This window comes from Mixophyes fleayi, chromosome 7 (genome assembly GCF_038048845.1).
Source record: "Mixophyes fleayi isolate aMixFle1 chromosome 7, aMixFle1.hap1, whole genome shotgun sequence".
NCBI classification, from domain to species: Eukaryota; Metazoa; Chordata; class Amphibia; order Anura; family Limnodynastidae; genus Mixophyes; species Mixophyes fleayi.
The window spans coordinates 140,217,258-140,289,346 of record NC_134408.1 but is presented as its reverse complement, the minus strand read 5'-3'; positions in this window follow the sequence as shown (position 1 = coordinate 140,289,346).

Genomic DNA, 72,089 nt, shown 5'->3' with positions numbered 1-72,089 from the left:
GCAACATGAGATGGTGGGCCCAGGACTTGCCTTTCATACCATTCTGTATTTCTGTATTTTGTGGATTATTTCCCGGCACACTAATGGGACAATCCAGAAGGCGTGGGGGCTTATGAACTGTTTTAAGGTCGCTTTACGGCTAGCCAGGAATCCACAGCCTGCTTACAGACTATTTCATTATAGACAGTCCTACAGAAGAAGACATGGACTACAATCTTCTCCTTCCTCCTCTTCTCCCTCTATGTGTCTGTTTGTTCAATAAAGCTTTGTGTCTGTGACTCCTCTTAAATGTAATGTATTGTACGTTTAATGTATTTTTATGCAAAATAAAGTTACCTTTTTCAATAGATAAATAAATGACTAAAATATTACGACGGTCATTTACATTAGGTAAATGCAGTGTAAAATCCGATTATATGTTATTGTGTCTGATTTTGCTCGCCAAGATGGCAGGCTTGCTAAAGGGACTAGTTCTGGGCTGGACAATGGTCAGATGGGGGAGTGACTAAGCTAATTCGTTCCACCTACCATGGAACTAATTTGCAAGAAGAAAATTTCTACTTTGATAATTTGATATTTCATTGGAAACAAGGTGAATAAATTGTCCAGAATTAGACTACTGAGAGTGGCATTTGACATGCAGATATGTAAACATAACACAGGAATTATATAGAGAGGTCAATTTATTAAAATGAGTCAATAAGGTGGATTTTCTATCACTGCTATTACTGGAGTGGTAAGGATTATGTTACAGCTATGCAGGGCCAGGGGATACACTCATTCATGATCCAGGATCGCTGGTTCACCAGAGCACAGTGAAACTGAAAGCTCAAACTAGGAGTTTCAGTCTACTTGGCGGAAAATAAATAAATAAAAATTGATGTAAAATATTTTTTTTTTTAAATAGATAAAAAAAAATTCTCAGTTGGAAAAAAAAAAGTAGATTACCCTATTGCCACTACACAGCTAACGCAAGACAACAACCTTCTGACCAACATTGCAACACACACAGCACACTCAGTACTTTTACCTTTGCAGTCTGGCTGGTCCAGTGTGCAATATGATGTAGCACATGCCCTTGTGTTTCTAACTCCCATTGTCCCATAGATTGTAAGCTTGCAAGCAGGGTTCTCTTACCTCTCTGTCTGTATGTATTACCCAGTATTGTATTATTAATGTTTGTTCCCAATTGTAAAGCGCTACGGAATTTGCTGGCGCTATATAAATAAATGTTGATGATGATGATGTAGTAAATCATTTCTTTCATTCATTTTCTTCTGTGATCCCCATCCTGAGAGGGCAATAACAGAAAACATGTCTGTGTTTTAAGACTCTAAAATAGACTAACGCATTCTGCAGCTCTTCAGCGTTTGTGAAACTACAAGTCCCAGCATGCCAACTCCGGCGACAGCTGAAGGTCTACTGGTTGTCTTTATTTTTCATGACAATATATCAGAGGTGCAGCAAAGGAGGAAGGAATTGGGTCTCTGCAAGACCTACAGCTAACTTAATTCAGTTTAGGGACGATTACTGTATTCCCAGTATGAAATTCCCTAATTACCTTTTAATTGATACTTATAGATTAAAGGAAGTTTTGCAAATATCAGCAGATCTGTAGCATATCAATTCTGTAGAGATCAGATCATTGTACCAGTAACGTGAGTGGAGAGCTCAGCAAATAGGAACTATGAATTCTGTATGGAACAAGTTTCCAAAAACAGGAAAAAAACAAGTGGCTGTTCTATAATGACCTTATAGCTGAGGGATATAGGGGGAGAGGGAGAACATTATTGAAAATGTATGAGATGTATATAACGTAAGTTACTTTAACTTTGTTCTTTATAAAGTGTTGTAGTTTTGTTGAATTTCCTACATTTTTCAGTGTGACCTTCGAGAAATAATTATTTGGCTGTGAAACTTTATACACAGAAACTCAAAATTTGCTGAATCTCTTCCCTCATTTCTAACACTGCGCGTCACAGAGGATGGTTCAATAATTCACAATAACTACAAATTATACCATAGCATTTCTAGGTCTGTTGAGAGACGATTGTCACAAAATATCCCCTGAATTTGGCGTTTTCATGAAAACAGACCTATAGATGTTTCCCTGAATCTATAATGGACATCACAATTAACTGATCTCTATAGATGGAGCATGGCTTATTGAGTTCATTGCAATGAACAAGGTATCATGGCACAGAATGTCTTTTTTTTAATTACCTCCAGAGTTCTCCGCATATCCCAAACTTTTCCGAGCTAAACAAATGAGAAATCTGTCATCAGACAGCACAGATTCACCACATATTCCTTAACCATGGTACACCGTAGCAATAAACCTTTGCTCCATCCGTGCAAAATAATCCATAGTTCTGTAAAAAAAGTGTCATCTTTTCTCTTTTAAGATTTATTTTCCTAATTCCTCTCTCTGAGTAAGTGAAGGGTTAGTGAGGGTTGCTGTATATAATGTATATGTAGTTGATGTTTCCATACCCTATGACCCATTTGTGTTGTAGTGACAGATATGATTTCAGGTCTCTCGGTGACCTTCAGAAAGGTATTATACATGATGCTGACAAGGCCGTGACTCTGGACCGATATAGCAGAGGAAAATTAGGCTAAGGTGGCTCAGGTTCAAATGCTAATTTCAAAGCTTCAACCGCTATGGTCCCTGGGGCCTTTGCAGCTACTTCAAGGTCTACATTGGCTATTTATTTGCTCATTACATAGTGTCTTGTGGGTAGCAAGAGGGCATTTGCAGAGGAGCAGAAGATTGCTCAGGTTGAGGAAAGTTGGAAGGGCTCAGAGTTTATTTCAGTGATCACTATACAATGTAGACTACAAATGTCAAAGCATCACATCTCTGGTGGCTTGTAACAGCAGATCTCCAAATTCTGGTGGCTTTGCAATGAAAACAGCCAATCACAGTGGAGGGAGATATCTTGCGGTTGTGCCACTTTCCGGAACAGCCGCCAATTTAGTAGTTGGGAGATACACAGCGCCCTCTACTGTGTTGTTTCATAATTACCTCTGTACCGGCTAACGAAAACCGTCCGTCTAATACCTGGGCTCACAGAAGGACCCCGTCAGTCCGATGCTGCATTGTGACATTACTAGGGACTTCCCAACACAAATATCTTACCATATATTACAATAGGCATTCACCTATCATAAATGGCACTGAAGCCTGTTTATTTTGCGTTGGGCGCTCTGCTGTACGCCCCAATGGGGCAGGGACTGATGTGAGTGAGTTCTCTGTACAGCGCTGCGGAATTAGTGGCGCTATATAAATAAATGATGATGATGATGATGCTGTTGGAGATGGAATAAGCAAGCCCTAGAGATTCACCAGTAAAACTGCAACACCAACATCTTTCAGATTAGCCCTTCCATACAAATTTAATGATTTGATATCTCCCCTTAAAATTTAGTCTGTTTCTTATAATGAAATGCCACTATAAGTTGCACAATAATGTATCTTTGTATTTCCTTGTCTTCCAGTCAATATACAGTATATCACATGACTATTTCTCTTGCTACCGTTGTCATCCCTCTTTTTGCTTTGAGTAAAATGTCTTTACACATTCCTGCTCAGGCATCTGATTCCAGATATGACAATGACATAGTATGACAGGGTAAATAATTGTAAGACACACCGCTGTGGAGCTGAAAGCTACTCTTTCACACAAATGCACATGTTAAATGAACACGATTCCTCAGGAGAGCATTTAACAGGTTGAAATTAATTAGTTATGGGAAATGATATATTGAATTTTTTTTCAAAAGACTTATGAAAAGATGACATCGGGACCCCCGAAGCGCCAATTAAGCTTGTATTGTTGTGTAGCACTTCTCGCCATGGTTACGAATAAAGTAAAAATAAAGTATCAATTTTGTTCATTTTAATTTTATTCTGGCGAGAGACAGAAGGAGACAGCAGCATACATGTGACAGGATTGCAATAGATCATCAATAATCACAATGCAATAAATAATAAGAGTGCAGGCTGATGTCTGTACAGGCTATGCACACACATGAGATCATACACCATACAGGCATCGGTGCTGATGTGCAGTGTGCATTCACATGTGTGCATGATTATGTCATAACACACATGTGGACAGACACAGAGGATGATGGGATTGCTGCCCAAGACTTTATAAAGCTTAGGCCCAGCGCCCCACGCTCTCTTCTCTTACATCTGGATTACGTCAGTATTTTTCTCCCATTCCCTCTTTCCCTAAATTCTTGTCCCCATTTCCCCCCTTTCCGTCTTCCCCATTAATGAAGGAGACTTTGCTAGTATTGTGTATTGGCTGCAAGGGGTTCCTACTGAGGCTGCAAGGGGCTAATAATATGGGACAGTGTCAAATATGGGATATGTGATATGGGACAGTGCGAGATATGGGATATGTGATATGGGACAGTGTCAGATATGGGATATGTGATATGGGACAGTGTGAGATATGGGATATGCGATATGGGACAGTGTGAGACATGTGATATGTGATATGGGACAGTGTGAGATATGGGATATGCGATATGGGACAGTGTGAGACATGTGATATGCGATATGGGACAATGTGAGATATGGGATACGCGATATGGGACAGTGTGAGATATTGGATACGTGATATGGGACAGTGTGAGATATGGCATATGTGATATGGGACAGTGTGAGACATGTGATATGTGATATGGGACAGTGTGAGATATGGGATATGTGATATGGGACAGTGTGAGATATGGGATATGTGATATTGGACAGTCTCAGATATGGGATATGTGATATGGGACAGTGATTGTGGTATGGGACTGTTTATACTGGAAGCAGCAGTGATTGATTTATAGATGTATATGAGGACCGTATATACTGTAGCAGCAATATTGTATTGAGCAAGGCATATTGCAGGGGCAAACGTAGAATTTGAGAGAGGGGTTTCCACACCACGCCGCCAGTGGGCGTGAGCATGCAAGGGGCGTGGCTATAATATTAGACAGTGTTTGGCTGCTCTCCAACTCTTCCTATCCCCATAATATACTGGGGCAATGCTGCGTGCACTACTGTTAGGTGCATGCAGCTCTCCCTTTTCAAGCAGAGCCGTGTGAAGCGGGAGCAGGGTCCAGTCACCTCAATTATACAGTGCCCCAGGCTTGGAGGGGGGTTTCCAGGCACTAGGAAACCTCCCTCGGTTTGGCTATGTTTTGGAAGCAGTAATGTATATTGTCTACATTTACTTCCATAATCCTCTTAAATGTGGAGGCTGGTTACACACTACAGAAAATTTCTCCAGATGCGACATCATTAACAATTTACCAAGAACTGAAAGTCCCCATCAGCAGCCGATTCATGTGTATACTATACGCGTTTTACACGATTTACCTTCCGATCTGTGCTCTTCGTCTGTCATAACCATCGGCTGAAAAGATGGTGACTCTGCACTCTATAGAGATCTATGGACACTGCCGGTCCTGAGTGCGTACGCACTCAGGACCGGCACACACTGCAGAATTGGAACGACATTGTTCCATCGTTGAACTAGATTTTTAGTTTGATTTAAAAGTAAAATGAAACAGTACAATGTGCTTTGCAATGAATAGTTCTTCGTGGGAGTATACAAACTAATGTGATATCGGACCGAACGATTGTTTATGGCGTGATTGACCTGATGATTAGCTGACAAACCTGTAGTGTGTACCCAGCCTAACTCTCACAAGTTTCTACCTCCTCTCTCTTTCTCCTTTTTATAAGGTTTCCTTTTTTTAGTTGTGTCTTCTTTACTTTTACTAATTCAATTGTTTCTCTTACTTATCTGTATTTTGTTCTGTTTACTTTTTGCTGATTGTGCAGCCCTGCGGATTCTGTAGCGCTTTTTAAAATATGATGATATCGGGAGCATCCTGTATATATACTATGTCTGCGGTGTATACTCACCACCAGCAGTGTAGGCAGATATCTGTAGAGAGCACAGAGTCACGATCTTTTCAGCAGATGGTTATGACAGATGAAGATCACAGATCTCAGGGTAAATGGTGTAGGTGTGTACACATGAATCTGCATTATCATCCGGACTTTCAGTCTTTGGTGAAATCATTATAGAAATTGCATGTGAAGTACGATTGCATAGATGTGCACCCAGCTTAAGATTATATTACTGAATAAATGTTATACCTTTGTTGTAAAAGTAACAGATACTATTGTATACATACATATCAGCCGTGTCACTGGGTGTTTTATAAAGCCTTGATACAGTAAATATCAAACAAAGAACTCTGCGAGGGTTGTATGTAAGTTGAAGTGTCAGAGAGATTAGGCACTTGGCTTATAAGGAAAAGTGTGATAAAGGTGTGTGTAATAAAACAAGTTTATCTAGGAACAGTGTATGGAAACATTGAGTCCGTAATGACATATTTTATGCGTTCTTTATCCCTTTCAAAAAGGGAATTGAGAGGATTTACTAAAAACCATATAAAAAAAAAAGTGCAGAGCCTGATTATAGATGGGGCAGTTGCGGTGCTAAACAGCAGAAACTGTTCGTCTTCCCTGCCAAGCTTCACCCGTCAGCCTCCTTATAGGTGCAAAAAGGAAGAATGCACAATTCAGAGAGCTACTCATGCCCACTCTCCGGCTCTCGGGCAAAGCTGGCAGTGCAACGCTATACTTAATAATAGATCATCATCATCATCATCCAGGGCCGGACTGGCCATCTGGCACTTCTGGCAAATGCCAGAAGGGCCGATGGTCAGTAAGGCCAGTTCGAGCAGTCAGTCAGTGCACTGACCGTGCACTGGACGGTCAGTGAGCTGACACTTCCTGGTCACATGTGCCACGTGCAGCGCTGCCCGCGGCACATGTGATCAGTAAAGGTCCTGGAAGGCAGCTGAAGAGCGGACAGGAGGCAGAAACAGAAGAAGCTGAGAAGAAGGTAAGTAATCAAAACCGGAAGGGGGGGGGGAAACATAAAAGGTGCCAGACAATAACAGGGGGGGGGGGGGGGGGGAGTACATAAAAGCTGCCAGACAATAACAGGGAGGGGGGGGGGGGGGGAAGTACATAAAAGCTGCCAGACAATAACAAGGGGGGGGGGGGAGAAGAGGTGACACACAAAAAACGGGATAATATGATTTGGGCCACTATTGTGTGCCATAATTTCAACTGGGGGCACTATTGTGGCATAATATGATTTTGGGGCGCTACTGTGTGGTAAGTTATGATTTTGGGGCACTACTGTGTGGTAAAGTATGATTTGGGGGCATTTCTGTGTGGTATAATATCAATTGGGGGCATGTACTCAGGCATGAGGGAAGGAGGAGAATGTTAATATAATGTGGGAGGTAGGATATTAATTTAGGTGAAGTTTAGGTGGGGGCTAATTATTTAATTAGAGCTATTTTATTTGTGGGGTGATGTGGGTTAATTTTATATTAGGGCCTAGCAATTTAAGATAGGGTGATTGGACCTTTAATTTAATGATGGGGTGGTTTGGGGGCTATTTATTGAATGTGGGGCTGTATGTGGGAAAAAAATGTGAATATGAATTATTTAATGGCAGTGATGGTTGCGGGAAATAGGTATATTTATTAAACGTAAATGCTATTTCATTTATTGCTGGGGTTGTTTGGAGGGAGGGAAATAAGTTTATTTATCAGCAGCAGCTATTTATATTAAATGTGAATACTAGTATTTAAATGTTGGGGCTGGAGGGAGGCCTAATTATAAAACATGGGTTGTATTGATTAAACACCAGGGCTGGTTGGAGTTTTCTAAATTGCATGTACCCATTTTTTTACAAATAGGGCCTCCAGCATTCCAGTATCCAGACAAGCAGCAACTGAACTAAAGACACCAGGAGCCAGAGGTGGTGAAACTAACAAGACAGGTAGGAGAGAGCAGGACAGTCTGCCAACTGTCCTGAATCTGGTGGGGAAGTCCCGAATTTTGGTGACTGTCTCGTTTAGTAAGATTTGGGCCGACTACAAGGACAGTTGGGAGGTATGTCCCGCTTCACACTGTACTTCTTATGAAGGCAGAGCTGCGTGCAACTAACAGTATTGCACACAATATTGCCTTTGTATTTGTCTAACATTTGTGTAAAATGATAGCCATGTTACATAATAGGGGCTCCCTGTCTTAAACACCCCAGGCCCCCCAAGTGTTAATCCAGCTCTGGTTAGCAGGAGGGAGCAGATAGCTGCTCCAAGTCTCTGGATAGGACACAGCCTGCAGAGCAAGCCGAGGAGCTCTAAGTCTCACATGATTTGGTAATCTTGTGAGACTAAGAGCTTCCCTGGTCACTATACAGGAAGTTCCCACCTTGATGGATGTCAGCAGCACCATAGATAAGTACAGTGGGCTGGGGTTGTCATAAAGTGCCTCAGGGGTGGCGTGATAAATGTAATGTTTTATTTTAATGAATGTATCATTGCCCCATGTTGGCCACACCCACAACACAATGTGGTCACACCTTTTTCGGTGCCGCCGCACAGGCCCACCTCGGTTTCTTTCCTGCTGGAACGGAGATGGGCCTGTGGACTATAAATGCCAGGGCTGATTTTTAGTCCCAGTCCGGCCCTGTCATCATCTATTTATATAGCGCCACTAATTCCGCAGCACTATACAGAGAACTCACTCACATCAGTCCCTGCCCCATTGGGGCTTACAGTCTAAAATCCCTAACACACACACACACACACAGACTGAGAGAGACTAAGCTCAATTTAAGAAATCCATGCATCCATACAGTATCCAATAAATGGAATAAAAACTGTGTAAAGTTTTTTTATTATTATTAGTTATTGTAATTATTTCAAAGCGCTTTACAAAAAATATTTAGCCATTCACATCAGTCTCTGCCCCATTGGAGCTTACAATCTAAAAACACACAGACAAACGTACACTAGGGTTAATCTCATCAGAAGCCCGTTAACCTTCCGGGAAGACTACTGCTATCTCTCCCTTAAGGATGTACAATAATTTAGGGTTGATTTGCACACTGGCTCTGTTTTTATGTCAGTACTGATTCTTCTTAATGGATACCTTATATAAACAATTTATACAGCTTTGGAATCTTGTCTCAACTCTTTTCTGAAATCTTCTCTCCAAAAATATCCGAGTTCAAGGCAAACTTAGAAAGATTTATCTGCAAAATATTTGCTATGAATATATATCTGCACCTAGTTAAAACATAATAAACAATATACAGAAAAACAGCATATGCTAGGATCATTGCTATAGCAGCACAATATATTTATTTACAAACGGCATATGGAACACAAGTACATACACATAACAATTCTAACAATAATCATACAGTTTTGAAGCATTCAAATAATACATTTGAATGCTTCAAAACGCAGTCCAGTAAGTACAGCAGCATTGCCCTAATGTATTTAAACATATATATTCCCTTTAATAAATATTGTCGTGAGACATAAAAATGCCTCATCGAATCCCAGTAGTCTTATTTGTGATGACTTGATGGAGATGAAACAGTAAAGGTCGCAGGAATTCTAAATTACCTACTCTAACTAGAGCATAAAACATATGGTCAATCAACACACTAGACAAAAATCAATAGAATGAAATAACTAGCTGGTTTGCTGTAGGAGTCCACTAATAAAAAAAAAGTCTAACTCCGGTGCTCTGATTAACTGTGTACTTGGATCTCTCTAAATAAATTATTTATTGAACCATCTGCAGCAGGTATGTTAAGATCACATTTATTCTGTGTAAATGATCACCAAATCACCTGCTTAAAAAATAGAATTTTCAAGCAATTTCCAAGCATGTCATAGGCTGTGCATTACTGAGCGAAGCAATATGCATGAAATAACTGGAGTGTTTATACTTCATTAAACATTTCCATCGTGATCTATTTCATTCCTCTGCAGCAGGTTGCCATGTTAGGTTTATAAGGTGCATCTCTAACTAAGTAGGCAAAGATAGAGTGACAGATTTGCAAACTTGCAGTGCAGAAACGGACTGTGCAGATTAGTTGATTCAGTTCTACTGATGGCACAGCAACTCGTCTTTGGTTGTTTAACTGTTTGACCTGTATGAGATCTCATGAGAATATTGCCCTAAAGATAGGAGAAGAGCCTGCCCTGACGGTCAGTCTTTCGTTAATCTTCTAAAATGTGACTAGTGTGTACGCATTAATCGTCCGAGCGATCGGACCTTCGGTCGAAGGTAAAGTACACACTGAAACAATATATTTAACCTTCATGGTTTAAATCTGAAAATTAGAATTTGGTGACTCAGTGGTCCTTTAAAAAAGGACCATCAAAGAAGATTATAACAGTATAAATGCTCTGAAGAAATAATTCTGGTGTGATGCATTTTTTTATTAGTATATTATTTATTGAACCATGTACATTTAGTATGTGAATATAAGTTACATTTTACATAATTGGCAAGCACGAAAATGAATTTATTAAATAAACAAACTTATGTTAAAATAACATATTTTTCTTGTTTATTTTAAGAATCTAAGTATTTGAAATTACTATTAGTTACATTTGTTTATTTTTATTTATCTTTGACTATTGTATCTCTTTTTCTGTATTTAACAGGTTTTGTTTTGTGTTTGGTTATTCTTACACATCTGTGTGTGTATTGTGTTCATTTACTTTTTCTCCCCTTCCACTATTTTCAGCCCTAAAATATTGTAACACTACTAAAATATTGTAACAAAGCAACATCAAATCCACTGAACTAGTGTTTGGAATATAAAGTTTCGGAAGCTTCAGATATTTCCTGAAACGTAAAACGGAATCAGGAGACACTTTCAACAAACTGTAAAAGAGAAGGGACAAAAACGACATCAATGGGTGACCTTTTGATTAGTAAGTTTGGGCATTGCAGTAGAGAGTCGCTATGGAGAAAATGAGCGGCTGTTGAGAGCTATAACTGCCTAGCGCTTCAGTTTGGTGTTTTATAAATCACTACAAAATGTCCTGTTCCTGCCCGGGGAAAATGATAAAACAGAAAAAGATCAGAGAGTGTTAAATATATTTTAGATATCCATATAAAAGAGGGGGAGTCTGTCGTCGTCTTTCATGTGTTCTATTCGTCCTTTTTGCCGTAACTGTCTAATCGCTATTTGCACATTTCTCTTTGAATTAAGTGTAGCTGACATTACCATTGTTCTGTCCCCACTGTGTAGGCAAGTAGGCATCCATATACAATTGTTTGAAATTTAGCTTATTATTATTAATATTATTTCTTTATAAGGCGCCACAGATTCCGTAGCGCCGGATACAGAAGCAAGTAACAAATAGGAGAGGTAATACATGTCAGCAGCACAGAGGAGTGTGAGTAATGCTATGGGGACTCACACGTAGTGTAGCAAAAGAGGTGGCGGGATGTACGAGGGACAGGAGACAGACGCGGGACAATAGGTAGAGAGGACTGTGCCCGCGAGGCATTAAAATGAAGTTTTCGGATTTTATAATACCAAAAAACTAAACTAACTATACTCATAATAAAAGTCATTAATTTCATAAGACTTCATTATCTATGTTATTACTTCTTTACTTCTTCTCTTTTGCTGTCAGCGGTATTTGGACCTTCCTGTAGTTTTAAAAGAAAAGATGGCTTCTGCTACTAAGGTCATGTGAGAAATCTACCATGTCCCAAAAAATGATGGTATATGCAAAAATGCACGTAGGTGAAGGATACGCACCCAAAACTGAAACTTTTTGGTGAAGTTCTATAAGTTAAACCTAAATGCAGAATATAACTTACATGGGGTCCTGTGATCCACCCAATCTGGGGGCTGTCTTAGCTCTTGCCATGGTAAACTTTTATCTTACATGTAGCGTGTTGTTCATCCACAACATGCTGCAGGAAGGAGTGAAGACAACAACCCTTGAATGCAGCAGACATGGTGGGAACTGCCAGAATGGGGGAGGTCGCTCGAACAAAGGTAAGTAGCATTTTGCATTTATGTTTGATGTATGGGATTCAACCCAAAACTATTTCTTCAGTTTTGAGTGGAATTAGCCTTTAAAAATACCATAGCTTTAAATTAGGTTGCTCATATTGAAGAGTCTAAAAGAAGCAGAATAGGCACATTTTCTAATTACAGTAACATCATTTTGTACTCCTGTTTCCATTTTTACAATGTATTGTCACCAGTATGCAATGTTCTCTTTTACAATAGTTATTGTACATATACCTCTCATCAAATTAATAGTGTAAATCTATATAGACTGTGCATTCAGAAGTTAAGCTTTGGCGTGCCAATGAATAGGGTTGTGGTCATGCCACCTTGAGAGTGGCCATGTCATGCTGAGGTGTGCGTCCACCGTGCCTCTGAAGCACTAGACCTTGCCCTCCCCAAGAATGCTGTGTGCCTCAGAGGCAGAAGCTCGTAGCAACTGCTCACCTGACGTGAGCAGGATGCACCTCCCAAGAATCCTGACATTTGGTGCAAAATTTCTGACTCTCAGGGTGGTGGAACAGTCCTCTAAAATCAGGACTGCTCCACCTAATACGGGAAAATTCATTATGGCTACACCCTAAATTTGAAATGTCACTCCCTCTGTGTTTTTAAGATATTGAGACTGTTCTGCAAAAAAATGGACTATCGTTGGGTAATGATAACTTTTATGTGTGTTTATTTAGGAGATCTGTTTGTAATTTCTTTAAAGAATAATTCACAAAACAACGAAGTAAGAAAACCAACACAACACCATATTACAAATGATGATTTAACTGAATGTCAACCCAAAGACTCAGAGGATGAAGTCTCACCTTTAGAATTGTTGTTGATGATTCATCTTTTAATAGCTTAATGGATTTTTAAACATAATCCCCTTTTTTTCCATATTGTCTATCTGAGTGCCTGGCAGCACTCTGGCAATCCTTGTCCAAATTTCAACGTGCTTAAATGTGTGAGGAATAAAATTGTTAAACTATATCCTGTACTATAAATATATTAGAAGTCATCATGGAGTTCTGTGCACATATAAAGTGACCACAGGCTGTGCTTTATTTCTATGTACAGAAATCCTAGGGACAAAAACAATCGAAAGGATTTGGGCTATTGGGCAGGTGTAAGTGTACTTTGGGCATCACCAAAATGGGCGGGAAATGGGGAAGTTGGCGTGTCTCCAAATGATCCCACGAATATCACAAAAAATTGACATTTTGGGGGAGGGCTTCTAATTCCTGTGCAATTAGCAGGACATTTATGGTTTCAGAGCCGGGCAATGCTGATTGTGTGAGATTTCCTGCTGTGTATGTGAATCTACAACTTTAATGATTTTTCAGAGTAATAATAGAGCCTATTACATGAGTTAATGCTAAAGTTCACTTAAGCAATCTTACTGCAGTGTCCATCAATGGGATTACTGACAGGAAGTCTGTTGTGTGCAGGGAAACATCTCCCCAGGCAAACATTATTAGATGTTCTTGTATATAAGCCAGATTGTATTTTAGGTTTAGAGGTCCTTTAAACATTGCATTCTTGATATCTGTTAAGTCAGCACAAAATGGCTGACTCAGAGCATAAAATGGCTGCCTCGAGAAATTGCCTCAGTGACGTCAGTTACCTAGTGAATTTGTAGACTGCATTCTCATATATTTTCAGAGCACAATAATGGCTGCCTCTATAAACTGCCTCAGTAATGTCACTGTTACCTAGTGAATTTCCAGGCTGTATTCTCATATTGGCTCAGAGAATAAGATGGCTGCTTCTACAACGTGCCTCAATTATGTCATTGCCTCCTAGTAAATTGATAAGCTACATTCTTGAGAACATTCATTTTGCTCACAAAATGTCTGCCTTTTTTTTTTAACAACAATATTTTGTTACGTGCACCATATTAAATTCAGGGGTTTTCATTTTTTGCGTTTTATGTGAACTTCCCCTTGGGTTCACAAGAAGCATATAGTCTGGAAACTGAATGCATATAAAAATGAACAAAAAAAAAAAAATACACAAAACATTAATCTTGTAAAATGTTAGTGGTGAAATTGCAGAACTCTCATTTGTAAAACAAAGAAAAAGAAAGATTAAATAAAAGATAATTTTCTTAATAGCTTCCATAGAATTGTATCAAGTTCTAGAGCACAATTACTACTGAAGCCTAAGAAGCCATTGCCTGCATGATTAGCTTAAAAGGCTTCCTGCATGTACAAATCATAAAGCTTAAATGTGGTATCAAATGAAAATGTAAATTCTGTTTTACTTGCTCATTAGAATGATGTCTCTTTTGTCAGATTCCATTCTTTGTCATCTTGTTGATGCAAATCAAAACTTACAAGGCCAATTTTTTTGTTGAATGAACTGAGCATCAGTTTTGGAATCTGCTCGGTCTAATGGCGTCGTTTCTAAGTGGGTCCGAGTAATCCCTGAATCTCTGTTTGTCTCATCTTGTTACCATCTAGCCCGTGTGGTACCACAGATAATAATAACGGGTATGTAAGCTGCGCAACTAGTAACACCAAGTACCACAATAGTGCCTACGGTTATTTGAAGACAATACGCTGATTGGTCTGAAAATGTCTTAGAATTGTTCTGCCAACAACTTTATAAATATATGGAATAATGCACCCCCTGCTATGAATAATATGATATTAAAAGTCACGTGGAGATTTTGTGGCTAAAGCATGAGACTTCAGGCTAAGTGCTTTTATATATATATATATATATATATATATATATATATATATATATATATATATATATATATATATATATATTAATAGCATAAATGCGACTTTTATGAGCGAGTTATTTCTACGATGCCATTGTCTGAGCTGGGCCAAACTAGAGGCGTTGGTCCATAGATTTGCAGAAAAATATTGGCGTGGTAATCGGCTGCATTGTTTCTGAGTTATTTCGCAAAACCTCCGCCCGCCATTTACAACAATGCATTACCATTGTCCTCTGGAAAATGTGACAGTTGGCAATACACCTGTGCACCTGCTGGGTGGTCTGTAAACTGTGACAGTTATTTGCAGCCCTGCTGGGTGACCTGGAACATGTGACCAGCTGGGTGGTCTGGAAACTGTGACAGCTATTTGTAGCCACATATATCAGCGCGTCTTGCGGGGACCATGCTCAGCAATGTAACTTTGATGGAAGAAGATATACATATATTATAGTGTATAAAGAAATTCTTCAGTTCCTTTAATATAGTAATTGATAATACAGTTATTTATTCATTATGCTCTGTTGTTAAAACTTCAACATGATTGAAGTCTGTTAATAAAGTAAGTCATTACATTTCGCTTTAATTTAAGGTGGTTATCATTAGGTTTCTCTAGCAACATTTAATATCTATAATAATTCACAGTAAGGGATTTAGTATTCCTTAAGTTTTCTTAATGAACGTTAGGAATGACAAGTGATGTCAGATATCACTGATTATAAGCAATGACAAAGCATATATGTAACATCACTTTTCTTGTAATGATATTTGAAGTCGCTAAGGAGTTGTGACCATATAAAAACACAAACAAAAGTCGCAGAACGGTTATCCAGAACTATTATAGAGGAAGGAGAAATGAAGCAGATAGGTAGATAACATATTAATAAACAACTTATATCGTTATCTTAGAAACTCTTTGCCATGCATGAAATATGTCCTAAAATGAACATGGCAATGAGGGAAATTGTTATTTGTGGCACTAGTAACCACAGATAAGGATATATTTAAGCATTTCTTATACATGTAGTAATACCATTTATGTATTATAATCATATGTACATATAAAGAATAGGCGATAATACATTAAAAAAAAAGTACAATATGACACCAGTAAAAGAGGTACCAGTAAAATTGTACAAAACATTAACTTATAAAAAAAAAAAAGACACTACCCAGAATCCTTCAGTTCCAACCATACTTTGCAGATCTACCCTCAGGGAGATGCAAAAGGGAGGTCTAAAGTTGGCCGATCAGAGCGATACGATTGGAGCCATCAGAGCCCGCCCACAGCTGCCCCATGTCCCGCCTATCGATGCACAGTGATATGAATCACATTGGTGAGAAGTGATAAAATACACCACAAGTCACCACTAATGCATGATAGTTCACCTTGCATCATCGCGCAGAGGGACGAGGGCTGTAATTGTGTGAATGGCGTCATTGGTCCCTCATCCCTTCCAACTTCTTCTTTGCTTATATATTTGTTCAAATTTGCAGCTTTATATCCTGTGAAATAACCGATTGGTGCAGTTTTTACTTTTCAGAGTTTTATTCATATATGAATATTTTATGTTAACATGTTAAATCTCTGGAACTCTGTACAGGAAATTTGGGGGAAAATATGATAATTCATTTAAATCAGCAAAATATTCAATCGCCCACTTAGAATTCTTCTGCAAAATGAAACTGGGTCCATTCGTTTTAAGTTAAGCAGCTAGGAGGAAGTAAATAGAACTCTCAGCAGGCGGCTGCTTGAACTCGATTTTGCATAGATACAGATTTCTGCCAGCTGCACAAATAAAAGTAGCTCTCAAACAGTATTTAAAATATGGCAGGATATAGACAAGAGATGTGGTTAGTATAAGGGTCTTCTCTGTATTTACATTGGCTATCTGAGAAAATAGTATTTTTCGCAAAGGATTTGGTCCAAATATCTATTTAGGGACATGGGCGTGTGTGTTGGTGCTTTTATAAATAAAGTTCTTTAAAAAAAAAAAAATCTATTTAGGAATTACTGCTGCAGCTTTCTAGTTTAACATAATTACAGTTTCTGTGTTGTGTAATGATAGTCGACTAACCTATTGCAGGGCTGTTCAAATGGGGGGCTCAAGGGCCGAATGTGGCCCGTCTAATCAACCTCTTTGTTTGCTCTCTGTCATGTCTGTGACCACGCCCCAATAACATCATACTCCAATGATCTCTGACATATGCCTTGCCATTAGACCATGCCCCCATGTAAAAGGATTATTACATCTCAAGTAAATGGACAGGAGGCTTCTGGGAAGAAATTACAGGAACTAGGGCAAAATGGCAAACAATGAAACTGTACAGGATACCCAAAAACTGGGTAAAGAACCAATGACACTAATATTTATGCTGCCCCAATCTCCTCACCCACCGACGTAGCTCCCCTTCCCACTTCTTACTTACTGTGGGGCAGGGCAGCCTCTTTTTGGGAGTGTGGCTCTGGACTAGGACTCTGTAAACTAGCGCCCCACTCCCAGCCCATAATAAAATGGAGAGGCAGCGGCCGGGAGCTTCACAGGTAAGAAGCTAAAGGTTGGTGCCCCTTCATGTTAGCGGCTGGCCTCCAGGGTCAAACACAGGATTTGTAGAGGGGGGTTTCCACTCCATACTGCCAGTGGGCGTGACCAGCATGCATGGGGGCGTAGCTATAATATTAGACAGTGCTTGGCTGCTCTCCAACTCTTCCTATCCCCATAATATACATGGGCAATACTGCGGGCACTACTGTTAGGTGCAGCTCGCTCTCCGTTTTGAAGCAGAGCTGTGTGAAGCGGGAGCAGGGTTCAGCCACCTCAATTATACAGTGCCCCAGGTTTGGAGGGGGGTTTCCAGGCACTAGACCCCCCCATCGGTTTGCCTATGGCCTCATTGTGGGTCGGTCCTCTTTTGGTCTATTCGGTCCCTAAATCGTTAAACTGTCACATTGGCCTGGACCCAGGATGGTACAATTTCAGGCTACCTCCGAAGTTCCACTGATGGTTTATCATTCAATATCTTCTTTTAATATATTTTATTATTTCTTCACTGATGCTAAGCTTGGGGGAGTCCCTGCGAACACAAAAAGTTACCGTGACAACTTCTCTTTATTAACGGCGTGATGATATGCTACATATTAATAAACGTCAATAAATAACCTACAGTACATATGCTGATATTATAAAGGAAACATTGTATGCTCACATTCTGTTATATATTGAGAACATTTAATAATAACGCAAATAACTTTTCTCTTTTAAACTTTTGCATATCAGTACAAGCACAACAGTTCCCGTACATAAGCATTATAAGACACAAAGCAATCCAACTAGATTAATTAATTTATTTGTTCTATACAGATGGGACAGGGTAGAGGGGAATTAGAGTTCTGCGGCAATGGGGGGGTGGGGGGGTCAAAAGCAGCTTTGGGGGGCACGGCCTAATATATATTTTTGATTAATAATCCCCTCTTTTTGATCCAAGCAATTCCCATCTACTGCCAGAGTTCAATATAATAGTATTCACACCGCTGCGTCCTTTGCACTTTGAGTTATAATGTCATGTGTTGTGTATAGCTAAGTTTAATAAATTGTTACATATTACTTTGTATATGAAGTCTACAGAGACACAAAATTGTTTACATTACATTCTACATGACAGAAGTTGATATGCTGCAGCTCTTGGGAGATGATACTGATTTGATAGGAAAAATAGGTAATATTTATTTACATTAAGTTACATTTTCCAAATAAAATAGAAGCATCAGATATAAAAGTCTATTATTTTCAATCCATAAAAATAATGTACCTGTGTTTTTAATATTAACTAATGTATTTATTGTAGAATTCTGGAGTACTGTTCTGATCTGCAATACTTTAACATTGGAGACAGAAGTCTGGACTGTACCAATACATAATGAGAGGAGGTGGGGACAGATTGGGAAGATCCAAAACAATGTTTTGTATTATAAAATGTTTGTGATTACAGATAACCAACAATTGTTTATTTCGAGAAAATAGATACTTCTAAGGCCCTAACTATCATATTAGTAGGGGTTGTGGCTGCTATGTGGCCCCCAGCTGGGGGGGCCCAACTTCATTATCAAGGTTCTGTGTTTGTATCTATTTGTTTTTCTAACTCTGATGGTACATGGGACCCTTTAAAAATGTTGCTATGGGGCCCACAAATGTCTAGTTACTCCACAAGATACGTCTATTGTAAAAACATAAAACGAACTTGACCCTGGAAAATCATATAATCAGTTAATCAATATGCAACATACATTTTTCAACATACTTTCGAATATTTTCCAACACCGTAATGTTTATAATTCACAGGAAATTGTCTTCAATTCTACTACACAGCATTTTAATCCTCATAGTTTCATTAACTAATTAGAAATATAGGCAATGCCAATTTGCAGAATAAACTCCATACTACAGCTTGTACTCCAAGATCAAAAGATTTCTTTTTTTTATGTTATGTAATTATTCCCTAGTTTTCAGGTTGCCTGGTTTGGAGCATTTAAAAATACCATAACAGAAGGACAAAATGTAGTTTACTGTCCAATTAACAAATCTCGTAGCTCGCTCTGCCACTCAGTGAAATATAATTCTTTGGTCATAAATCAGTGAAAGAACTACTTAAGCATGCACCTTGTAATCAACACTACAGGGTTTGGCTGTCGTCCACGAAGACTGGAACTGAACTCAGCAGCATTATTTTAGTCGAGTAACACATTAACAGAATATACAACCATTCTGATTTTTTTTCTACGTTGAGAGGGTAGCTGAAACAAACCCCTTTGTCCTCTTTCTAAACAAATCTATAGAAAATTTTACTAGGCAAATTTTTAAATGGAAGGTTACACATCCCGTGACTTCTCTGCACTTATTTTTGAAGGTTCAGTTTCATTGGACAACTTGGCAACTGAAGAATGGGAAGAGGTTGCTTCAAACCTGGTCTGGCAATTTGGCAGCTCTGGCATTTGTGGCTGATGTGCTTTTGTGGGCTCCCAATCGTTTGTCAAAATGAGTTGCTCAGAGCCAGTCAGCCTCCAGCCATTTATTAAAGTTGTTGCAGGCTACAGTCAGTGCACATTCTGCATTTAGACTCATCTACTGTTCTTGGTCAGAGATGCACAAATTAGTGAATTATACAGCGCTCTGTGTCATCATTAAGCTGCACACATTGTTTTGTTTTTTATGCTTTGGGACCACATAAGGATCTATGTTGGCTTGGTATATCAGGGCTGCAGTTAGCCCCAGTCTGGCCCTGGGCTGATTTAAAATATCCTCATATTAGGTCTACATTTTCTTTTGGGACCTGACCTTGGATTAGTCCAACGCCCTGAAAGTTGTGAGATTCAGTCTGTACCTACATTACATATCAGCAAACTAGAAGCTGGATTTATACTCCCGACCTCCCGATCTTCTTCTCTTAGGAAACGCTTCTGCAAACTGCAAACCTAGGCACACTAAGAGGTGGACAAACCTGAAGAAGGAAAGTGTGCAAAAGAGTAAATGTGACACTAAAATTCAATCTCAAACCACTTTAGAACCCCACCACTTTTGATTAAATTATGTGTTTTTTTTTTACTTCTAAAGATACTGCTTGGTTTAGCCTAGTTTGGCTTAGATTAATCAGTTTAGTAAAAGTCTTAAGCTCAGAAAGATTTTAGATGGACTATGGGTACTTTTAGTTTAGGTGTCACTTATCAGCGCACCCTGGTAGGAGAGCAAGGAAGCCCACACACGCTGCAGTTGTTATAGCCAATCAATTTAAATTTAGAGCTATTTGCAAATTGCTGTATGTATGAGTCCAAGACCACCTTGAAACACAATCACCATCTGATCTGAAACTATCGGATGTATATTGGGACAGACAATAAATCTGGTCACATGGGGTTAGCGCCCAACCGAGTATGACCATGCTCATTGTGTCATAGAATGCGGGTGTCCAGGGTTACAGCTGGATGAATGGAACTTTTAAATTCAGCACCACATGTGTGTGCCCAAATCTGCCAGAGATGAGGCCACAAGGATGTGGGGGTGAGGGGTTGAATTGTCCTCTGTATGGACACTTTTAGTGCAGCAGGTAACCCCCCCTCTATCACCTACACCCCCCACTCACAACATCATTACTCTTTGTTTATATCCCTTCTTCTACTCTACTCTCCTCCAATAATACTCAGTTCCGTTATTTCCCCTCTTACAGGAAACTAGCTGGGTGATCAGTCAGTATATTCTATTTCTGAGCTTGTACTTGACATTGCATTTTATAGAGCTTATTATTATACTTGTAGATATATACCTGGCTGGTTCACTTTATAACACAGACACTTGTGTCTTATGTTTTATTCTTCACATCTCCTGTAGAGCATACAAAGCAGGTCTCCCTCACTCTCCCCTTCATGTAATGTTACTGTATTGGTATTCATGATATGTTCAATTTGTCTTCCTGACAATGGACCAGACCAACGATCTCCATAGCGACCAGCTTTTCTCAATGCATGTTAGAAGCGTTAAATGCATGTAGCCACAATAGGAGCTATCACAAATGGTTAAATGGATCTATGAATCCACTGTAATAGTGATTATTTGTAGTCCAGACATAAATGTCTTGAACTTTTCAATGCAAAAAAAAAATGTATTTATTGTAATGTCTGTCTTATTAGTAACCCCACTGGCACTTTATGGGAATGTACGTTATACTTAGCAGAAAGCACTAAATGAAATTATGCTGGGTACACAGAAATGTCAAATGTATTGGCATGATTAATGACCTTAGATAAAGCATCCTCAGAGGGCATGGGATATACTGCTGCCACTCATTGCACCTGTCACTCATCCTCTGCAGGATAAAGCTTAATATCCTTGTTCTCACCTACAAAGCCATCTGTAATTCTGCACCACCCTATAGTCTCTGTATAACTAACCTGGTGTCCACTGAGCAGCCAACAGCTACCATCCACCAAAATTAGTAATGTCCATTCCAATCTACAAGACTTCTCCTATGCTGCTCCCATAGTCTAGAAAGCACTTTGAATTTACATCAAGGCCCTGTTAATGGAAGTAGGTGGATAGCACTGGTCTAGGTGTTACCTCTCAAACCTTAAAACACTCCCAAAAATAATATATCTTCAGAACACCACATTCTGTAACTATCTTGGTTTAGTTCTCCTAGATGATTTGATAACTCCAATCCCGATCCTCTACTCCCTCCACTAACTCGCAATATGTGTACTTCACTGTACCTCTATTTCACTGCATTTGTTCCACACTGTACATGACCCTTACTGTACCGGATCCTTACTGTACCTCTTCCTCACTGCACCTGTTATTCACTGTTCTGTAACTTACTGCATCTGATCCTCACTACACCTGTTACTCACTGCACCTGATCTTCACTGCACCTGATCTTCACTGCACCTGTTCTCCACTACACCTTTTCCTCGTTGCACATGTTCCACACTACACCTGTTCCTCGCTGCACCTGTTCCTCATTGCACATATTCCACACTACACCTCTTCCTCACTGCACCTGTTCCTCGTTGTACCTGTTATTCACTGTCCTGTAACTTACTGCATCTGATCCTCACTACACCTGTTACTCACTGCACCTGATCTTCACTGCACCTGTTCCTCACTGCACCTGTTCCTCACTGCACCTGTAACTTACTGCATCTGATCCTCACTACACCTGTTACTCACTGCACCTGATCTTCACTGCACCTGTTCTCCACTACACCTTTTCCTCATTGCACATGTTCCACGCTACACCTCTTCCTCGCTGCACCTGTTCTCCACTACACCTTTTCCTCGTTGCACATGTTCCACACTACACCTGTTCCTCGATGCACCTCTACCTCGATGCACCTCTTTCTCGCTGCACCTGTTCTCCACTACACCTTTTCCTCGTTGCACCTGTTCTCCACTACACCTTTTCCTCGTTGCACATGTTCCACGCTACACCTCTTCCTCGTTGCACATGTTCCACGCTACACCTCTTCCTCGCTGCACCTGTTCTCCACTACACCTTTTCCTCGTTGCACCTGTTCTCCACGTTGCACCTGTTCTCCACTACACCTCTTCCTCGCTGCACCTGTTCTCCACTACACCTTTTCCTCATTGCACATGTTCCACACTACACCTGTTCCTCTATGCACCTCTTCCTCGATGCACCTCTTCCTCGATGCACCTCTACCTCGATGCACCTCTACCTCGATGCACCTCTACCTCGATGCACCTCTTCCTCGATGCACCTCTTCCTCGATGCACCTCTTCCTCGATGCACCTCTTCCTCAATGCACCTCTTCCTCAATGCACCTCTTCCTCAATGCACCTCTTCCTCACTACAACTCTTCTGTATATATAGCTGGCCCAGCATTATTTTATTAAAAAATATTTTACGAGAGTAGGTTTTCTATCACTGCTGTTTTTACTAAATAGACCTGTCTAGGTTTATAAACTTAATGCATTTATGATCTTACTGCATCACCTCATAACCTCCGGTTTTAGGATTCTGTGTGTTGCGGTGAAAAAATTTGGAAACCATTTGCCTAAAAAACAGCTCAACATGTGTTCTATTAACACAACATTGGACAAAAATCAGCGTGTACTTGGGCTCAGGAGCAAGGTCACAGCTGTGGCTTAATGTCTTTATTGGACGTAATGAGCAGAATATTGCCTGACGCTTCCACACAAAGTAAAAATAGAAAGTTGTTTTACCTCTCACCATTCAGCTGCTGCAAATATTAGAATGAAGGGAAAAGGTAAAATATCTTCTTCAAGTGATGAAAAACAGGCATCTTGCAAATCACTAGTAATCAAAGTAATCAGGTAGACCAAATATGCATTATTTCCAAATCTTCTCCCTTGCAAAAAAACTATACGGTTACTGTAATGCATGAACGAATTACTCTAAAATGACTTGGGGTGGGTTTTCATGAAGACTGGTGCAATGGAAACTCTAAATCAGATTCTGCCATACCTCCAAACTAGCCTGTAATATAGACCTAGAAAGAGCTTGAGCTTGTTGAGTGGGTGTAACCTCATCATAAAGTTGGAGTCGCCAGCAGAAAGTGGGCGTGGTTAGGGAGTGGTTTGTGTGCATGGGTGTGGTTTACGCATGTCAGGGTACAGATTATTTTGCCCCGGCTGTAATCTTGCTGGAAGTTATGGTCTAGTATTTAAACAGTGAAAGCAAACATCGGTGGCTATGGGTATTACAGGCTCTTTCCTTTACATTCATTTTCATAAATGTCTCCTGTGCAGTGGCACATGCAGGGGGGGTTTCTGGGTCTCCAGAAACCCCTCCCCTCCGCTAATGAAGTGCCCCACATAGCAGCACTGCACTATACAGCAGCCGCGGCGCTGTCAAAGAAGCGTCCGCGGCGGTGCTGTATTGTATACAGCACCGCCGGGGACGCTTCTTGACAGCGCCGCGGCTTCTGTATAGTACAGTGCTGCCAAAATGAAGCAGCTCTCTCACTTTTTTCTCGGTGTAGGGGGGGGGGGGGGTGGGACCCCCTCCTAACAATCCTGCGTGCGCCCCTGCTGTGTGTAAATTGGTTATTTACAAAAATCTTATTGTCACACGCCGCTCCCATAATCAGGTCCCGGCTCTGTGACTTTCCCTTTAAGAACCATGATTCTGCTTGCTTCTCCTTCAGACATTACTTTCACAGGTGTCCCCAGCTACTGTGATCTGGACCACTCCCTAAACCTTACTGGTCCTGGAGCACTATATTAACCTCCCAAGGTTATGGGCTTATTGCCTGATCTTTGTGTTACTCAGTCTACCATGGTCTAGGCTAAATCTCCTGCTGTTACCTGTGTGCTGGACTTCTACATCTACAACCATCATACCTGGTACTTGTAGTTCCACACTGCTTACTGAATCTCCTACTGCTGTTACCGGTGTGCTGGACTTCTACATCTACAACCACCATACCTGGTACTTATAGTTCCACACTGCTTACTGAATCTCCTACGGCTGTTACCTGTGTGCTGGATTTATACATCTACAGCCACCATACCTGGTACTTGTAGTTCCACACTGCTTACTGAATCTCCTACTGCTGTTACCTGTGTGCTGGACTTCTACATCTACAACCACCATACCTGGTACTTGTAGTTCCACACTGCTTACTGAATCTCCTACGGCTGTTACCTGTGTGCTGGACTTCTACATCTACAACCACCATACCTGGTACTTGTAGGTCCACACTGCTTACTGAATCTCCTACTGCTGTTACCTGTGTGCTGGACTTCTACATCTACAACCACCATACCTGGTACTTGTAGGTCCACACTGCTTACTGAATCTCCTACGGCTGTTACCTGTGTGCTGGATTTCTACATTTGCACACTGAACTGGCTCGTGAGTTGCCTATTACATCTGCACTCACATTGATTGGCTCAACTACCTCTCTGCTCGGCTGCCTGTATTCTTTACTGAACTACAATCAAGTTACCTTGTCATCTGTGGTTCTATGTTTGGCACGGCTATTATTATTACTCTGCTGATTATTAGTTGCTGGACTGTTATTAAGAATATATTGCCATGCTAGTAGCCAGTTCCGTTATTCAAGTTGTGTGCGTTCAATCTTCATGCCGTTGCTATTGGTTACCAACTGAACTTCTTTCGTGATTTCATTGTATTTTGTTAACTGCCGTGTACTCAGCTTGCTGAGTTGTACATATCTTATACTGTTGCTGTTATACCATCTATCAATATACTATATTGCAACGCTACTAACATCTTCTGTGATTTGTTCAACCTCCACCATCCACTGCTAATAACATCTAAGTAGAGACAAAAGGGATCCATAAAATATCCATAGCCGTGACACTTATGACTAATTTTAAAAGCGCTGTTTTAAAATTAGTCATGAGCTGTTATCTGCATATTAGTATGAGTATGAGGGCGGGTACATAAGTATGAGTATAAATAACCTTAGGTTTAAGAACCACTGTTGATCTATAACATATAATTTTTATATACCCCGGAGGTCATTACTAGAGGTGCTGGAACCAAACGCGTTTCGATTTGAGAACCCAGTCTCAACTAATCAATTCTAAAATCCGAAAATTCGAAGGAACTTCTCGAATTTTAGAAGCATTAACAAAAAAAACAAAAACAAGATAGTCGAACAGGTTCAACCATGTACGAGTCTGTTCGAGCCAGATCGCACATGGCAAGTTCCGAAGTGCAGAACGCCCTGCTGAGGCGTATAGTTTTACAGAGCGATATGTAGGTGTTTGTGGAGGAGGCATAAGAATTGGTGGAGTATGGGACTTCCTTGTACACTCAACTGCCTAGTTTTGCAGATCAGTGCGGAAACACAATTTCCTTTTGCGGAGTGAGATTATTAAAACTAAAAGTGGTGGAGAGGGCTTATTTTTAGGGGTGTTCTTTGCTGTAAGGGGGGGGGGGGATAAGGCCATTTCCACTCCACAATAGGGTTGAATTTTGCACCAGCTCAGACCGGGTGGTTGTTTGGGTCTTATACTATACTTTAAATTGGCTCTGTTTTGTTCCTACTTGTTGCACATTTGGACTTCACTGTGCATGCTTTGTACTGATTTTGGGGACAGGCAGTGACAGTTTCACAGGGGATGCACCAGCTACTGCCCTCCCACCCACCTCCTCACCTCTAATATCCATGGACCCCCTGGAAACAGAGTTGGCATTCCGGTGCTCCCCCACCATGCCAGAGTTTGTGCATGTAAAGTGAAGCCCCTTTAGGGGGGAGAGGGTGGGTATTATATACTTCAGGGACCATGGCTCCTAGTTACACCTCTGGGGATGTGCCCCAGTGCAGCACCCTAATGCCCCACATACCGGACTCACCGTGTTCCTTCAGCCCTGCCTGCAACTGTTAGAAACATAGTCAATATAGTGTAATGAAAAAGGGTCACTTTGTTGTATATAGGACACTTATTTTTGTATCATCATCATTTATTTACATAGCGCCACTGATTCCGCAGCGCTGTACAGAGAACTCACTCAGATCAGTCCCTGCCCCACTGGGACTTACAGTCTAAATTCCCTAACATATATAGACACACACAGACACAGACCAGGGTCAATTTATTAGCAGCCAATTAACCTACCAGTATGTTTTTTGGAGTGTGGGAGGAAACCGGAGCACCCAAAGGAAACCCACGCAAACACAGGGAGAACATACAAACTCATACAAGTACAATGTGTTCTAATGACTGAAATATGAAGCCTTTGAAATTTATGCTCCAACCATCTACACATCTCACTCAGGCTTCATAATTGGTGGCTTTATACATCATGGCATGTCCTGGGGTACCCCTGCATATCTTGTATAAAGCATGTATATTTCCCTGATCATATATGCACACACAGGATCACGCCCAGTAGTCGTGCCCCCACCATAGTATTCCTATGTGAGTATAGTCTGGCGAGAGTGGGTCTATGTGCGATTGATGTCGATATTTTCATTAGACTTTTCTCCACCTGTATATACACAAAGGAACTTAAGGGGTAAAATTTCCATTTAAAAGTTAATCTAATTTGTTTCGTGCAAATAGCACAGGGATTTTATGCTGATGTGAGCTAAGTGTATAACACATTGAACTATACTTGGTGCACATTTGCATATGAAAATACATATAATTTACAATGAATAATTTAAAGCTAAAAGCTCTGGGCAATTATGCAGCATTTTACACAGTTCTAACCGCCTATTGCAGGACAAGAAAAGTAACATTTATGTGTATTTGAGTATCATATACATACATATACATACACATACATACATACATACATACATACATACATACATATATATATATATATATATATATATACACATACATATACATACACACACACACATACACACACACACCTGTTCTGTGTCACTTGAAACAACTTTATATATCCTGGGCAGATCAGTTCCTCTGTATTTCCCTTGGACAGCTGTCTGTCTGTTTCCTAAATCTCAGCTTTGCTTGAACTAAGTTTGAAAACCAACCAAGTGGAGAGAAGAATGCCCTGAGAGGTCGACTTATTCTTAGGTGAGGAGAATGCGGAAAATGATAGAAGGATCTTGACAACACAGAACTCTACTTAACGCCCTTGCATTAAACTCTCACAGCCTTCCATGGAGCGGAGTTGGCGGAAATGTGCTTATTGCAACCTCTACTCTCCTTTTATCTTCAATTATTGATGCTACAAACTTATCTTCAGATATACAAGATTTTTATATTTATTTTCAATATCTTGAACTTTTTTCTCCTAGAAAAGTTATGTTATTATTATCATTGATATGTAAGACACCACTGTGCTCCACAGCACTGGACGGGGGAAGAACAGAGTTAACATAAAACAGGGACAGCAGGCAAAATAAATTCAGGCATGAAAACAAAGAAAGGGTAGGAAGGGCTCTGCTTCTAAGAGCTTACACTCTAGTGGGGAAAAGGGCAGAGCTAAGACAGGAGGAGCAAATATAGCTCTGATTGGAGACTGGGACAGCAGTGGCGATTAATCCGATTAATGGGTTTTTAGGTCAATCTATTAATTTAATCGCAACAAAAGCGGCAAAGAACACACTCATCCTATTTGTCAATCATTTGTATTATAATTTCTAGTTAAACACAAGCTAAAAATGATATATTGCTTTTTACGTACAGATAAAATATTGCACAAAATTAACCTCATTTATTGTTAAAGGGAACGCAATTCTAGCTACAGTAGTTATCCTAGTGGCATTTATCTCTGGGTCTCAGTGACTTTACCTGCAGCCAGCAGCTGAACTGTGTCATAGACAAACCAAGGGGGGTTTTCTAGTGCCTGGAAACCCACCTTCAAGCCTGGGGTACTGTATAATTGAGATGGCTGGACCCTGCTCCCGCTTCACACAGCTCTGCTTGAAAAGGGAGAGCTGTGTGCACCTAACAGTAGTGCACGCAGTATTGCCCATGTATATTATGGGGATAGGAAGAGTAGGAGAGCAGCCAATCACTATCTAAAATTATAGCCACGCCCCCATGCATGCCGGACACTCCCACTGGTGGTGTGGTGTGGAAACCCCCCTCTACAAATCCTGCGTTCGCCCCTGTGTGTAACACTTCTCTCTCAGTGCAACAGATCGAGAACATGATAAGAGTAAGCTCGATGTCATGGGTGTTGATGACATCACTGGGGTTTGGTAAGCGTTTGAGAAAAATGACAGCAAGCAATGTCTACAGTTGCATATACATGTCCAGTCCACAAAGCAAGGGTGCAATGTCTTGTAAAGTCTGTTCCACAATTTGCACACAAGAAGTTCCATTTAGAGTTAGGATAAAAACAAACAAAGGGTGTAAATTTGCACCTGAACAAACCATGATGTCTGTGGAATTCTTTGAGCTTGGGGTGACAGGGGTCAGTGTCTTAGTAACGGCAGAGGTCCTTGGAGAAGGGAGGTACATGCAGATGGGGATCTCTGTTAAGCTCTCCTGGCAATGATGGCTGCTGTCATGCTCAAGGGCTAGATTTACAATCTGTATCCTGGACTAATATTCCTCATTTTTCTTTTCTCTAAACCTGCAATATTTTCAAGATTCCCTGCATGGGACAATAAATGGCAAAATCACTTACAATAATGCACCTTTTGCATGAATAAAAATGTTTCTAGGTGCACAAAGGCAGAACTAACTTCTCAAACGTCACTCCCTCCATCTGTCTAACAGGACAGTAACAATCCTACCCTAGGACCACGCCACTAGTGAGAGGCAGCCCAACCAAACTGGCGTCAGTGCAAACCCCTGAGAAAGTTTACAAAGCCATGATGGCTGGAGAATACCATCTTAGGGGGCTGCTGTAGAGATGTCAGGAGAAGGGAGATTTCGATTAGATAATTATAAAAACCACATTCCACTGCCTTGGTTTAAACATATTCATTTTTACTTGTGGTTCCTCCATCATAAATAGCCACCGGTGAGTAGTGTCTACACGCCGAATGTCCAACATTAATACATACTATTATCCAATACATTGGTATTAGAACTGCAGCCTGGAAGGTACGTGCTTTGTAGCCAATCCTCACATAAAATGCACTTTTCTACCATAATTATTACCTCGGTAATAGAGATTTTTTTCCCTCCTGTTTTTAGCTTTCACATTCTTGGCTGCACTAATTCATTTGCCTCGTTCTGTGTAATAATGCATTGAGTTTTATTTTTCGGAACTCAAGGCAGCTTAAATATTGTTTCTAAACAGACTAATTCACGGGTTAGAGGCTGTTAACCTGACTGCTGAATACCCATCAGTTTTAATCCATTAATCACTATCTGCTTTAACACACCATTTTTTAAAAACCTCAATTTTTAAAAAGCAGAAAATCTCTCTCCACATATAATTATATATCATAATACTGAAGTTCCACAGATTAGCGATCTCTGCACAGCTTCTTCTGTGAAATATTACAACAATTGCAATTTTTGGTCAATTTTAATATCATTACAATATAGAAGAGGGAACATTATATTGTCATATATTGTCAGAAGGTACAGCTTTCACAGGAATCGGACACAGGCATGCTGAACCATTTAACTGTTTATTAGCAATTGTCAGGATGGTAAAACTGTTCCACTCTGGTTCAGCAATCATATCCAGTAACAGTACACAAAAATCCCCACCACCTACATTTGACTAGACATACCTTCCCTGTCTGCAAGCCGGCCACTTACTGGCAACGGTGGTCCCACCCACACATACAGACAGAATCCTTATCCTCCACCCCAAGCACTACAACAAATCACAGTAAAGCAAAATCAATCACACCCGTGTGGAACACCTGTGTGTGTGCTAAAAGAAAATCCCAGGGAACCTTTAACACTGTCTTTTGATGTGACAAAGAGGCATATTTGGCACAATATATATATATACACATATATATATATATATATACACACATACATATACACACACACACACACACACACACACAAGTTAACCCGTGCATGATACTCATGCATTCTAGTCAAATCAAGCTACTTAAGGTGTTAAAAACTCCCCACTGTCACCCCCGGCAACCACCAACCACTCCCAACTGTCACTTCTCCTTCAAGAAATATATAGGTCAGTGTATAACTCTGCCCAGCAGGTGGCGCTGCAGCTTGGTTTTTTTTTTTTCCACACGCGCCACTAGGCATTTATATAGTAGATACATACATATATACATACATGTATACAGGGGAACATACATTAATAAAACAATACTGGGTAATACAAACAGACAGAGGTAAGAGAACCCTGTTCGCAAGCTTACTATCTACATATAAATGTCTTAAGTACCCCAGACCCCCCCAAAGCTTTAATCCAAGCCTCTCTACTGAGATCTTAAATGATGCAAAGCTGCCACCTGTAACAGCCCTTCTAAGAGCGTCTGGGGTACTCACACATAATTAGAAAACAGGAAAGGCAGTAGGTGAGCGACATGCCCCCAAACTCTCCTATACCACATCTGATTCCGTTTGGTGTCCTCTACCACTTAATATCTTCCACCCCTGTGCTCACTCCACCCATGTTTAAATAAGAATTTAAGAACTTCCAGAATCACTTTAATTTGCAATGTTGAAATGATGCCTTATCTCTCTAGGTAACACAGCATATTGTATTATGTGGAGTACGTGAAGGGAACACTAACGGGCCGTCCTTGCTTTCTATCACTTTCCTGGCACACAGCCACGGTATAGATGTTTATGTTGCTGCTGGAAAGGTGATACTTCCTGGAAGTAAAAAACAGTGATCAGAACAATTGTTTGTTACTATGTTGCAGCCTATCGGTTATTGTAAGAAGGTGGATCTTGTCTGGTAACTTTTAGCCTTCAAAAGTTGCTATCGCCGTTGTGATGGTAAGATGGGCAATATGTGGACTGGTTAGATGCATCCAGTATAGGGAAACAGGATCTAACATTTTAAATGGTCAATAACTCTAAAAACATACAGTAGGTTGATCCAATATAAGGATCGTTCTGTAACATTCAAAATGTGTACATAAGCTGATAGATAGATAGATAGATAGATAGATACATACATAGATACATAGATAGATAGATTTTAAATAGATAGATATTATAAAGATTTTAAATAAATAGAGAGATAGATATTAGATAGATAGACAGATAGATAGATATGAGATATATAGATAGATAGATAGACAGACAGACAGCTAGTAAATATATATGAAATATGGCTTAGATTCAGACCATAGCCCTATCTGTGTGGAGTATGTATGTTCTCCCCGTGTTTGAGTGGTTTCCCTCAGGGAGCCCCAGTTTTATATCACACCCCAAAAACATAATGGTAGCATACTTGGATGATTACATGAAAATGGACGTGTGTGTGTGTGTGTGTGTGTGTGTGTGTAAGCTCCACTGGAGCAGGGACTGATGATTTAATATTCCCCAGTACAGCGCTGCTTCATATGGTGGTGCCATACAATGATAGTTATGCATGTTGTCATGCTTTGTTCCAAGTACAATAAAAGAAGAGACAGTTTAGTTAGCATGCAAATTATTGTCAGCGATACCTTAATTGATTCTGTGGCTGATTGACCAATACTGTATTTCCCCCACTATCATATTCCCTTTGGAGCCATGCAGAAGAGAGCACTTCACTAAAGCTGGTTCTGCATAATAAAACACTTTAATTCTATGGGGTAATTTACTGATGAACGCGCAATTACAAAAACACAGTTCATCTGTTTCCTATCTAACTATCATTGCAAACTCGTTGATATATGACATCCCCATCATTGGACTATTAATAATGCAGCCTTGGTGTTTTATTTCCATCCTAGAGGCCATTAAAGCCTATCCAGCGACTGAAGACAAAGCAAAAGGAAACATGTTCAAGGATAAAACTGAATGAGCTTCGCCAACCCTTTAAAATGTTTTACCAGCAGTTTAAAAATTGTTTTGCTGACAACCTCCGGTTTCTGCTGACACGTTACTTAAGTGATATCATGTCGGACCTAAAAACATAAATGTAATATATTTTTTTAACAGAATTCAGGTATTGTACTGGTGGCTGGCAGAAGTAAATTGAATGCATTCTCCTCAACGTATATGTTTATTTCTTAAAGCAAATATTAAGGATATTCAAATGACCCTACAATTAAAGTGGACCCATCAGCTATGCACAACTAGGTTGGGATTTCATAAGGTGAATTAATATTCATTAGATTGGAGCCAAGAGTGAAACAGTGCACTGTTGGGCCCCATAGCAAAATTTGGGTAGGGGCCCCATGATCTTCTCGCCTTCTGGCCCCCCTTGAGCAATCACTGAATAATAAATCATACTCCTTTCCGAGAGGCAGAGGGGTGGGGTGATTACACAATTTCCCACCCCTGCTGTACAATGACATGATTCGTATAATCAGGCCCCACCCACCGCTGCGTGACCACATGACTAAATTCATCAAGACCCGACCCCAAGGAACAGAAGCATTTTCTGGGAGGGTGGCCTGCAGTCGTTGGGGTCCTAGAGGGCTCCCAGAAATTTAGGAGTCTCCTTAACATTCCAGAAGAATAGGCAAGTGTGGAATAAAGAACTATATAACAAATTTTTCCTCAGCCTACAATGTGGAGGTGGATTGAAAGGCTGCGTCTTTAGCAATATTAGCTCAGCTAACAAAATGGCCGCCTCCACAGTCTGTGTGACAGCAGAAAAAGACACGATAATTAGACAGTGACACAGTGTAAGTCAATGTTTTCAGTCTCAGTTGTAGGAATAATATCAGCGATTGAATGTGAATGGCTGTTACCCTGAAGTGTTTTATACTCTCTGTAAAATGGACAGCTCATCCCAGTAAATAATGATAGCATTCCGAACTAAGTAAATCATCGTCACAGCGCATGAAACAGCAATGCATTTTGTTTGTTTTGTCTTGAATTTCAATGGCTTTATAAAGCCTTTCAAAGCACATTTATCACCAATTAGAATAATACGTTAAAGTACTCTCTGTTTTAAGCTGGAGACACACTTGGCAATTGTGTTGGTCATTTTTTTTGACAATTTAGATTGAATATGCCTAAAATGGCTTCCACTGACCCCATTGATGGGTGTGAAGGCTTAATCTGTTTCTAAACTGAAAATGTCGTCAGCAAGTGACAATGGTTATTATACATGTGTGGTCACACTAATGGGGTCTCTTCACACAAGGTGTTCTATTGAGGATATGCTCTGTTCCATATGAGGCTCTATCACGCACCCATGTCTGACCAGGACTGCCAATCATATCATCCTGCAATTGATGCAATCACAACCACGCTGTACTAGTCTGCAGGAAACGCCTTAAGAAGAGTCGCTGCAGTTCAAAATTAGGAGCTTGATATAATCATCATCATCACCATTTATTTATTTAGCGCCACTAATTCCGCAGCGCTGTACAGAGAACTCACTCACATCAGTCCCTGCCCCATTGGGGCTTACAGTCTAAATTCCCTAATATACACACACACACACACACACACACACATACATACACACACACAGACAGACACACAGACTAGGGTCAATTTGTTAGCAGACAATTAAACTACCAGTAAGTTTTTGGAGTGTGGGAGGAAACCAGAGCACCCGGAGGAAACCCACACAAACACAGGGAGAACATACAAACTCCATACAGATAAAGCCATGGTTGGGAATTGAACTCATGACCCCAGTGCTGTAAGGCAGAAGTGCTGACCACTGAGCCACCGTGAGAGTACTTATTTTAAACCAGAATACTATTTCCGCAATATTTTTGGAATCCTAAAATAAAACAATTTGTAGATGCTGAAATGCGATTGTCTTAATTTCTTCACACACATTTGCATAGTACTCATCTCCATCACGATCTAGCTTGTATTCCCAAGCTTTCAGACACTTAAAAATTGATTCCTGGAAGTACAGCTTTCATGGCCGGGTGAAAACAGACATTCAATTTCTCTCGCAATTCATCAGCAAACACTCGCCATACGCAATTAGCGTGAGATGTTTGTCTGCAGAGCCTTTACTGTTTGTGTGAACACTCAAAGACTGCTGCTTTCTGAACAACTCTGTCTGTATTACATCACTGCTGCTTAGTCAGACATCTAGAATACACCAACCTCTGGTCACTCTATGCATACCCCACAGCTCTCTGGGCAGGGCGGTCTTGATTTGATGGGGCTGCCCAGCAGATCAGGGCTTTTGACCCGAATCAAGGACAAATGGGAGATATGCCACTGACGATTGGGGTATTTATGGGAGAGGGAGGAGGGCAGGAGGCGGCCTAGCACTTCGGAAATGTAGGGCAAGTCCTCGGGGGTATCTGGTGCACCCTAAAATGAAGTGGCCATGCCCCCTTCTTGTGTGTGCGCCAATTTCCAAGTATTTGAAAGTTGAGTGGTATGCTATATGTTCTATACCAAACAAGGGGCCTCAAACATCAGTCTATACCACACCACCAATTCTGCAGCACTATACAGACAATATCATTCACTGATATGAATGACAAATGACAGAACATACAAACTCCACATGCATAAGACCATGGTCGGGAATTGAACTCATGACCCCAGAGTTGTGAAGCAGAAGTGCTAACCACTGAGCCACCGTGCTGCCCAACAATCTATACTTTACAGGCTACAGAAGCTATGGAGGAACAAATAAGTTAGCAACTAACCAATAAACCATCATAATGTATTACACGTAGTACGTTACAGGAACACTCACTATAAAGGGATCCTTGTAGTCATGAATACATCGGTTTTTATGATCGCTCGACACACAGATAAGGGGGACATCTATTCTCTCTTTAACCCGTTGGGTCTTGATCATCTGAGATTAATCTTCATTTGGGCTTGCTAAATAGCGGAAAGAGATATTGGGCCTAAGTCATTAAGGAAAGTAAGGCAAAAAAAGGAGTAAATCTTCTACGGAACAAACCATATTACAATGCAAGGGGTGCAAATTAATTTATTATTTTGCACATAAGATAAATACTGGCTGTTTTTTCATGTAGCACACAAATACTTGAAAGCTTTATTTTTACACTTAAATTTAAAGTTGATCTAGTACATGCCCTACCCCAACTATAAATCTGTCTCCACATTTTAAATTTACCTCCCCCCTCCAATGCAACATGGTTTTATCCAGGTGCAAAGTTACTCCTTTTTTTATGCTTTGCTCTCCTTAATGACTCAGGCCCATTGTGTATTTATTTAGTCACTGATACTGACTATGCCAATTCATAAGCTAACAGCAAGTCAAAGTTGTCTAGATTTAACATTAATTGAGAAACAAAGGATATTGACAAATGCACAGAACAAAATAATGCACATTGATCTCTTGCTGCATAGCCATAAATAACCCAAAGGACTAAAGATTCTCAGAAAGAGACACTTGATTTGTCCCCTTTTACAGGGCACTTAAATTTCTATTTGTGTGTATCTATCTATGCTGGTCTCTTATCCAGCATGTTATACACTAAGCATGCTGGGATAATCAACTATTGCTTATATATTTTATGTTGTATTATATATTTTATGCTGTGTCATGCCCATTAAACGCACACTCAAAGGAAATCATTTCTTTATTTTAAAGAGTCTCTAAAGAGAAATGAGATTAGATATTTATACAATTGCCTCTGACAAATTCTCAGATATTGAGTAGTGCCGGCTGTTAAATCCCTTTTAAATGACATATGGTCAGTGAAGCAAATATGGGTCCAATGAGATAATGGGCCTGATTTATTAAAGCAAGAAAGCCAAAAATGGAGTAAATCTTCTCCTGGACAAACCATGTTACAATACAAGGGGTGCAAATTAGTTTGTTATTTTCCACATAAGATAAATACTGGCTGTTTTTTCATGTAGCACACAGATCGTTCATAGCTTTATTTTGCACTAAACTTTATAAGTAGTTATTTTTTCTTCGTCGCTCTGTTCACTATAGGAATAATTGTGGAGGATTAAAGAGTGTCGGTGTTTTCAACACCGATCACTGGTACTACACCCGTTTATTTCTATCCAACCACACCGGGATTCTGTTAAATCTGGACTGTGTTCTGATCATTACCCGCTATTCCTGGTTTGCGTTTGTTTGTTGCAATGCTCCGTCATGGTCTGCAGCAGTGTGTTTGTGCTTCAATAAACTGGTATATTCTTCACCTATTCTGGACTACTTTGTTATCATTACTAACACCCAGCTAATCAAAATAAGAAGGAGGTTTAACGTGCCGAGGTTTGTCCTAGCTTGGAAACCCTTAGTGAGAGCCAGGCTCAAATCCTCGCTGCTTTAGGAATTGCTAGAATGTTAATCTTCCACTCCCACAAATAAGTCAGCATCCAAAGACTGCTAAGCTTTCTATTATATCCTGCAAGTTCCAGATTTGCCCTTGACTGGGGCCGCCAAGGAAAATTCAACTTTTTGAGGTAACCTGGAGATCAGCTTGAAAAGGGATAGTAGTGCACGCAGCATTGCCCATGTATATTATAGGGATATGAAGAGTTGGAGAGCAGCCAAGCACTGTCTAATATTATAGCCACGCCCCCATGCATGCTGGTCACGCCCACTGTTGGCGTGATGTGGAAATCCCCCTCTACAAGTCCTGCGAGTGCCCCTGCTTTCTACATATATAGCAAGGATACCCTGACACTGCACATTGAAGTTCCCTGGTTGCAAATGATGGATTAGTGAAATGGCCATAACACATACAATCAATATAAACTCTAATCCTTTTTTTTTCTAATCTTTAGATATTTCACCAACCTTTAAACTTAGACTTCAAGAAATATTCCAGGTAACATTCTAAAAAAGAAATTCATTGTTGAAAAAATAATAACTAAACAAATTAAGCCTCTGCTGTGTTATCAAAGCGTAAAAAAAAAAAGTTAATTACAAGTTTAGTGAGTTGTACACTTTTAGGAAATGCAGAAAGCAAGAAAGCCAATCGCTGGCGCATCATACATTAAGGTTCTTCAAGAGGAAACCATACAATTGTAAATGGTTATTCACAGTTGTCGCTTTTCAAATGAGGTCGTTTCTGGAAATTAAATGTCTTCAGCAGCTGAAAAAAGGACAGTGAAATGGGTTTATAAGTAAGTACTCTCCTATAAATGTAGGAAATTGCAATACAGATGTGCACAATATAATGTAGATGTAATCAGCAGAGATTACATTTCTGGAAAGAGCACGGTGCTTTTGTGCTATTGAAACCTCCGATTACAAGCGGCCGGTATATTCACTCAATCTGTAAATGGCTTATAGGAAAATTCTGAAAGAACACAAAATGGCCTGATTTAACGTTAAGTATGGTTAGGTTGATTATATGAAATTGCTATCTAAACTGGTCACAAAAGTGCACTTATGAGATGGATTTTTAGTTGGAACTTAAAAGACCATGAATGAAGAACATCCACTTTATTTTGGCAAATACATTATTGGTATGTACACAATGCAAGAATTAATAAGGAAGTAAGGTCTTATATTTTACCATGATGAAACAAAGTGGATTATTTTTAATCGTCTAATTTTTCATACTGTACATTAAAAACAAAATGTTGCCAAAAAATGTAGAAGCAGGCAACCGAAAACTGAGCTACTTAATACTGAAATTATAAACTCTATGGGAAAGTTAAAAAACTTTGACGGAATAGTAAACTCCTTTATAATATACAGAACAAATTTGAAAGAAAGTCAACGACATAGAATATGGAAAATAAAGAGTACAATCAGTTGTGTCTGTGAGTTTACTGATATGGATTTCACGTGTGACAAGGTGTTGTAGTAGTTGTTTTGTAACTATCAAATTTATACTAATTTCAGAGATTCTTCTCTGTGTTTGAAAGGATGAGGGAGGTTCTGAGACAGAGTAACTAGCATATGATTGGTCGGAACTCAGAGAAGAAGGCAACATGTCATTGGTGGCTATGGTTCACAACCAATCAAATCAGTTTGCAAAATACTATATTTCACGGTAGGGCTTCCATACTTCAGTGTGGATGTGGAAGAGGAGGATTCTGGGTCACGCACAATCTCACAGCTTCTCTTTTCCTCGAGTACTTATTGTGTTTGTGTACTAACCTTTCTAGAAATCTGTAGGACTTTAATCCACCCATCACCAGATACAAATCCGTTCCCATGGTTAGAAACCAGCTATAGACTAAAAATAGAATTCACTTTAATCTTTGCACGTCTTAACAGGGTTCTCCACTTGAAATTACTTTTTTTCTTTTATGACTATCGTCCTTTAATTTAAAGGCTGTAACATCTTATTTAGCTCTGTACATTTAGGGGATTGTGAAGTTACAAACAACGTCATTGAAACAGTAAGTAAAGATGGCCCTGGTCAAATGAGCTTACAAGCTAAGTTGTAGCAGTTTTTTAACGGCTAATTACAGCCGTCCATCTGTAATGTAGAAGCTGTGGTTACAATTCACGTGTGCCTGTGTGATAGCCTGGGAAACAAATCTGAACCATGCAAAATCAGAACACTGGGCAATCCTGCTGCTACGATCCAATCCTTGTTGAGTCAGTATGTGCGCCCACCTGTATAGCAAACACAGCATCTCTCTTCCATATCAGGTGGACAGCAGTGAGTAACAGCTGATAACAGCCTTTTCAATACATTTAAACATCTCCTCAATCCTCCCACCCCGAACCCTCCATCTACAATCAGTGCTCAGGATCTTGCTTCCTACTTCAAGGACAAGATTGACAAGATCAGACTAGAAATGGTGTCCTCTTCCTCGACAAGCAATCCGCTCAATTCCTTCCCTCTACCCTCTGACACCCTTTCTTCATTTGACCCCACAAACGAAGAGGAGATTTCTACTCTTCTTATCTTCCTACTCTACCTCCTGTCCTCTTGATCCTATTCCTTCGCAAATTGGTAGATCCCTGTCTCCTGTGCTCATTTCACCTCTAACTCAAATCTGTAATCTCTCACTCTGTACTGGCATCTTTCCATCACTATACAAGCACGCAGTGATTACTCCTATTCTAAAAAACAAAACTCCGACCCAAACTCTCTCTTAAATTACCGTCCCATCTCTCAGCTCCCTTGCCCCTCCAAGCTTCTAGAGAGACTTGCCTACACTCGCCTCACACGCTTTCTTTCCGCTAACAACCTGTTGAACCCTCTTCAGTCTGGCTTTTGTTCTCAACACTCCACAGAGACTGCGTTGACCAAGGTTGTCGATGATCTGATCACTGCTAAAACAAAGCCATTACTCTCTCCTAATTCTCCTTGATCTCTCGGCTGCATTTGACACCGTTGACCACTCTCTTCTCCTACAAACGCTGCAATCCCTAGGTCTTCAAGACACTGTTCTATCCTGATTCTCATCCTACCTCTCTAATCGCTCTTTCACTGTTAATTTTTCTGGAGCCACCTCTGCTCCGCTTCCCCTATCAGTTGGAGTACCACAAGGCTCAGTGCTAGGTCCTCTGCTGTTCTCTATCTAGACCGCTACTCTTGGAAATCTAATAAGTTCCTTTGGCTTTCAATATCATCTCTATACGGACGATACCCAAATCTATCTATCCTCTCCTGACCTCTCGACATCTGTGTTGTCACGTGTAACTGACTGTCTTTCTGCCATATCATCTTGTATGTCCTTTCGCCAACTCAAACTTAATCTTTCTAAAACAGAGTTAATAATATTTCCACCCACCAACAAGAGCATACCTGACATTTCTATCTCTGTTGATAACATGACCATAAATCCCACCCCACAAGCTCGCTGCCTAGGTGTAATCCTTGACTCACATCTATCCTTTGTTCCCCACATTGACTCTATATCTAAATCCTGCTACTTACATCTAAAGAACATTTCCAGAATTCGCACATATCTCACGCAAGACACTGCAAAAACCTTAATCCATGCACTTATCTCCCGCATTGACTATTGCAATTCCCTCCTTACTGGTCTTCCCAAAAACAGACTCAAACCCCTACAATCTATTTTGCATGCTGCGGCAAAACTGATTTTCCTTGCAAATCGTTATTCCTCTGTTGAATCACTCTGTATGTCTCTACACTGGCTTCCTGTCTTCTACCGAATCCAATATAAAATACTTTTACTAACCTATAAGGCCATCAACAAAGCTGCACCAACATACATCTCCTCTCGTCTCAAAATATCTCCCAACTCAGCAACTCAATTCTACACAAGATCTGTGTCTCTCATCCACCCTCATTACATCCTCCCATTCCCGGTTACAGGACTTTTTTCGGGCTGCACCCACTCTATGGAATTCTCTCCCTCGCACAATAACACTCTCCTCTGGTCTACAAACTTTTAAGAGTTCTCTGAAAACCTACCTATTCAGACAAGCTTATAATATTCCTCAACCACCCTCTTAACCTTACCGCCTTTAGCCTGTTACCGCCTGTTACACAATTTCACACAAGACAACAACATTGTTGTGTGACAGGATCATTTAGCTTATGAGTCAATTTTACCTTTGCAGTCTGGCTGGGCCAAAATGCAAAATGTATACTTAACCTCATGTGTCAATCTCCCATTGTCCCATAGATTGTAAGCTTGCGAGCAGGGCCTTCTCACCTCTTTGTCTGTTTTACCCAGTTTGTTTATTAGTTTATTATGTTTGTCTTCAATTGTAAAGCGCTACGGAATATGTTGGCGCTATATAAATAAATGATGATGATGATGATAAACTGCTGTGGACCAGCATCAGTGAAGTCAACATTTTTCTTTAAATTTACATGAGCCCCACACACTACCGAGTTAAAAAATGTTTTGGGTGGAACCTCTTTAAGAACCCTATTCCCAGGATAAGGCTGGAAAATATTATCCTTGAGGACAAAACTTGACACAGGAGCCTATTAGGAACATTTTAAAAGAAAAAAATGCAGGTGGCCCAGTGAGGTAGCCCAGTATGAGCCCAACCAGGGGGGCAGATGTCCCCCTGCCCCCCAGCCCAGCCTGCCCCTGCCCATTCCTGTATGTTCCACTTTAACTGCACCACTCTTAAAGCTTTATTACCATCCGGAGCTAATTAGCATCCCCGCCTACCCCGGGGCTGCACAATGCAGCCATTTTTACTGGGGCATGACTCACAACCCAGGCCAATGCTGTGGATATGTGGTGTGAGAGTAAGGACCAATCAGAAACCGCAATCACAGACATTGTGGCTTCTGATTGGTCTTCCCTCTCACCCCCCTTCTTCATCCAATTTCAATTGGTGAATGAACATATTCACCACTTTAGAGGCTAATAAATTGTCAAGTAAAAGGAGCTAGAAACGGCAAGACCTGGCATTGTGCTTAATGGGGGGCGGTCATAGGGAGATCGCCATCTAAACCTCAGGTGATGCTATTCATGAAAGTTTCGCTGATTTTTCATTTTAATTATTGAAAATGTGTTTCCTTTTTTATTTTGGAAACTAGTGTTTAGTAGATGAAAGCCAAATCAACCAATCAGAAGACTCCACAAAAATGAGTCAGGTATAGAGGTCCGAGTTCCTGGCATCTGTACAGTGTAAACATTATATTACAGCAATTAGACCAGCGGCTGCAGAGCGGGGTAATGTACCGTTTGATTGAGTATGACTTGCAATTTGACAATGAACTGTGAAGAAATTTGTTTTGTCTACTTTACCTGTGTGAGTCTAATTACAGCAATACAACGTACAAAGGATCAATATTTTATTGTCAGGACTCTGTAGAACATAAATACCTCAGATTTACACAAATCTATAACCTGAACACTGACAGGTCTGAGGCAATATGGAGAAACATTTACCCATCTATAGAGAGATATATCACAGACACGGGGCAGAGAGCAGAACCAGCTGCTGGTAGAATTACCAGGGACCATGTCAGCTACTGTAGATGAGGACTACAATATAATGTCAATATGTGTACATCTGTAACATACTGAGATAGATAGATAGATAGATAGCTAGATAGATAAATAAATAAATATGAGATAGACAGCACAGGGATCATGAGTTCAATTCCCGACCATGGCCTTATCTGTGTGGAGTTTGTATGTTCTCCCCGTGTTTCCATGGGTTTCCTCCGGGTGCTACGGTTTCCTCCCACACTCCAAAAACATACTGGTAGGTTAATTGGCTGCTATCAAATTAACCCTAGTCTGTGTTTGTGTGTGTGTGTTAGGGAATTTAGATTATTAGCTCCAATGGGGTAGGGACTGATGTGAGTGAGTTCTCTGTACAGCGCTGCGGAATTAGTGGCGTTATATAAATAAATGGTGATGATGATGATGAAGAGATAGATAGATAGATAATTAATAAAAACCCTATATTACCAATTGGTTCAATAGAATGAACTAATGAACTTGAATTTTATGGGTCTGTGCTTTTAAGAGGAAAAGTACTGACCTTTCTCTTACATATTGCACAATACAGAACAACAAGTTATATAATGGTCACATAATCTTCATTTCACAATATAAGGCCAAAAGACATATTTGCTCCAAATAAGGTCAAGAAGACCCTTCCAAAAGACCCCTCCAAGAACATGTCAAATTAATGATGAAATGACAGCTTTGACCTGGGTCAAAAGGTTTGGTTTGGCAAGTACAAGTAATGTTTATGGCAATGATAGAGACTTAGAGTGCCAGCAGTGATGTAAGCTGGGAAGGTGTGTTTTAAAGTAATGATGAGAAAGATTTTTTTTTATAAAAGAATGACTTAATCAATTAAAGATTGTCAATTGGCATTTGAAACCCTGGGCGTATGTATGCTTCGTCCAGTATGGCTGTATCTATGCATAATATCTTTTTAATAAAAAATAGAAATATTATATTTTGGAACCCTGCTCATCTCATTTATTATTTAAAGAGAAGAATAGAAAAATCTTTTACAATAGCTAGCTAGATAGACAGACAGACAGACAGACAGACAGACAGACAGACATCAACATTCATTTATATAGCGCCAGCAAATTCCGCAGCACTTTACAATTGGGAACAAACAAAATAATAAGACAATACTGGGTAATACAGACAGACAGAGAGGTAAGAGGACACTGCTCGCTAGCTTACAATCTATGGGATAGTTTTTAAATAAAGAGCTTAAAGTTTAAAATATTTAACAGCTCTTCACTCAATACTTATTCTGTGTAATAAATCTGTGCTGTTTTGTTAAAAAAAAAATCTCTATTGAATTATATTATTATATAAAAGACAGCTGATTGCTGCATTTGTCACTGCCCAATATTGTTTTGCACACTTTAAATAATATGTATGTATATGAGATGTATTTATATAAGATAAAAATATTCCTTACACGGGCGCCAAATGAAGTAATGTGACAGAAAACCCTTAATAAGATTCACACCATTTATTTCTATCCTCTTCCTCGCCTACTCTCATGTCATTTATACTTTTATTCTCTACAGAAAGATCTGATTTTCAGCAATTATAATATTTTATGATACTGGGTGACCTTAGAAGGGTTTACGACGTGGTTCATTCACAACAAGGGTAAACTGCGCAGTCATGTGACCAGCTGAGTAGTCATGTGAATAAGCCCCTGTTATGGAGTTATAATTTCTCTGTTTTCTCATTCTCTTTCTGCATATTGATGCTTATTTTCAGTGCTCAGTTAAAGTACAGTAGTCTTTAAAACAATTTCCCTTACATGTAGTCCTTTCCTTTTATGTAAATTAATTACTTCAGTTTAAGTAGGTGATTTTAAAACAATCACAGCAGATAAATTTCAGCTTATGACTTGTGGGAATATCTAAGCTCCAATTCATATTAAAGGGCATTAAAAAGTTATTGATATTATCATTATTATTATATTTTTACTTTAATTTCAATCCTTATGCCTCACTGAGCACTGTATGCTCACAAGATACCGCTGTTTTGCAGGGCTTCACTGGAAAACCCTGCTTGAAATTTTTTTTTCTGTCATTCATCTTAAGACTCAAATTTAAGGTCTAATTGATCAAAGCACGCATACTGAGCGCAACCTGCATTTTTTAAAACGCACGTAATTTGTGCATACGCACGTCCGAATTCAACAATTAGCGGATCTGAAGATACGTGAGCTGATGAATTCGGGTGTAGGTCTGCTCAGCGCTATTACACAAGACACTATAGGATACGTCCAATACCTATGTAGAATATAAATTTGCAAAAGAACCCGGAGATGTAAAAACATCAATTAGTGTTACCTGTTAATAATATAAGCATTAGTGATAAAACAACTAAAATAATAATATTTTTTCATATATTTTTTACATTTATTAGGATGTTCTTAATGTCTACTGAATATAAAATACATTTTTACAGTTGATCCTGATTGCAAACATATGTTATAGCATGTAGATGAGACTGTCATCACTAGTAATAAGGACGTAGACTAGCCCTGTAGCTGGAGCAAGAGATACAGCAGTAATACAAGAACCTTTGAGATGCCCAAAGCTGGAGTCAGACTTGGCTACGTGCGCTCGAGTTTGGCACGCCGTTACTGTAAATTGACTATGGGCAAATGTCCCTTTCCTGTCCCATTCCCTCACAGAAATCGGAAGCTGTAGTAAGTGTCCTTTACGTACAGAGATGAGTTGAGCGTTGTTGTGTTTAGATGAATATGGTCCCGTTCTGGGCACGTGCAGATCAAACTTGCGAATTTATACGTACAAATTCAGCATTTACGTCCCCTGATGAACCAGTCCCTCAGTAAGCTATGCTGGCATGCATGCAGCAAACCATGGGCTGATTATAGGATCACAAGCTTCCTCAGCTGAGTTTTCTATTGCAGTATAATGCAGGTGGCCGGTTTGGTGGCTCATTCGATTGCTATTTGTGCAAATCCGTCTTTTGCAAATGACAAGGAATGTAGAAAAATCAGACATGCTCTTGTACATAAACCCGGAGAAAGATATTGATTAATAAATGGAATGAGAAGTAGATCTGTAAACGGCCTGGTCACCAGGTTTTTCTTTTAGACAGACACTTGAGTTTAATAAGGTGCTCTCAGATAAGTACCTACCGCTTTCTTACTTCTTGTCTTTCGCAAAAAGGGACCATTTGTACAGTACAACCTAAGATTACCTAAAGCCAGTACTTTATAAAGTCACCAAGGAAACTAGACTGAGATATTGCAAGTAGCAAGTTGGTTGTATGTACCTTGTGACCTTTAGAAGTACAATCTGTCCATCTGGACTGCTGGGAAAGTAGACCACCCTCCCTGGTCTCTTTCTTGTGAAATGGACTGGATGGGGTCTTAAGGACGCAATTTGTGCCATCAGGCCCCGCCTGCTCTCCGTGAGGATGTGATTTGCCACATTGCACAGAGGTGGGCAGGGCCTGACTATGCGAATCGCGTCAGCATGACCCCGTCCCTGACTAAGCAATGACACACTTGCCCTTTGGACCTGCCTTCCGGGATCTCCTGCATGGGATGGGACTGCCTGTAGCAAAATCCCAACACTCCTCTCCCAAATTACTTACTATTCTGATGATCTGTTGGGTTGAGTTTGCTTAATGTCCCCCCCACCCCCCCCAATAAAAAACTGTAAGCACACCGCTGTGCAGGAGATAAAGGTAGATAACAAAGGTGCTCTAAACCTAGTCAAACACATCTTAAGGCAGGAGATAAAGGTAGATAACAAAGGTGCTCTAAACCTAGTCAAACACATCTTAAGGCAGGAGATAAAGGTAGATAACAAAGGTGCTCTAAACCTAGTCAAACACATCTTAAGAAAGTACATTGAAAGCGGATTGAGATTTTTGTACATTGGTTTTAGCATAGTCCAAATTCTCAGAAATAGGTGCATCTTCCGCCTTTTCTAAAATGTTCCTCTTTTTGTTTGGTGAGGGGTACGTGAGGGGTACCTGCTAACATTGACGTAGCTCAGTAAAAGGTGAGGAATCTAACGCACCCCCTGGTCTTCTCCAGGAACCCCCGCGAAGAAGTCTGGTTTTTGCAGCTGTTGACGCGCAGGCCGCGGTCCTTTAGTGAGCCGTATATAGCGTGGTACAGGAGTGGTCAGATGAGCCGGTTCGGTAACGTGCAAGCTACGGAGGTACACAGGGAGGAATCCAGAAGAGTAGTCAAACAAGCCGGGTCGGTAGCTTCCAAGGTTAAAAATGCACAGGGAGAATCCAGATAGAAAGGTCAGAAAAGTCGGGTCAGCAGGGAACACAGGAGCGCAGGAATAGTCAGACTAGCCAAGGAGCAACAAGGTTGCTGGAGCAGGTAGGGACCTAATACCTTGGCACCAGGATGATGCCAGAGCCTAGCTTAAATAGTGCAATGGGCCAATAGGAGTGCCCATGGCCCATAGGAGTGATGTCAACGGCCACTGGCGGCGATCCGAGTAGAGTCCCGTTGCCTAGCAACTGGACGCGCATGTGCATTGGGGCCGGCGAGCTGACCGGAAGTGTCACGTCTGGTTGCCAGGCATCGTTGGCATCATTGGCAGTGACAGGCGGCCGTCCCGAAGGAGCGGAGGGATGTTGGACATAAGTCCATTTGCGTGGCGTTATCTTGCGTGTAAAAGCTCTGCGCATTTGCCAGAACAAGACCTATGCCAGAGAGCACAATTGCAGCCAATTCATATCCGAACGCTAATGACACGACTGCCTATGACTTGAAGGGCGAAGATGGGTCGGGAACGGGCGAAAGAATGTAGGTGATGTACAGGAAGGGCGTGCTAATGCAGATGCAGCCAATTTAAGTTCAGGGCATCCTGAAGTCTGTTCTTTCTGCCTTCATACGACAAGTAACATTAAGATGAAGCGTACTTATACCCAGATTCAAAAGCAAACGTATTTTGAGAACACAAGTTGTGCTCACATTGCGTTTAAAGATGAATTCGGTCCTTAATATTTTAAGTCCCCCATTATATTTACACTTTACAATTTACAGCAAAATGCTAATGACATTTGCATTAAAATATAATGGTACGATGTTACACACCCAACCTCAATTACATTTGGCAACACAACAGCTCGGTTTTGTCTGTTTTGCAGTGTTTTCTGACAATTTAACAAGCCTGACAGCTGCAGCAGCAAATTTTGTGCAGAATCCTTTATAACACAATACCAACTGAGAAACAGGGCTGCAACAATCAATACATCTCTTAATGTATTGTCTCTGCTTTCTGTCCATCTCATTCCAGAGAACTTTCTCTTTCAGCATTGGACATTTACAACTTTATTGATGTGAGCTAAATTGCAGATCTATGAGTTGCATGATTGAATGTGAAGATACATTGTAGCATGCAGAAAATGAGGAAAATCTGAGAAAAAAAAAACAGTGAAAGGCAGAAATTCCCAAATGGAACAAACATAGCGTTCCTCTAGGCAAAACACTGCACACAGATTATAAATTAAATATTGGATACAGTTTATGGCATTAATATTTAAATCTTGCAACTTCTACTTTCCTTTACTGTGTTGCTATGTTTGCAGCAGTAATATTGATCTTTACTCCATTAATTGCCTTCTTATCGATATTAACAGTCGTTTTAAAAATTATTATAATTTTGCTCTTTAATTATTTGACATTCCAAAACATTGCCCGTTTTACCATTGGGTCAAGTCAGCATGGCTCTGGTTAACCCATAACCAGATTAGATAATCTATGAGTATGTTGGCTGACCATGGTTTTATTCTATATATTGCTATCCATTTCTTGGTTTAACTCATTGCTGCTACTTTCAGTTGTAGTTGGCAATTGGCAGATTTCAGTTATCACACACACTAGTATAATCCTACAGTTAAATAACTGACACGAGAGTGGACACACTAAAAAACACTCATAATTATTGCAGATCTCCCAATTAGAGTTTATTTTTTTATTTCGGTACAATCCTTACTTTGTTTTATTAAATACTAGCTGAACCAAGAATTATATACCGCACCGGGTTTGGTTCAAAACCCCCCAACATTAAATATCAAGGTTGAAAGTCCTCATTAGATACTAGGGGGGTGCACCCACACATAATATAGTTTACTAAAGGAAAAAAAGAACAGAGAAATGTGTCAAATGGGGCACTCCAAAAACCAATTATTTAGAAAAATAAAATCTTAAATACTTTAAGGTATACTTTAAAATATAAGAGAAAAGGTTAGTGAAATATTAAAAGATGAAAATGAAATATGACTCCCAAAAAACAAAATCAGTTAAAAAACAGCAAAAAACTGCTGAACACCTCACTATGCCCAAATAATCCCTGTATAATGTTCACTTCAATGTTAGTGTTATTAATATCAACATGGTAAAAGAATGTTAGATTGTTCAATGAAATATCATGACTTTACCTATTCTATGTTGAATGGTATTGGGTGTTATGTCTCGGAGGATAAGCCACATGTACCTTTATCCACCATGTTCGGGGGATTTAAATTGGACCATAATCAGTATTATTTTGCAAAGAAGAAAATACACTTGTTTACTGATGCATTTCTACATAAGTTGCACCTTGATAGGCCTATAGCACAGAGCAGCTTAATGGGATTTACATTGAAAACTTTGTTTCTACATTTATGTAGAGGGGTACAATTGGAGCTCTACTGGCCATAGACTGGGAGCTAACCTTTAACCTTCAGTGGATTTGTGGCATTGTTGCTAAGGAGAACCAATAAAGTTAAGAAGAGGTTTTTTTTGCATTATGAAAGGTTTATTATCTTATGATGTAAAGTATTTACGTATTGTTTATTGCCATTCATTCTAGGATTGGCTTCTCTTGGAGCAGCAGTAAAGTTATTGATGAAAGGTTATACCTGAGCACCGGTCTTGTTAATGATCTAATTATGTATCACTGGTGTTATTGGAATGCTCTGTACATTGACACGCACTCGGGGCCAACAATATCACTCATAGACATTTTCACAGTATCTGTCCACCGTGCATTAAGAAGTTGAGATGTTTTATTAGAAGAAGCTGATTTTATCCCCCTGAAATAAGAACTATGTGCCAGCACTTTCCCTAACCGAAGCCATTTGGCTCACAACCCTGAGCTTAATAGCCAACGGTGAGTATATTGTCCAGAACAGCTTATTGCCTTTACAAGCGTGCCTGTTGATATTTATACATAGATGAATGAGGCTGAAACTCAGCAAGGGCAAACTCTTCTATGTCATCATATGAATCAGAGCAACATAGGACATGCACATTTATTTTGGCAATATTTTATAGGAAAAAATAGCTACAAAGACAATTAATGTTTGAGGGCAATATTTTCATTTTTAGCACTTGCATAAAACGTTATGATAGTTTGGGTCAACTTATTGTCATTTTTCGTTTTTTTTCGATGTCAAGAGCAAAAAGTATAGAAGAATCCTAGAAGCCACTAAATTCCAACTATGCAGACCTACATGACTGGCTGGAATGATGATCAAGATTTGTACAGATATTTGGGACATGTGATACAACTGGGTAACCCAAGGACCATGGAGTATGTAAATATATGCCGCCCTCCATCCCAATAGTTAACCACACCTGCTCTTTGGTTTACAAGGTAAGCGAGGCCAGGTTAAATGCAAGCAGCGTAATGCATCAAGCGCTCTATCAGATAAACTGATCAATGGCAGAAGTTCCAAGGTAATATAGAATAACTGTATGGGTTTCAATGATCTACAACACACTAGTTAAGTAAAAGTCGGCAAAATCAGTCCCAAATCAGGGGCAAACGTAGGATTTGTAGAGGGGGGTTTCCACGCCACAAGTAGGTGTGACCAGCATGCATGGAGGCGTGGCTATAATATTAGACAGTGCTTGGCTGCTCTCCAACTCTTTCTATCCCTATAATATACATGGGCAATGCTGCGTGCACTACTGTTAGGTGCACGCAGCTCTCCCTTTTCAAGTAGAGCCGTGTGAAGCGGGGGCAGGGTCCAGCCACCTCAATTATACAGTGCCCCAGGCTTGGAGGGGGGTTTCCAGGCACTAGGTAACCCCCCTCGGATTGCCTATGCAAATGGAAATAGCAAATTCGGGACTATTTCCATTTGGGACTTCTGCCATTGAACTTTTAGGCAGCTCCATACAGTTTTCATTATTACAATTGTGATTTTGATCAGTTTACCTAGTTTTGTACAAAAGTGCACTGAGATTTGTATCCATTTTAATACAACTACATTTTTGCAATATACATTATTATTGGTGCATCATTTAGGACAATAGCATCAGGCGACTAGAGATCAGCATTGTTCATTCTATATCGGGAGGTTCGGGATCCCCCTCCATTTCCATTACCTTATTTGGCAGCCTCCCTACATATGTTCCAAATTTTAGCGCAGATTTTCCACCCCACTATCTGTATAACTGCCCCTCACTAACACTGGAGTACAGTGGAGTAGACAGGGCGAGTGTGGTTCGATCGAAGGAATCATCTTGACCCCAGGGGTCGCCATGTTGCTCTGAACGCCTAAGATGCTCCAAATGTTGGTCAACATATTTATAAAAATGGAAATTCAGCCCTTTCAGTAACTTAAACAGGACTGAGCGTCAGGTGAAGGTTATTTTGGAAATAAAATAGAAAATTTTAATTCATGACGCATCAAGACAAATGTCATAGCAGACCCAAAATCAGATCACCCACTGAGGCTATCATCTAGGGCCCTGTGGTCATTGAGATGCCCAGATTACCCTAACCAGGTATTATGTGTTCTTTTATACCAAAGGAGATGGGAGAGGGAGCCCCAATCCCATATGTTGTCTAGGACCCCATGGAGTCTTAATCGTACTTGACCATGCTCTGTGCACCTTCAAAAGCACCATGATTGTGCACGGAAATTAGGGTCAATGGACCATGTGGATGCACCTTTATATCAAAGTAAAAAGAGGAGCCATAGAACATATATAATATTATTACATATTAAACTCTGTATAATCTTGCTCTATATAAATGGTCATCATTTCAGCAAGTAAACCCTGATCATGACATTCCACAGCAAATTGGAAATAAATCATTTTTACTAATCTATTATATTATAATGCGGTTTATTTCTTGTTATAATTTGTTTATGCCATTTTTTCTTAAACGAAATTGCATACAACATGAAAGAATCAGAAGCAAAAGCTGAGGATATTTATAGCTGTCACAAACGTTCCACTCCGGCAATTACTCAGCCCTGGCTGGTGACTGATTGGTATATTCGATATGTTGTCGAGCTCAGCTAAAGCTTTTAATTATTAATCTGCATTATTGTAGCTAATTGCACTGGTGGCACAAACGGGTTAACCAAGTCATTTATAAAACGGTTTAGCTTTAGTGAGACTTGTAACAGGCCGTTTGTCATTCTTCTGGCGAGGTTGCAACGGATTGGCTTCTGGTATATGAGACGGTTATAGAGGCTAATGGCATACTAAAAATTGTCTCTTTCTTGTACAAATTAATTGAATTCTTATGCCATCCACATCCGCCTGTCTTGCCTCGCATGGAATGCAGAAGCTTTTAGAAAGTATACAAGGCACGCATCCATTTTTCCATATTCTTCTGCCTGGCCTTTCAATTTTTCATTGTCGAAGTAAGACACAGTCATAATCTTGTAAGCAAGTAAATATATTAAAATGAGATGATCCATGAGACAGAACGAAAATAGAATTTGCTAGCAATGTATTTTCAGTACTAGAAAAGGAAATGTGCGATATTTGTAGTATTTCAGCATATTAAAGGCTACGTTTTTAGGGATTATTATTGCACAAAATATGCATTTCCATTTTGCTTCCGCACACCAAAAGTGCTTATGCACTATATAGTTTTTTTGACTATTGTTCACTTGTGAAAAGACGGAATGGGAACGGGTAAAGCTTAGACTGAGTACTGTCAAAGTCGAATAATTGGATGAAAGAAAGTATATTGATTAATTCTGTGTTACTGTGCAATTGCGATCAGTACGCCACATATTATGATGCAATCGCACAACAAATAACGCTTGCATACACTTACACATTCACTTGTACATAGTTCATTTTATAATAGTTCCAACCCACAGTTATTTAGAAGCAGATGTTATTGAATTTATAGTTATATATAATAATGGTAAGAAGCACTTTATTGAGATCTAAGGTTCAGGTTACAGGAAACATGTCATGTTTGGTGTCATTCGAATCCCCTATTTATCCTTAGTGATAATCGGCTATGAGATTGCAACTTGTGTATGCTAGTTATGGAATATAGGGAATTAGTGATCAGAATGGTATTGTGTGTATAATGTAAATAGACCAGTTTGAACTAGCTTTCAGGGGGAAGTTTAGTATGCATCTGATTGGAGAGCTGATCCCCACCTTTGGAGGGTATTGTTTGAACTGACCTATGAACTACATTATACTGGACTGTCCTGGAGCCTGAACCTATGGAAACATGCCAAGTCATCTGTATTGTATTTACTGTAGCACCAAATGTATATATATATATTGCTCTCTGGAATCAGCTTACAGTCTCTGACCACAGACATTAGGATTGAATGACTGTATAGCTGGATCCAGCAGGGCGCAGCGTATGTACCGCCTGTACTTGTTTATTTAATTGTTCTTTTCCTTTTGCTAATAAATCGCTTTGTGAGTTGGAACCACACAAATTGCCTAGACAATGATGATTGGTAAATGATAAAATAACTTTAATAGTACAATATGGAAGTGTTCATGCAAATTGTTACACAATTAGATGTAGACCAGGCCTGGCCTACCTGTGACTTTACAGTTATTGTGAAACTACAAAAACGTCATCCAAACGGACAAAATAAAAGAGGTGGTTGTGAGTGGCGAGATTGCTCAAACTGCGTGCTGTTTGTGCTACCTGCCCATTCAGAACATTAGAGGACGCACCATTGACATATAAATTATTGAGGTAATCATTATTTATTGATTAATTTATAATTAACTTATGGGGGCAATTTTTTTTTCTTTATTATAAGGGGACACTAATATTGTATTATATTATGGGGAAAATGTGAATATATAATAATATTAACTGATTGTTAATGGTGGGTAGAATTATTTATGTTGCACAATTCGGCATTGCATAGTGCCGGAATAATAGAATAATTAAACAATTTTGTCCCCTTGATATAATGAAAATGAAAATTTGCCCCCACAACTAAATTTTAAAATAATCTTGCCCCTTAATCAATAAATAATGACTGCCCCCAATAATTTAAATGTCAATGGTGTCTTATGTTCTGCATGGCAAACTAGTTCAAACAGCTATCAAGCCATTCAGAAGCAGGCATTAAAACTGTCCTGTCCTGTCATTTGGATGGCAATTTTGATGGCGGTTTTAACCAAATTGATGGCGGTTTGGACAAAACCACAAGCGGTTCAATTGTTTTTAATTTGCCACACATCGCCAGCTATTTTTCATCGCAGCCTTAAACCGCCCTATAGTAAAGACAGCGATTTGGAGCACTATAGCGCCAGCGATGTGTGAAGGTTTAAAGCCGTCACCAAACTCGAATCTTAGTAAATCTAGCCCTTAGTCTTGTTCTAAGTCCTGGGCTGCTTGGACCAAGGTTCAGTATTGGAGTATAACTTGAGAAAGTTTGAATTAGGATTTGTGCTAAAGATTGGATGAGGATTAGTAGAGTATACTAAACTTTTACTTGTGGCAGGACCCTAGGACCTAGGTCAAGCAACTTAGATAACTGCATGTAAGGGAAAGGAATTGCCCCATCAGGTGACAAGAAGGCATTTCACAGTAATATTGTAGTAGTCATTGTTTCTCGCCTCCATTAATTCAGCAGGTGATCTCTTCTCTCCCAACTGGTGCTGTCTGGGCTTTCGGTTAAATAACGCAGGCCAAGCTGTAGCTAGACTTGCTGGGAACAAGAGGACGTGAATAGCACCAATTTACTATATACATATGGATTTTAAAAAAAATAATGGTAGAAAACTCTTTCAGCTCTATTACTAAGTCTGGTGGTGGACTGTAGACAAATATCCTTTATCTACAATTATTAAAACAGCCTCAAGGTCTGGAACACAAAAGATCCCAGCTTAGCATATGAACTCTACCTTCATGTTATTATCCCTCCCTCCCTAAATGAAGGGAAATAGATGTGTTTAATTTTCAGATGGGTAGAGTCACTCTTGCTCTTTATCAGCCGCTAAAGACTCTGATCCTTAGTAAAACATTCCAGAGATTGTGCCCATTTAAGAAAACTGAAGGTTTGGAAGTTACAACAAGAGCCCTTTTTTATCGCCTTGACCTAATCTATGCATCTGTTTGTTTTTTTAGTATTAATAATAAATTATCTTCTGCAAAGAAAGTAATAAACAAGTGTGTTTCTCATAAATCATAAATGTATTGCAGATTATTTTTGTGATCTTAAGCAGTTGGTTCAGTTCGTGTTAAAGAAAGCTACGGGGGGGAAGGGGGATGCGAGAGAGGCTTGTAAAACACTGAAGAACGATAACAAATTTCAGCTGGCTTCTTTTTTCACTACAATAATAAAATAAATGGGGGACAAGGGTATTGCAAGATCAACAAATTAGTTGCATGACGTTGCTTAGTGTAGAGAAATATTTTGCTGCCAATTCTATTTTTATATATCCAGCATTAAAAAAAAACCATCAGGTAAGGTAAGAAGTGTAAAAAAACCCAACTGTTATTACTACCATAGAATAAAAAAAAGACAATGAAATATTTAGTGATATTATATAAATTGGACATCGTTTTGGAGGGGACTCAATGCTATATGAACTATTTCACTAATTTTGATAGAGGATCTTCTAGAACTTTTCCACACTGATTAAAGCTCACTTTTTAAGATATATCTGGTAATACATTTTACAGTGCAAGTTTAGTACTTTATTGAAATTACTTCTATATATCATAATGATGTTCATTAAAGTGGCATGAAACTTATGTACAAACAGGACAAGAAAGATATGAGATATATTTTACCAAGCCTGCCCCCTCTACAGCTAGCAGTTAAATGGTAACTTAACTCTAAAATAGTTATTCTGGGTATTATTACTTGGGGGAATAACCTCATATTCTTGAAAGAGAGGTTCTTCTCGAAAGTGCCTGTTGGAAACTTAGAAACATACTGTTGTTGTCATTTGACAGATAAGTTATGAATAACTGTCGTTCCTTAGCAACGTTTGGAACAATGGAACAACACTGGAGTCTGCACTGATTATTTCTATGGTTACAGATGTTGCTAAGGAATGTCAGCTAGTCGCTAACTGTCAAAGAGCATCAACAGGTTTTATAAAGCTTTAATTGTTAATAAGTTGGCAAACACTGCTCACTTTAAACTAGTTGATAAATGATTTAAAATCTCTATTTTTGGCAGGACTGCATTAAAATAAGTGGGCCCCAGGGTAAGGGAAACCAAATGCATCCAAAGGCAATGGAAAAATGCCCAAAATTCTGGTAGCCTTGGAATTGAGTCAAAATGATATTTTTGGTTTCTAAAAACACCAAAAAAACTGTGATACCTTCATTGATACATAACATATATTGTTGTGGATGGAGATAGATAGATAGATATGAGGTAGGTAGATATATATATATCTACTATATAAATGCCTAGTGGCGTGTGTGAAAAAAAAAAAAACAAGCTGCAGCGCCACCTGCTGGGCAGAGTTATACACTGACCTATATATTTCTTGAAGGAGAAGTGACAGTTGGCAGTGGTTAGTGGTTGCCGGGGGTGGCAGTGGGGAGTTTTTAACACCTTAAGTAGCTTGATGAAGGATGTGGCGATGAAGATGAAGGATGAGGTGATGGAGAAAAATGATGAGGTGGTGACATGTGGACAAAACCACATTAAAAAAGGGCGCTTGCGTCGGGAAGTAACGCTCTTCCCCTGAGGAGGCCTGGGCTAGGCCCAAATGCATGACAAGAACCTTTTTAACACCTTAAGGAGCTTGATTTGACTAGAATGCATGAGTACCATGCACGGGTTAATTTGTATATATATATATATATATATATATATATATATATATATATATATATATAAGATAGATAGATAGGATAGATATATATGAGATAGATCAATAAATAGATATATAGATAGATATGAGATAGATCAATAAATAGATATATAGATAGATATGAGATAGATAGATAGATAGATAGATAGATAGATATGAGAGATAGATAAATAGATAGAGATAGATCAATAGCTAGATAGATATATATCAGATAGATAGATAGATATCAGATAGATAGATAGATAGAGATATGAGGTAGATAGATAGACAGATAGATAGAATAGAAATTAATACATAGAAATTAAATAATAAAATTCTATGTATGTTGTCATAGTAACATTAAAATGTTTAAGTTTAAGATAAGATCCCGAGAATAATGTAGACAGATCATTGGAATATTTGTGAAGGGTTGTAAATAAAATGTCAAAATAGTCAGGTGATGTGAAATCTTTTCCCAAGAGCTGAAAAACATGACCTGTCAGCCTGGTGAGATTTAGTAAATAATAGAAACATATGAGGGATCATTACAGGATAAAGAGACAATGTTCGCTGTACAGATAAACATGAGATCAAGTCGCATGTCATTCAGCTCGAACACATGACTGACAGTTGCCAAAAGCCAAGAGCACTGGATGAGCATCTGGGAGTATTCGGAGGCTTGGTCTACCTTGTAACGGTTACACTATACAGTACAGAGAGAAGACATGTGTAGAGATCTTTAGACTACAGGACAGTGGATGAAGTTGTATATAAATAAATGATGATGATGATAAACTGCTCTCAGAATTGCAACATTTAAGTGGAAATAAAAGTCAATGTTTACCTGATTTATTTACAGTAATATTTGGAATATTATTATTTAAATGTTACATAGTAAGCAAGATTGTAATAAAAGAAACAGGCCCATCAACTTTAACCCCTCATAAATTCTAATCTTGTTGAAACCAGGGGAAAGCAAAACCAAATTATTTGGGTAACAATGGCTGGAATGGGGGTGCCCTTCCTGGACCCCAAAATGTCCATCTCCTGCTTTAATCACCCCCATGATTACTGTACTTTCTTCTGCCGTTTAGGGAGTAAAATCTAACTTTTGCCTGGTAGCTCTGGGCATTGGGCAATCATCATTTTTCTTGCACAACAGTTTCAGAAATGTCATTTAATGTAAAATATCTCAGCTTCTGTCAAAATATGTGATTTAACTTATATAACTGTGAGTCTTATTTAGCAGCTTTTTAATATAAGGCAATTTGTGTTTTAGGTTTAGCGCTCAGTTAGGATCAGTTGCTGTTCGATCGCAAAAGCAAATCCGCACAATGGAATTTATATTAACGATGAAGATGGGGGACTCCAGGGCGTACCTGGTAGACAAGTTTGTGCCAAGGTGGGAGAACACATGGCGGGAGTTTTGGGGGTAGCTATGTCCTGCTGCTATATACCTTTAATACCATGGGGCAAACAGCAATATGTGATGTAATACATTACAGCCAATCAGATATCAGCTTTTTTATAGTCTACTGTATTTAGACTGATAACAGTGTATCTGTTTGGAAGCTATCGGTCACTGCACAAAGGTTTTACTTTGCACCATTTTTTTTAAAATTAGCCCTAATATATCACATCTGTAGGACTGTGCAAATTTGCCTCGACCTTTATGAACCTGTCAGGTCCTAATTTAAATCCTCCTTGGCTTTTTTTCCTGTGCTTTTCCATACCTAACATTTACATATCTCTCCATGGTCCCAATCACCACTGTATCCTAACCGTATAATATTAATAAGGGTAAATAATTCGGCCATAACTCATATTTACAGTTTGTAATATGTACGTTCCCGGGGAAGCTCACCAATTTCGGGGAGGCCTCCAGGACTCCCAGAAGAGCAAGCACCCTCCCAAATCGCAGGCAGGGGCAGGGCTTAATGAAGCAGTTTGCACCATTAAGCTCCACCCCCTGCGATGTGATACTGCGAATCGCAGCATCCCGTCTTGCCTCTCCTCCAGGAAAACTAAAGATAGGTAAATATGATGTTATAGTTCTGCTCATGTCCATAGGCCCGGTCTATGCAGCATTTCCAAATTATCAGTCCTACATTACTACGTGTAGATTGTGTATCTGCACAGCTGAAAAACATCTACAAGATTGTTGGATAACAGAATATTATTAATTAAAAATACATATAAAAAATAAATTGTTATTATTGTGTTTAGCTGAATAGATATTTCTGACATTATGCAGAAATGATAGCTAATAATGAACAATCAGCTTCATTTTACTATCCATTTACTTGGCATTTTAAAGTGGCAGAAGAGAAGTTTAGCAATTTTAATACATTTATCTTCCTGAAGATTTTTGTGAAAATGCATCATTATAAATCCAATTACATTACAAGAATAAATAAAAAGTATTTGTAATTTGTGGTAAGTGAGCAGCATTCAGGATACCAGCGCAGTCTATGGAGCTTCTGAGCGAACATGTTCCTGAGGCCATTTAAATATTCAGTTTACACTTTAACATAGACTTGGCAGAATCATCTGCTACGTTTAATTTTCTTGACCACAATTCAATACACACTAAGGGCTAGATTTACTAAGCTGCGGTTTGAAAAATTGGGGGTGTTGCCTATAGCAACCAATCAGATTCTAGTTATTATTTATTAAGTACCTTATACAAATTGACAGCTAGATCAGGGGGGCAGGTGGGTGTGTGGGGGCGGGGCTCGAAGAATCTCGTCATTAGCCCCTTCCCCAAATAGGACATCACTACTGGGGGCCAATAAAAACAGGGGGCGGGGCCACAAAGACACTTCCATGACTTCACTAGGCGCCGCTCCCTCCGTTTAGTTTACACAGCCGGCCAGGATCAGGGAGTATTGCCTGCCCTCCCGGGAGTCCAGGAGGACTCCCAGAAATTCGGGAGTCTCCCGGACATTCCGGGAGAGTAGGCAACTATGATATATTTAAGTGCATTTTGCTTAAGATTTAATGAATATACATAAGTATCTATGCAATAGGCAATTGTATGCTTCTCTTTAAGAGTTCTTGGTGACAGAAATTGCAATTATGAAAGATTTATACATTATTCTCGTCATCTAGTGCGCTTTCAAGAATTTGTGCAAATGTCTAAATAACAGGCCGTCTAGCTAGGGAAAAATAAATGGAAATAAGAGGAATCCGAATACACAACCGTACGCAGCCAGTAAGTACTTTAATATGTCTGACAGGTCACTTTGTAGAAAAAGCTCTCAAACCCAGCAGGGACATAATCCTAAATGTTTACATGAAAAGAAAGGAACAGAGCTGAAATGATAGATGTACAGATGGAATAATGGTAACTGCGGCAGACGTACCGACGGGGGGAAACTCAGTAACGTCAAAAGATATTTAAAAGCTGCATAAAAAAAAAAAAAAAGTAAATGTCAAAGATCGCTCACAGAGATCATTCCGTATGCGATGGGGTCAGTTTACTTTTTTGTCTGAATAGACTTTTCAAACTGCTATCTATAAAAACCTATCACATAATACAAGATTATAACAGAGCTATATTCGATATATATATATAGGTTTACCAGGGCCAGTTGCCTAGGGCAACAGAAGAAAGGGGGGATAGAGATACCCCAATAGCCAAAGGGGAATTTTGCAATATGATTTGGCTGTTTTGAATGTTGCAAGTGGTACCCTACTAAACTGGGGACCTGGTGCTGCCACTTCTTAGGCTCCCCCATAATATTCACAGTCTCATGGTAACGGCAAGTAATCCTCCCATTGGCTGCCAATGAGCTATTAGTAACGTCACACAGCCTTTAATGGGGTTCGGCTTGGATCACAGATGGAGGTACATCTGCCCCCATCATAATCTGCCTCCGCTGCCTACTTTGTACCTCCCCTCCACCCTCGATGCACCTGCCTATGTATTTAGTGTAAAATAAAATACCTTAAATGTATATGTTTGTTATAGACTAGGTCTAGCTCTATGTTTATTTGTAAAATGTACAGAGACCTTTTTTGCGACTTACCAACTGTTTTAAATAGTCCGCTACTTTTTACATTGTTTTGTATACTACAACAATGAATTTTATATATTCATTTTATATATTAACTGGAGTTTTTAGTTGTACTTTAAAAAACAGGATAGGTTTTTTATGTTTTATCTCATTCATATTTTTTTTTACCGGGTTCTAGTAAAGCGCAAACCGCACACAGCTGGCTTTTTGTAGATGCATTTGACTTGGATTGAAACCCCTATTGCATGCATGCTTTAACACTTGTGATAGGCTACAGTTTGTTTTTACCATGCCTACTTCATCCCAACATTAGAATGTGAACTGTACCACAGAGTATTTCAGCTCAGCCAACTCCTCTCTGGTTGGCAAATGAAAATGGCATCCAGACAGTCCATCTGCTGCACAGACACAGACTCTCAGCATGTTATGTGATGGCAGGGGGGGGGGGGGGGCTGGGGGGTTCACAGTGCAAACAGAACTCAGAGTGGCATTCTAAAGCCTCTCTGCATCATGTGTCATGTGACTGTGGTTGTCATGGTAATCATCATGCCCCAGTGATTTATGTTAAAAAGAAAAAAAAACAACTGATTTTTCATGGTATGGCTGCTTTATAAAGAGTAGTGATGCGAGGCTAGGGTAGAAGGATTATGGTGTCAAACCCAACTCTAGATGAATAAAAGTTAATTTCTCCAATTTGTACATATATATTGTGCCAATATCAGTTATCATCAGGTTGGAAACCAGAATTATGTGGGCTTTTTTGTATGTTAAAAGCAAATATTATTCCAAATATAAATAGTATGTGTATGTATGTATATATATATATATATATATATATATATATATATATATATATATATATATATATATATATAAAAAGATATTTTGTTGGATGAATAAAATCGAATTATTTATTTAATTATTATTTTAAGTGAAACCATTTAAAGTTCTGGGATCACTAAAAGTTATTTGATTTATCTTTTAAATTATCATTAAACTCAATGTGATCTACTGACCACGGCTACTTCCATTTATTCCCCAACACTATCCGGTCATAAGATTGTATTCCAATAGTCAAAGATTGATCACTTAGCCGGCAGCCAGAATTTAAAGTCACCATTTCTTTGCAAAGTCTGCCACTTTAATATTCCCCAGTGTTTTCTCAGAGGAAAACAAATGCATGCATTACGCTTTCTGAACTGCTTTTGCGAGACCCGTCTGGCAGATGCACCCAACATTTATTACGGCTCTCACTTACTCCTTTCCCAAACATGGAGATTGCAAACATCAGGCTGCTTCCTTTCACTGAGCCGATGCAGCTTTCCGTAAAATCTTATTACTGACTGAAAATAACACCCTTATATCAAGTTTACTTATTGGATCTTAAAAAAAAAAAAAAAATGTTTTACTGGATGAAAAGCTGCTTTGCTGTGGGGAAATACTTTAACTTATTTTTATCTGTTTTAACGTTCCTGCAATACTTACTTCTAATGTCAGAAGTTGTAGCAGGAGCCAAAAAAATGCTTCCCATCCCAAAAAATAAACAAACATGGGTTATCCTAATGCAACGCTAATGTGGACTTTCATATTTATAGACAAACCTGTGGGGAGGGGGGTTTACAGGTGCCCAGAATCCCCCTTCTACACCAGAATCATCTTTTTTCTTTAATAAAAGCTGTTACACTATTATTTCAAACACTTGGTAACCTCCCACCTAGTCATGATTTTAGGGCTCTCTCCCACCATCTCGATCGGGACAGCTTTGTCCCCTGGGTGGGAAAATTTGGAGGTATTGTCTGTTCAACAGTGGATGGCTGGTGCTAGCACAGGTGCAATGGAGGGGGAGGGGAGGAGAGTACAGGGCAGCCTAGCACTTCAAAAGCACTAGGCACACCCACAGGGGTGTGGCCACACCCCATTGTGGTGTGGCCACGCCCCCAATGTGACGTGTCACGCCGTCTGTCCCAATTAAAGAAGAGGCAAGGATGAGAGGTATTCACTCGTACAGTAGCAGCCCAGTATATAAACATTTCCAGACCACAATGTTTGTTATAAAACTTGTATGTTCTTTTTGTACTGAATTTATATACAGAACATTTTTTTTTTTTTAATGAAAGTTAAATTTGGAATTCCCCCCTTGTTTTTTCCCCGGTGTATAGGCAACCCTATTTGCTGTATGGGGGGGGGGGAAGGGTGGCAAAATTGGACATCCCCTTTAAACTAGAGATGCTCAGCCTCGGTTCCCCGAGAAATGAACACACCCAAACTTAGCAGATCTGAGTACTGAGCCGAGCCAGCTCGGTATTGCCTTGTGGGCACGGAGTTGAAAACGAGGCAAAACTTCATTGATACGTCGTCGGATCTCGCGAGTTTTGGATTCCTTTTTAAGATCCACCATAACGGTGGGTGGGAGGGAGGGAGGGCGGATCCCTCTTTTTCTTTTCTGCCACTGCTGTGTGCCGATGTGCTAGGAACTGCCGTGTGTTTGTGTCATTGCTCTGTCGCTTACCATCCAGCCAGGTCGCTGCAGTATTTGTCCGAAAGTGCATGAAAATAATATTGTGACCTGTGAGGTGGTCAAAATTGACTGCAAATTACTTGAAATTAGTGTTATTGAGGTTAATAATAATGTAGGAACAAAAAAAGAGCAAAAACATGTGATTTAGCATATTTTAGGATTTTTTCTCAAAACCAAAACACACAAGTGCGGTTTTGCCAAAGCCAAAAACAAAACACGAAGCTAATCCAGATCCAAAACCAAAACCAGTTCATGGGGTCAGTCAGCATCTCTACTTTAAACATAAGCACACAGCAGTAGAACGTGGGTCTGTGATGGGAAACAGGGAGAGGATAAAACTTTTACGTTGTTTGGTTTCAGTAAATCTGTACGGAATACGCATTATACAGACAACAAGGACTCCACTGATTGCTGAGTATCAATTATGCCCACCGTAACCAATATCTGTCCGTGTGTAATCATATAACGCCAGGGCCATAGTTTCAGAATTGCAGTGTACGGAGAACACTCAGACGGCCGATGAAAGGGATGAGTCTATGTTTTCTGACTCATTAGCAATCAGCACCGAGTCTCATGATTATAATTATTAGTGACTCTCCATACACAGAGCTTTAAAAATAGCAGCCTAGTCCACACATAGGCGAAGGGAGGACAGACAGCGGTAATACGGGGATGGAAAGGTTTCGGTAGGAGAGGGTGATCCAAGCATTAATCATTACATTTTTATTCCACAAAATTTAAAGATGAGGACAACGTTATTGTTTGATGCACAGACACGTGAATACCTACCTCTCTCAGACATGTGAATACCCACCCCCCTTCGGGCCCCATCAGACCTTTGGAATGCTGTCATTTTGTGGTCCAAATATTAATGAGAAAAAATTGTACCATTTACTAAAAACATCACTGAGACACTACAATAATCACATGAATACGCAAAAGTGATTCACAGTGCATAAAAGCATAGTGAGAACTACAAATGTTCAAAACTATTCAAACTTGTTTGAAATTCAATTAAATGTGGCCACTCAAGGGCCTGAATCTCATTTTTTGCACCAGTTTGATCTGGGATTGATTTTCATGGCCAAGTTCACTGGTCAAAGTTAAAATTGGATGTTTGAGCTTGGAGCTCACACATAAAACAAAAAATGTTGACTTGTAAAATGTTGCCTAGGAAACCGTTGAAAACACTATAATACTATAGAATGTCGCCATTTAAGTTCGAACAAATTTAAACATATTTGAACCTGTTTGTTTTTTTTGCTCGACTTTTTAGTCTATCTGAAGACCGAGAATTTATTGCATCTTTCAGAACTATAGTACCGGTTGAAGAACCACTTTGAAACAAATTTGAGCTTCTCTTCTGGGAATTGACTCCAGTATACACAGCAAGAGGCACAGGGACATGAAATTGAGGGGAAAATAATTAGAAAGTGTGACCATATCAACTGGCAACAGCAACTTCTGCATGTAGCTATCCTATCTATAAATCTCTGGCTGTTATTTCAGCCCAATAAGGAGACTATATGATGAACAAAAAAATCCAGGAGTATTCTGAATATCATCAACTAAGTTCCTTTCCTATAATGTAGAGTAATATTAGAGTAAAATGGACTAATTAAGCCATAACTTGAACCACCACCAGTGAGGAGAAAACAAAGTTAATTAAAACTAATATTTACATATGGAAGAAATCATCATCATCAGTTATTTATATAGTGCCACTAATTCCGCAGCGCTGTACAGAGAATTCATTCACACACACACACACACACACAGACAGACAGACAGACAGACAGACAGACAGAAAGACTAGGGGCAATTTTGAGAGCAGCCAAGTAACCTACCAGTATGTTTTTGGAGTAGCATATGTCATAGTTGCCAACCTTTGACAAGTGAATTCTGGGAGATCCTGGGCAGGGGGTGTGATTGAAGGGCGGGATGGAGCGGGGCGCAGTCAATCGCGTCATTTTGGCCACACCCTTCGGCGAAAACATCATTTTGTACATCATTTCGATAAAATAACAAGATTCACCGCAAATTGTGTCATTTTGGCAGGTAAATTCTGGTATGCGTGATACTTGCCTGCTCTCCCGGGAGTCCGGGAGACGTACCCGGATTTCAGGAGTCTCCGGGACATTCCGGGAGAGTTGGCAAGTATGGCATATGTACAGCATACCTAGCACATACCTGCCAACTCCCAAATTCCAAGTAGGACTCCCAGGAGAGCAGGTAATTCTCCCATCATATGCCCAGGGGGCGTGCCTGGTCTTCTACAGTGCAAGGTAAGGGTCGTCCCCTTACCTTGGCCTAAAACAGCCCATCAATGCCGCATGCACCAGCTACATGTCCACAAGGCACCGTTAACAGGACACAACTCCCAACTGTCTTGGAGTCAGGACAAATAACTTGACTGGCAGGATGTCAGGACCGTTCATTCAAATCAGGACTATCCCATATAAATCGGTACAACTGGGAGACGTGCAGACTGATACATACGATTGCTTCATTGTGATACAATTCTGCAAACAGAGTGTTTGAAAGATGCAGACCCAGAAAAAAAGTTGGCAATATTCCCTATTTTTCACTGCAAAATGGCAATCTAGTACACAGAACACATAAATCACTGCAAATGCTGTAAAAAAAAAAAAAAAAAAAAAAGTCTCCTGCACAATCCACTAATATTTATACACAGCCTAGTGAAGGGCAATCACAAATCTCTGCTTACAAGCCTAGGAGTGATATACGCTTCTCAGCCATACTGTACGAGTTCCGAGGGACTCACTTTACCACGTGTCACAATTCACAATATTTATACCGAATTCCCTCGACAGCGCACACAGGGCTTTAAAGCGAAACCTTTACATGAGCAGTCTCTGCCAAACAGTGCTGGGAAAAGGAAAAGATTAATCAAAATTTTATTTCCCATAATTACAGAAGTAATGGCGTCTTTCACTGAAGTGAGTAGGGTGATGTAACAGATTACATTATTCCCAGAAATCCCAGTAACATATTATATGCAAGATTAAATTAAAATAGACAGCAATACAGTGCCGTGTATTTTCACAGCCAACGCCAATACACAGCTCAGTACTCAAAACAATGTAGTCGTAATTTACAAATACTATATTATGTATACAGTTGTATACACTATTTTGGGCACCCCTGGTTAATTTGCATGTTTAACCCAACCTCTGCGGGGTACACACTTAAACATGACATATTTCTACACATTTAATGCAAGATTACTATTTATATTCTGAATTTAACAGATTGAAATAAAATAAAATGATGTATGTGGCATGAGCCAACATTTGGGCACCCTTCCAGTTGATACATTAATATGTTATTGACTTAATAAGCCTAAAACTAACCCAGGTTATTCCAGAGATAAATATATATGTTGACCCTTCTAACCTCTAACCATTCTAGGATGTACCTACTATCAACAATCATAGGCTCCTCTAAGCAGATTGAAAATATAGATAGCTGACTGTTAAAAAAGTAGTGGAAGGATAGAGAAAAATATCTAAACATCATTCATAAATGGCAGCTAGGTAAAATACGAGATCTGGGAGACTTAGGGCTAGATTTACTAAACTGCGGGTTTGAAAAAGTGGAGATGTTGCCTATAGCAACCAATCAGATTCTAGCTCTCATTTTGTAGAATGTATTAAATAAATGATAGCTAGGATCCGATTGGTTGCTATAGGCAACACCTCCACTTTTTTGTACCCTCAGTTTAGTAAATATACCCCTAAGACACATCAGCCAGAGAACTTGTCATAAAATGGTCACGTTTGGCAAGGTGTTATTTTCTTAAAGTGCTTAACCAGTTTTTCTCCAAATGTGTCTTTTGTGGCTTTGGCTAAAAAAATAAATTTTTGTTTCATCATCGTGTCCACAGAGTTTTGTTAAGTATGGGAATAGATCTATTATACATCGGTTATTTACGGAGAGCTTAGTTGAGAAACAGAATAAAAGCTCCGTCTACCAGGGGCAGTTTGTCAAATCAGTGTCACACGAGCATCACCCACCAGACTGACCCCTTCCCTCTCACCCATCTCACTCCAGCCTCCTCCCTTTTTCCAAGCATGTTATTTTCACTGTTCATATGTACATAAAACTCTCTAATTTCCAATGTGTCAGGACAGTCCTGCTTCACTGCAGGGATAAAAAGACTAAGGGCCTGATTTATTAGTGATTTTATCTTGTGCAAAAGTTAAGATGCTTATTTTAAGAAGAAACGGGGAGATAAGAGTGAAGTTAAGATGGATTTTCATCTTAACTTAAGAAATTATTTACTTACGTAGTGGATTTTGCTTCTTATCTCCCTCTTCTGGCATGCACAGAGTGGATTTGCTTAAGATAAGCAAAAAACGGCAGATAAGATCACTAATGAATCAGGCCCTAAATGTTTTGGGGACACGGGCAAGGCAGATTGTCTGAGCAAATCAGGAACATCACCTGTGCACACTAAGGATCTAGTCCAGACCTGGCCAACTTGCGGTTCTTCAGATGTTACGAAATTACAAGCCCCAATATGCTTTTGTAGCTAAACAATAGCTGGCAAAGTATGTCAGGACTTCACAACACTTGGAGAGCTACAGGTTGGCCATGATTGACCAACTCTGAGCTGCACTAGTCCGTTTCATGGCACCGACTGTAATCTTGCATGGTCATTGTCATGGCTGATCTCTATGAAACAGCCAACATATGAATATCATTTTCATTAAATAATCTACTGTTCATACAAATCCACGTTTTCACACCACCTGCAATGGTGACCTAATACCGCCATTGTGTCGTCTAGAGATGAACATTTTCAAAACGGTGAAAAAACAAAATACACACAGACCAATTATAATTATTCCCTTTAACACATGAATAACATATTATTCTAACCTTTATTGGGGCGAGAAAGGAGCTTTGAAATCATTATCAGAACCGTGATGGTTGTACAGTGTGCGGTTTGCGTAATCAGGATTCTTAGATAAATCTCTTAAAGTTCTGACATTTCAAAGGTTTTTATTTTCTAAAATTTAAATGGGCAAAACAGTGTAACATCATTAAACGATTTGTATGAAAATAAAGCCATGCCCGCACACTGTTTTTTAGGTTTCAACAGCACATATCTATTATAAGGATGGTAAATGAATTAGCATTGTATTTTATGCAGAGCAGTAGAGTTCTGTAGATCAGACCGCTAACTAACGCGTTTTGTAAACTTCTCCTGTTCAGTTGTCACTGTAAGTATCGGTAAGACTTGCAAGCTTTCAGATCTCAATAGGGCCAACTGCCTATTATTAAAGTCCATATATTCAACATTAAATGGTATTAATAAAATATACTGTTTTGCGGTTTTCAGAAAATGTTTAACCTTTTTTTTTTTTCAATAAACACTTTTAAAAATCCAAAAAAATGTCAATAGTCACCTGCCATTATTACAGTATATTTTTTTCTTAACGTGAAGAAGTTTTCTAAAACAGTTTACAGTCTTGATAGCATAATAATTATTGTGTGGCATTTTCTTAATGACTTTCTACATCCTCAAGCAAACGGAGAGGTCTATATTTCTTTCCCTTCGCTCTCAGCTATATCAACTGATCATTAATATTGGTCTATATGATATGATCTAAACATATCATCCGTAAGATGCTTTATTCTTTGCTGCGGTTTGATTAAATAGTGATGTCACCACTGTGGTTTTTAGATTAATGTCATCTGCAGCTCAGAGCAAGTAATAACTTGTGATAAGAAAATGGCAAGTTGTGGCCAAGGAGACAACATAGATTCTGTTTCTTATTCCTGGTCTGTAATTACAGACAGAACCTTCCTCCTTTAAGTTTGCAATTCCTTGAAATGTTTTCCTATAGCAAGGTTGTACTGAATAAAAATTTGGGGATTTGGAAAATACTGAATCCTTTCCAAAGAAACACACTGAACGCCAAGCCGGATCCTGGATGCAAAAATTCTGGTTGCTTAAAACTAAATTCACAGTGAATCCGAATTTGGATTCATTTGATTAAGGATTTTTGCCAAGATTTATTTGGATTCTGGACTTGGTGCATTCTGACAACAATATCATCCTGAACCTCATAGTTCCTTTTTTTTTTAAATATTAATATTGTAATTTAAATCATACATGCCAACTCTCCCGGAAAGTCCGGGAGACTCCCGAAATTCGGGTCAGTCTCCCGGGCAAGCTGGCATTTCTCCCGCATCCCAATGTCAACGAGAATCACGCCATTTTGGAGGGCGGGAGGGGGCGGGAAGAGGCCAATCGTGTCATTTTGGCCCCGCCCCCAGCAGCGCAAATTACAGTTTCGCGGGAGTTGGTAAGTATGATTTAAATATACTTTCTTTCCTACAGAGCACAGCCCTGTTATAAGTTCATTTTTCAAAGCACCTCAGACTTAGAAACCAGGGGACCTGATTCATTAAGGATCTTAAATGAAAATGTATCTTATTTCAGTCTCCTGGACAAAACCATACTACAATGCAAGGGGTGCAAACTAGTTTTCTGTTTTGCACATAAGTTAAATACTGTCTGTTTTTTCATGTGTAAATTTAAAGTTGATATTTGTGTGCTACATGAAAAAACAGTCAATTTTTAACTTATGTGCAAAACAGAAAACTAGTTTGCACCCCTTGCATTGTAACATGGTTTTGTCCAGGGGACTGAAATAAGATACATTTTCATTTAAGATCCTTAATGAATCAGGCCCCAGGATCCTTGGGATACTGATGGATGCAAAGTGAAATTTTCCAGAAAATCCTCATGAATGAAAGTGCCTGCAGAAAATTTCTTGCAAGACCTCCGTTTCCTCTTAGTTATACTTATATCTGCCTGCAGTCAGAAATCTAGCACAGAGCCTGTAATCACCAGCTGCTTAGAGCCAATTACTAACACAGGGCCTGTAATCACCAACTGCTGAGAGCCAGGAACTAGCACAGTACCTGTAATCACCAACTGCTTGGAGCCTGGAACTAGCACAGTGCCTGTAATCACCAACTGCAGAGAGACCGGAACTAGCACACTACCTGTAATCACCAACTGCAGAGAGCCAGGAACTAGCACAGTGCCTGTAATCACCAACCGCAGATAGACAGGAACTAGCACAGTGTCTGTAATCATCAACTGCAGATAGACAGGAACTAGCACAGTACCTGTAATCACCAACTGCAGAGAGACCGGAACTAGCACAGTACCTGTAATCACCAACTGCTGAGAGCCAGGAACTAGCACAGTACTTGTAATCACCAACTGCTGAGAGCCAGGAACTAGCACAGTACTTGTAATCACCAACCGCAGATAGACAGGAACTAGCAGTGTCTGTAATCACCAACTGCAGAGAGACAGGAACTAGCACAGGGCCTGTAATCATCAACTGCAGAGAGACAGGAACTAGCACAGGGCCTGTAATCACCAACTGCAGAGAGACAGGAACTAGCACAGTGCCTGTAATCACCAACCGCAGATAGACAGGAACTAGCACAGTACCTGTAATCACCAACTGCAGAGAGCCAGGAACTAGCACAGTGCCTGTAATCACCAACTGCAGAGAGACCGGAACTAGCACAGTACTTGTAATCACCAACCGCAGATAGACAGGAACTAGCACAGTGTCTGTAATCACCAACTGCAGAGAGACAGGAACTAACAAAGTGCCTGTAATCACCAACCGCAGAGAGACAGGAACTAGCACAGGGCCTGTAATCACCAACTGCTGAGAGCCAGGAACTAGCACACAGCTTGTAATAACCAACTTCAGGGACAGGAACTAGCACAGGGCCTGTAATCATGAACTTTTATTCCCACCAACAGCCACAATTGTTATTCTGCTACCTCATGTATCACATACCGTTTAGATTGTAAGCTGATTTCAGCAATGCCATCTTTACCGTCTATTTCATGTAAATGTACGTAAATTGTTTGCATCATGACTTCTTCAATGTACAGTGCTGCATAATATGTTGGTGCTTTATAAATAAAAGATAATAAAACTAATATTATTAATAATAATAATAATAATGTTGAATTTTTGGGGCAGAATGTAGTAAATACTATCGAACTACTCTGGCATCTTCCCAGAGCTGGATTAAGACCCCCATGAGGTGTTAGACAACATACAGGTTTTGATCCCCTTAAACCCTCTATTTTTCAAAAAAAGCAAAGCATAAATTTGGATTAGGGCAAGCTGGACCCCCAATGCCCACTGAGCCTTAGGCGGCAGCCTAGGTCGCATAATGGATGATCCGGCTATGGATCTTCACAACCCTGTTACCAGAAGTGAAGCACCAACTGAGGCTTATTATCTCTGCGTCGTGGCCCGATACCACGTCATTGCTATCCATCCCCTACTCTTCAGTAAACCTTTATAGAACTCTGTTGGATGTGAATAGCGGAACTGAGCTCCCTGACAGAGTGCCGTGGCGTGATTGGCATCCTGTCTTCAGTGGGAAAAGGGTGAGGGTGAACCCTTATAATTACTAAACAGAGGACAGGATATTTAATTTACAGCATACATGACTGACAAGAAAATATTTTCTGCTTGTATGAACATTTTGGGAATTTTGTGATCATTTGGCTCCTTTAAAACGAAAACATACATTTTTAATTGCAACTACTGCTCTTACCGGTAATTGGGAAGCAACTTTGAAATATAAGAAGTTGAAGACACACATCTTCACTGCACAAGATAATATGGGGAGTAATTGCTGATTTAAAATTATAATTCTGGTAATTTGCATGCTTTTAACCTCTGCACTGAAAGACGTGAGAAAATTGTATTACAGATTGTCACTTCTTTTAGGCAATTATTTTCCTAACTAAACAACAGACTACAACAATTTTTCAGCACTTGTCCTGCAGCAAACTTTTCATTTTAAAACAGTAGGTTTGCTAAATATCTACATTTTTGCTTATTTAGAGAAAAACAAAATTGAATGAAGCTACAATATATGGAGATCGAGGTCTATGTTCATACACTAACATCCACTCTGGGTTATGTATTAAAATT